The 72,089-nt window shown below is 49.3% G+C and overlaps 2 protein-coding genes and 1 pseudogene across 5 annotated transcripts in view; all 3 read left to right on the top strand.

Moving 5' to 3' along the window:
* Positions 1-23,767, top strand: part of HSD17B12 (hydroxysteroid 17-beta dehydrogenase 12) — a 91,040-nt gene extending 67,273 nt beyond the window's left edge. The window contains exons 4-11 of the mRNA XM_075325249.1: positions 684-794; positions 6,354-6,418; positions 8,769-8,813; positions 15,987-16,021; positions 19,279-19,360; positions 20,168-20,233; positions 21,680-21,829; positions 22,666-23,767. Coding sequence (XP_075181364.1) covers positions 684-794; positions 6,354-6,418; positions 8,769-8,813; positions 15,987-16,021; positions 19,279-19,360; positions 20,168-20,233; positions 21,680-21,829; positions 22,666-22,773 — 662 coding nt within the window. The 3' untranslated portion in view covers positions 22,774-23,767. The remainder of the gene's footprint in view (positions 1-683; positions 795-6,353; positions 6,419-8,768; positions 8,814-15,986; positions 16,022-19,278; positions 19,361-20,167; positions 20,234-21,679; positions 21,830-22,665) is intronic.
* LOC142255349 (EP-cadherin-like) lies at positions 17,322-17,826 on the top strand (annotated as a pseudogene).
* A 10,461-nt stretch (positions 23,768-34,228) lies between the features above and the next one.
* ALKBH3 (alkB homolog 3, alpha-ketoglutarate dependent dioxygenase) lies at positions 34,229-51,215 on the top strand. 4 transcript variants are annotated; one of them, XM_075326753.1, is made up of 10 exons: positions 34,229-34,312; positions 37,884-37,993; positions 39,563-39,657; positions 42,546-42,580; positions 43,866-43,913; positions 44,110-44,213; positions 44,371-44,459; positions 45,682-45,891; positions 50,135-50,233; positions 50,942-51,215. In XM_075326753.1, the coding sequence occupies exons 2-10, from the start codon at positions 37,921-37,923 to the stop codon at positions 51,023-51,025; spliced, it is 837 nt and encodes a 278-aa protein (XP_075182868.1). In that variant the 5' UTR covers positions 34,229-34,312; positions 37,884-37,920; the 3' UTR covers positions 51,026-51,215. The 4 variants fall into 4 exon arrangements, with proteins under 4 accessions (XP_075182868.1, XP_075182867.1, XP_075182869.1 ...); XM_075326752.1 differs by having other exon boundaries at positions 34,257-34,366; XM_075326754.1 differs by having other exon boundaries at positions 34,257-34,433.
* Positions 51,216-72,089: the final 20,874 nt, after the last annotated feature.

Below are 72,089 nucleotides of genomic sequence, written 5' to 3'. Positions count from 1 at the left end.
CGGTATACGCAGGGTCTTGTGGGGTGTTCACGGTATACGCAGGGTCTTGTGGGGCTGTTCCCGGTATACGCAGGGTCTTGTGGGGCTGTTCCCGGTATACGCAGGGTATTGTGGGGCTGCTCCCGGTATACGCAGGGTCTTGTGGGCTGTTCACGGTATACGCAGGGTCTTGTGGGGTGTTCACGGTATACGCAGGGTATTGTGGGGCTGTTCCCGGTATACGCAGGGTCTTGTGGGGTGTTCTCTCTATACGGAGGATCTTGTGGAGCATTTCTGATTTATGGAGGGTCTTGTGGGGTGTTCTTGGTGTATGACAGGTGTGGATCTCGTGGGCGTTACTGCTATGTAGTGGTTAGTTCTGACCATAAGTGATGTAAGGAAGGCCAGTCTGATCCAGCGCTGCTACCTGCCGCAGTGGGACCCCCTCCATTACAGTCTAGTGGGGGCTGATCGGTCAGGACACTGTTAGATGTTTCGTAGCTGGTGGTCTCCTTACAGTATGGTCCATGTTATGAATCCATGATACCCACACCTTACAGATGGGACGCAGCTCTTTGCGAGGGGTCACAAACAAGGGAAATCTTCATGATCAGCTGATTGTGATGGACCCTACTAGGGTTATCCAAAGCCGAGAATCAGCCCTTTTAACAGCAATTTATTGTTCTTTTTTTTTTTTTTTCCAGGAGAGAAATTTAAGGTGGAGACCAAGGTGATTGCAGCAGATTTTGGGAACCCCACAGGAATCTATGACCGCATAGAAGCTGGACTGAAGGGTCTGGAGATCGGAGTCTTGGGTAAGTGACTGATACGAATGGGATCAATTCAGCATGAGCGACTAGTCGCCGGTGATCAGTCATCTCGGGGGACACATGGTATAGATTAGATCAGGGCTGACCAATTCACTTGGTCATGGGGTGTCCTGGTTGGACTATCCTTCCTGCGTTATCTTATACAGCGCCTTGCGAAAGTTTTCAGCCCCTTTGGGTTTTTCAACTTTTCCCCACATTTCAGGCTTCGAACATAAAGATAAAAATGTTAATGTTCTGGTGAAGAATAAACAACAAGTGGACACAATTGTGAAGGTGAACGATATTTATTGGTTATTTTACACTTTTATAAAAAATAAATAACTGATAATTGGGGCGTGCAATATTATTCATCCCCTCTAAGTGAATACTTTGTAGCGCCACCTTTTGCTGCGATTACAGCTGCAGTCTCTTGGGGTCTGTGTCTATCAGTTTTGCCCATGGAGAGGCTGAAATTCTCGCCCATTCTTCCTTTGTAAACAGCTGGAGCTGAGTGAGGTTGGCTGGAGGCGTTTGTGAACAGCAGTTTTCAGCTCTTTCCACAGATTCTCGATTGGGTTCAGGTCTGGACTGTGACTTGGCCATTCTAACACCTGGATACGTTTATTTGTGAACCATTCTACTGTAGATTTTGCTTTATGTTTGGGATCATTGTCTTGTTGGAAGATAAATCTCCGTCCCAGTCTCAGGTCTTTTGCAGACTACAACAGGTTTTCTTCAAGAATGGTCCTGTATTTGGCTCCATCCATCTTCCCATCAATTTTAACCATCTTCCCTGTCCCTGCTGAAGAAAAGCAGGCCCAAACCATGATGCTGCTACCACCATGTTTGACAGTGGGGATGGTGTGTTCAGGGTGATGAGCTGTGATGCTGTTACATATCGTTTGGCATTGTGCCCAAAAAGTTTGATTTTGGTTTCATCTGAGCAGAGCACCTTCTTCCACATGTTTGGTGTCTCCCGGTGGCTTGTGGTAAACTTTAAACAACACTTTTTATGGATATCTTTGAGAAATGGCTTTCTTTTTGCCACTCTTCCATAAAGGCCAGATTTGTGCAGTGTATGACTGATTGTTGTCCTATGGACAGACTCTCCCACCTCAGCTGTAGATCTCTGCAGTTCATCCAGAGTGATCATGGGCCTCTTGGCTGCATCTCTGATCAGTCTTCTCCTTGTTTGAGATGAAAGTTTGGATGGACGGCCGGGTCTTGGTAGATTTGCAGTGGTATGATACTCCTTCCATTTCAATAGGATCGCTTGCACAGTGCTTCTTGGGATGTTTAAAGTTGTGGAAATCTTTTTGTAACCAAATCCGGCTTTAAACTTCTCCACAACAGTATCACAGACCTGCCTGTTGTGTTCCTTGGTCTTCATGATGCTCTCTGCGCTTTACACAGAACACTGAGACTATCACAGAGCAGGGGCATTTATACGGAGACTAGATTACACACAGGGGCTTATATTTATCATCATCAGTCATTTAGGACAACATTGGAGCATTCCTTCATCTTGAATAGTTTTTATTTTGGGCTGGCTAGTGTTTTTGATATATTATATGGTCTATTTAATTTTCATTGACATTCCTACCACTAGTCAATAGGGCTCCTTTCCACAGGGCTGTTTGTATCATGCCCCAGTGATTATGTTCAGGTCTCTTACTGTTATGTTACCTACAATACATATGCCTTGGAAACCCATTATGCCTGTAACATTGTTAGCCCCCTCCCTTTTCCGCGCCCCTTGATTGACTGAACTGCGTACTGCCAGTATTGGCCTCCTCTCACTCTGGTAATACTGGGCGGAACGTAATCTGCGCGTCTCTAGCCTTCACTTGGGGGGCGGACACCTAATTAGCACTGCGCCGCAATGATAGGCGTGGCGCACATAAGCCCTCCCATTGCTCTGTCACATGGGGCCGCTCCAATAATTTTGAGGGGCGGTTACCTGTTTGTGGCTGGGGGTGGTGACATTTGGCTGTGTGACGCTATTATGGGCGTTAACCTGATCCGCTCACAAGACATTTAAGGGCGGCAATTTCAAAGCCAAGCACGCTATTCCATGCCCGGACACACTATGCTGGAAGTCCGCACTAGATTGAAGGTAGGACCCTGTCTATGGTTACATGCTGAGACTTGTGGTGCACGCTTCCTTATTATGCTTATGCTGACCACACTGCTTCTTTTGCAGCCTTTGGTTTGTTGACCAGGATCCCCTTATGATTAAGGCTAGTTTCACACTTGCGTTGGACGGCTTCCGTAGCATTGCGTTGTGTGACGGATGCAACGGATGCGTCGCATATAATAGCACAACGGATTCAACGGATCGTACAAAACAACGGAAAGCTTTTTTAATTTTTTTATTTTTTTTCTTCTTTACAGTTTTACCGGCAGCAGACTATTGTGAACGATCAGTTGATCACCCGGCGGCCGGGCGCTCAGCTGATCGCTTTCACATGCCGGCGGCTGGGCGCTCAGCTGATCGCTTTCACATGCCGGCGGCCGGGCGCTCAACTGATCGCTTTCACATGCCGGCGGCTGGGCGCTCAGCTGATCGCTTTCACATGCCGGCGGCCGGGCGCTCAACTGATCGCTTTCACATGCCGGCGGCCGGGCGCTCAGCTGATCGCTTTCACATGCCGGCGGCCGGGCGCTCAGCTGATCGCTTTCACATGCCGGCGGCCGGGCGCTCAGCTGGGAGCTCTCACATGCCGGCGGCCGGGCGCTCAGCTGATCGCTTTCACATGCCGGCGGCCGGGCACTCAGCTGGTCGCTTTCACATGCCGGTGGCCGGGCGCTCAGCTGAGAGCTCTCACATACTGGCTGCCGGGCACTCAGCTGAGCTCTCACATACCGGCGGCTGGGCACTCTGCTGAACGTTCGGCCACCAAGAGACAAAATAAAATTTCTGTGATTTAAAAAAAAAAGAGCATGCGCAGTGAAAAATAGAGAATTCCGCCGCTCATAAAACGTTACATGCTGCGTTCCTTCCGCCCGGCGGATATAACGCAGCGTCGGCCAGCGGAAGCAACGCAGGTACTTTTAGCACAATCCGTCATCCACACAAGTCTATGGAAAACAGCGGAATCCGTTAACGGATTCCGCTGTTTTCCAAAAGGGCGGATTGTGACGGAAGGAAATGAACGCAAGTGTGAAAGTACCCTAAGTTAATTATGAAACGCGTTGGAAGGTCATAGAACGTCCAAGGTCAGATTGTTGCCATTTGGGGAGTATTGTGAGGCTGTTTTTTGCCCCCTCCCTATTGGAACAGCATCTATTTTGTTATTTCTCACTACAGTGATCTTAACCTTTTGATTGAGGTGATATTTTTTACACTGTTGGGTATGCTATTGGTGAATTGTAAATTTGGCGTACATATGGTGTGGCAATTGTTTAAATGTGGTCACCCTATTATTCCCATGTCCGGTGAGGGAATCCCTCACTGCAATTGTCCGCTTGTGGATTGGGGACTGCACATGGCCGGCGTCTTGAGAAATGTCATCCCAGCTAGTTAACCCTTTGCTGTGTTCTCGCCAATCTCACCACTTTGCATGGAAGATTAATTAATGTCAGATCTGTAGTTTCCTGTCCCCTAAAGTCATGTGCATTTTTTTTATATATATGTCCCGCTTCTCCCATAGACTTCTGTGGGGAGCTGGAAAAAGTTGCATGTGAAAAACATAACTTTTTAAGTGCAGAACCCCAGCATTTCATGCATAAAAGATTATGCATATATAGGGAGAAAACTCATTAATAAAATACAAGAATTGGAGCAGACTGCTATTGTGTATTTTGGTACAGAAAAAAAAAAAAAATAAAATAAATAAAATTAAAAATAAAATAAAAAAAAAAAAAATGTTTGCACATGGAAACGTGGAGCCTGTGCCAAAGAAATGGGTCCTGCCGGCTTCAGTCTGGGAAGCCCCTGTGATGGGAAATCCTGTGAGCAGCCATATTGCATAGGATTAGTGGTAATTCTAATACTGGCAGGTTATGTAACAATAGCAGAGGGTTGGAGGCCCACTTTAAGTATTGGACCCCAGGGCTATCCACCCCTGTAATGGGATGGAGGGGGGGACACATAAGTAAAATCAATCAATACGAGCTTCGCCGCTCACTGTCCCGCAGCCGGACCCCTCCATCGCTGGCGGTTTGCTGTAGGTTTTGCGCTTTTCATTCAGCAGCTTTGGGGAATCATCCGGCGAGTTCTGATCATCGGGTGCCGAGTGTCTCCATCCTGCGGAAAAAAGGCTCCTCTGCTACTTGGTGTCTGCTTCCATCTAGTGGCCAGACTGTGGATATGCACGGACAATACCAGAGAAGGGGGAGATTTGCCTTATGATGCAACATAGGAGATTACTTTCCCCTTCTCGGAGTGGGGGGCTCAGCTATTGTTTGCAGTTGGCTTTTCGGGCGTTTGGCATTTATCTAATGACTGATGAGATTCAGCTAATCGCGCCTTAGTGATGAATGTTAAAAGGGGGATGTGTGGTGGACACTACAGGGGGGCATAAAAGAAATATTGGCCCCAAATATCATTAAGCTGGGAATGAAGTGCAATGTGAGAGCTTGGCAAAGGCAGGTGAAGATTAGAGGGTAAAAATACAAAGATTTTGTCAGGGATTACTAATGCATATGGGGGTGTCCTGTGTGCGCCCCCCAATGGCAGTTGTCAAGAAAAGTTATCAGGCTGTTTGATTTGCGCGGGGTGGAGTGGGGCGCAAGGTGAAGAGGGGACCCCTGAAGTGCAGCGCGTGGCGCAAGGCGCAGAGGGGACCCCTGAAGTGCAGCGCGTGGCGCAAGGCGCGGAGGGGACCCCTGAAGTGAAGCGCGTGGTGAAAGGTGCGGAAGGGACCCCGGAGGGCGGAGTGGAGCGCAAGGCACGGAGGGGACCCCGGAGGGCGGAGTGGAGCGCAAGGCATGGAGGGGACCCTGGAGAGCGGAGTGGAGCGCAAGGCATGGAGGGGATCCTGGAGAGCGGAGTGGAGCGCAAGGCATGGAGGGGACCCCGGAGGGCGGAGTGGAGCGCAAGGCATGGAGGGGACCCCGGAGGGCGGAGTGGAGCGCAAGGCATGGAGGGGACCCCGGAGAGCGGAGTGGAGCGCAAGGCGCAGAGGGGACCCCGGTGGGTGGATTGGAGTGTGGGGTTCAAGGCGCGCAGGGTACCCCCCGGAGGGCAGTGCGAGGCACGGAGGGGACCTCTGAGGGCGGAGGGGAGCACTGGGTGCAAGGCGCGGAGTGGACCCGAGATTGAGGCGTGGGGCGCGAAGGGGACCCCAGAGGGTGGAGCGGGGTGCAAGGCGTGGAGGTGACCTTGGAGGGTGGAAGGGAGTGCGGGGCACGGAGTGGACCCCGGAGGGCAATGGGTAGCACAGGGAGCAAAGTGCGGAGGGTTCCCCGGAGGGGAGCGCAAGGTGCGGAGGGGACACTGGAGTGCGGTTTTGTGTCGTCCAGACTGCGCAGATGGTGGGAGATGGAGGTGGACATCGGTTTATAGATTTTTCATTCATTCATTCATGTAGATTACCGTAAATAAATCTCTTTTCTTTTCAGTAAACAATGTGGGGATTTCTTATGAATATCCGGAGTATTTCCTCGATATTCCCGACCTTGATAACGTGAGTAGTCTCCTCGCACTACAACATTAACCTTTTAATAGCCAAGCTAATAAGAATGGATCTTTTAGTTTTTTTTATAAAAACATTCAGGTCTTTTATTATAACATGGAATAGGGTAAGAGCCAACACAAAGTGGATAATGACACCTTCAGGGGCAAGTATTGCTTTTTTTTTTGTTTGCTTAAATGTAAGTATCTTTTGGATTGCATGAAATATTGTGCATCGTTCACCTTCTGCAGCCTCTGAGTCGCACTGTACTATTCTAGCTGCATAGTGAGGAAACTGAGGATCAGTCAGTGAGCTTTCTAGGGGGCTTTGTAACTTCTTTTTTTTTGTCTGCCTTTTATTGAGCTTCTTTCTGATTTATGAGCACAGACCATAAGAAGGGAGAGCTGAGCTTTCACATGGCCATAAATCAGCACAGAGAAGACAGATTATTATTATTATTATTATTATTATTATTGTTTTTAGTGCAGCATTGATTCCGTGGTGTTGTACATGAGAAGGGGTTAATTACAAAATACACATTTCGGTGAATAAACGAACTGTGACAGACTGGTACAGAGAATTATGAGCAATGTATTCACTTTTGTGATATTCTATATATTAAATATGTATATTTAATATTTTTGTTTTAATCTGTATGTTTAGGTTTATTTATTGTACAGTATATCACAAGTGAGATCACCCCTCACATTTTTGTAAATATTTTATTATGTTTTCCTGGGACAGCACTGAGGATCTGACCCTGTGATACAATGTACAGTGTCAGTGTGCAGCTTGTATAGTCAGTGTGCAGCTTGTATACAATGTGCAGGGTCAGTGTGCAGCTTGTATACAATGTGCAGGGTCAGTGTGCAGCTTGTATACAATGTGCAGGGTCAGTGTGCAGCTTGTATACTATGTGCAGGGTCAGTGTGCAGCTTGTTTACAATGTGCAGGGTCAGTGTGCAGCTTGTATACAATGTGCAGGGTCAGTGTGCAGCTTGTATACAATGTGCAGGGTCAGTGTGCAGCTTGTATACAATGTGCAGGGTCAGTGTGCAGCTTGTATACAATGTGCAGGGTCAGTGTGCAGCTTGTATACAATGTGCAGGGTCAGTGTGCAGCTTGTATACAATGTGCAGGGTCAGTGTGCAGCTTGTATACAATGTGCAGGGTCAGTGTGCAGCTTGTATACAATGTGCAGGGTCAGTGTGCAGTTTGTATACAATGTGCAGGGTCAGTGTGCAGCTTGTATACAATGTGCAGGGTCAGTGTGCAGCTTGTATACAATGTGCAGGGTCAGTGTGCAGCTTGTATACAATGTGCAGGGTCAGTGTGCAGCTTTTATATAATGTGCAGCTTATATACAATGTACAGTGTCAGTGTGCAGCTTGTATAACAGGGTAAAGAACTCACATGGCCATTTATGTCCAAACTGCTGGTAACAAAAGTGAGTACACCCCTAAGTGAAAATGCCCTTGGTGGTAATATTTTGCGTGCCCTCCCGTTATTTTCCAGCACAGCCTTATCTGTCTCATCTTCAGTGTTGTCCCATGAAAACATATAATCAAATAGTTATAAGAATGTGAGGGGTGTACTCACTTTTGTGATATGCTGTATTTTTGTGATGTGTATACGGCTCCTGGATCTGCCCCGTCAGATGATGTTGCATTTCAGCACGGCTCCTTTTCCTCTGTATGTATGGCTTATGCCGTGCGTGCTCAGACAGGTTGAGCGTGCATGTGGGAGTTAAAGGCAAACCTTTTTGGGTGACTGTTCATCAGTCTAGTGGCTGAAGTGTATGTCTCGTAGGGGAAGGCTGAGTGGACGCTCGGGCTTGGGGTGCTTTTTAGGGCCGCACACAGGTCCCTCGTCCCAGTCATTTTACAGAGAAACCTCTTTAAGAGTCTGAGAAGAGGAGCCCCCTTAGATCGTGATCAGAGCTTTGAATAGCCGGGGTCTGATGTCCCCCCGATCATGGCCACTAGATCGGTCATTAACCCTTTGATCACTTGCTCCTGGAGACACCCAGGGGGAAACTCTTCTCTTCAGAATTTCCTCTTTCAGATGTTAGAGCTACACTTTAACACACGGACAGAATTCCCATCCTTAAATTTCCTCCAGGCTGTCTGATCACATCCAGCACTTTCCCCATATGTATGAACTGCCCGGCGGTGCACTAGAGAGGAAGCCGCTCAGGCCCGGGTGTATACGTTGCCCTATAAGGGGAGATGGTGGTGAATACAGTCCTCTGTAAATAATGGGGCACTGTAGAGGTGACGGCTGACCCCTCGGTCCTGCTTTACATGCTCACTTTGTTGATGTGGATTTTTTTTCTCCCCGTTTATTTGCTTTGTGTTCTCAGACGCTGGACAAGCTGATCACGGTGAACGTCACGTCGGTGTGTAAGGTGAGCAAAGGCTTCAGCTTTTCATCTGTTTCACCGTTTGTGTGGAGGATGTCCATGTGTATAAAGCTTTCAGAATGCGCAGTTTTGCAACAGCTGGAAAGCAATGGGTTAGCACCACCTAGAATAGTGAATATGGTGACGACTGGTTGTCCTGGTTAGACATGTATGTACTTAAAGGGAATCTGTCACCAGGTTTTTGCCACCTAATCTGAGAGCAGCATAATGTAGGGGCAGAGATCCTGATTCCAGCGATGTGTCACTTACTGGGCTGCTTACTGTAGTTTTGATAAAATCGCCGTTTAATCAGCAGTAGATTATCATTACTGGACTACTTGGTGTGCTGCAGGTAGTGCAGCATATTCATGAACTCTGCATAACTGCAAGATCTGCAACAGAGAGCATGGATTTTATCAAAGTGACAGCACATAGCCCAGTAAGTGACACATCGCTGGAATCTGGGCCTCTGTCTCTATAGATGGGGGAGCAAAAACCTGGTGACAGATTCCCTTTAATAAAAAATGGTCAAGGGCTTTCCTCTTTGGCTGGGGCTGCGTACACTGGAGACATTAAAGGGAACCTGCCAGAACAGCTTTATAGGTAAAAGGAAAAACAAGACGTGTCTTGCCAAATATAGCTTTGAAGACACATGCAAATTAGACTGAAAGTGCACAGGGGCGTGTAAGTGTATGGACACGCCTCCAACGTACTTTGAAGCTAATTTGCATATGGTTTATTTTTTTTAAAAAAAAAATTCCCATTTTTATGACTCCCTCTGGTAGAGGAAAGAGAGGTGTCCGGAAGGGGACAGAGGAGAGACGCTTTATTCACACACCCATGTGTCATGCTACCTAACTGGCCTGGCTGTGGGTCACCCAACCCGAACTCTACAGCGTCATAGGTATATCTGCGACTGTCTGCTCCGCATTGGGACGCCAATTCCAGTTTGTCCTGGGATGTGTGAATCCAGCCTTATGCAGCCAATCACTCCCCTCTCCCTGTTGAAAAGCCGAGCGGAAGCTGCATTTGTAAAGGGGCTCCTTGGCCAACAACGCCAAGACATATGGACGCCTTCAGGTTTTGTAAAGACCATGTTTTTTAGTTGGGTCCACACCAGAACCCACCTGAAAAATCGCTAACTAAAACCCTCAAAAGAATGAACCCCGGCATTTCTGTGCAAAATCAACTTCTTTACATGTTCAGCCTTTTTCAGCGTCTTTTAACTGCTTCACGTTTCCAAAGTCACAAAGCGGCTAATAGAAAGTGACCGGTCCATTCTCCAGACGTGCTCCGCTTTAAATTGGGGGCGTGGGGGGGACAATGGAAACAACACAAACATGCCAGTAATGTTAGCGGTCTCCAAAGCTGGTGGTGCTGCAGATTTTCTGCACAGGTTTTCAGATGGAAGATCTGCATTGGAAAAAAAAAAGCCGCAATTGGGATTTTACCACATCAATCAATGGATGTCGTGAATCGTTGCGGATTTGATATGGATTTTTCCTCTTTAAAGGTGCAAGTTAAAACCTGCACCAGCCCCTAATCTATGCGGACAGATTACTCATGGATCTTCATCAAAAACTGCAAATCTTAAAAGTAAAAAAATAACAAAAACCTTAACGTCCCGTGATGATGATGTGTGACCGCTGCAGCCAGTCATCACCGCTGCAGCCAGTCATCGTGCCGCAGGAGGTCTGCACAATTGAGCCGCAGATGGAGACGTATCGTCTGTTTTATGTCACTCTCTGGTGCGGATTTCCCTGCAGATTCTCGCAGTTTGCAGTGGAAATTTTCATGACGGAGGAGGCAAATTAGTGTGAACGGCTCCTGTGTTTTTACCATGTGCGCCAGGAATATCGCCAAACAGACTGCACGCCGCGCTGATCTCAGACTCCAGTCTGTGCTTTCCTCTCCCCCTTTCTTCTCTCAACCATCTGCTTCCTCCTGTGTTTTGCCATCGCACCATTTTCCAGTCCAAACTGACGGAATCTTTTTTTTTTTTTTTTTTTTTTTTTAAGTAAATGATCTATTTCCGTCACTTTATTGTTTTTGTTTTTATTTTTGTTTTTACAGTAGGTTTTTTTTTTTTTTTTTTTTTTTACTTTTTGTGCTTTTCGTTATTCCAGTGCATGGTGAAGACTGTTTCCTAATCCCCGCACTCCCTATTACTTGAGGAAGACATCCTTGTTAGTTGGTGTTGTTCAGGGGAATGTCTGAAACAGACGCCTACGCAGCGAGCGCTCACCCACACAGCTTCCGCCCACACAGTGCATCGTCTCCACGTCTGGCTCCAGATCCCAGGCTGCTCTCACATTCTCACACCCCCTCACCCTCCCTTTTTGGGAAAAGAAAAAAAAAATCTGCATCTTTTTTATTTTTGCAATTTTTTTTTCTATTTTTATTTTAGTTTTTTTCTATTTTTCACCTCCATGATCTCACATAGAAAGGAATACTCGGCATTGATACATTTTGCTCCATTTTTTTTTTTTTTTGTTTGTGGGTTTTTTTTTTTTTTTAACAGGGATTTATGATTGTGTGTTTTTCTTTTCCTCGACACTAGCGATGTCGAGCCGTGCGAGCTTTACCTGCCGTCTTATTGACATCGCTAGGATCACTGGTTATTAGACAATGGCCGTAGGGAAATTTATAAATCTATTACAATAAGAAAATCTTATCCTTGTGTGTATTTTATTTTCTTATTTTATTTTCTTATTTTATTTTCTTATTTTATTTTCTTATTTTATTTTCTTATTTTTTTTATTTTTTATTATGTTTTTGTTTTCTTATTTTTATTTTTTTTTATTCGTTTTTTCTTTTTTCTTTCTTTTTTTTAATTTTATTCTTTTTCTTTTTTCTTTTTTTTATTCTTATGTTTTTCTTTTTTCTTTCTTTTCTTATTTTTATTTTATTCATTTTTTTCTTTTTTAATTCTTATTTTTTTATTTAAATTTTATTTTTAATTTTTCTTTATTTTTTAATCTTATTTGTTTTCTTACTTTTTTTTCTTATTTTTCCTTACTTTGTGCAGTGTAAAAATAGTGTGTCTACAAACCGACGTGCTGGAATATAACCAGTATCGAGCATTTATAGGAGCTCTAATGTAAAGACTGAACAGCGTAGGGTCACCTGTGTCCATAATCTCCTGTGGAGCAAACAATGGGGTAGGGGGATGACCGCTGCAACTTTAGGCAATGGCCATTGTTTGCAGCACAGTCCCGAAATGATAAATAGTCCTGGGATGTACGTTAGTATTTCCCAATGACTACAGTTAGGTCCAGAAATCTTTGGACAGTGACACAATTTTGGCGAGTTGGGCTCTGCATGCCACCACATTGGATTTGAAATGAAACCTCTACAACAGAATTCAAGTGCAGATTGTAACGTTTAATTTGAAGGTTTGAACAAAGATATCTGATAGAAATTGTAGGAATTGTCACATTTCTTTACAAACACTCCACATTTTAGGAGGTCAAAAGTAATTGGACAAATAAACCAAACCCAAACAAAATATTTTTATTTTCAATATTTTGTTGCGAATTCTTTGGAGGCAATCACTGCCTTAAGTCTGGAACCCATGGACATCACCAAACGCTGGGTTTCCTCCTTCTTAATGCTTTGCCAGGCCTTTACAGCCACAGCCTTCAGGTCTTGCTTGTTTGTGGGTCTTTCCGTCTTAAGTCTGGATTTGAGCAAGTGAACTGCATGCTCAATTGGGTTAAGATCTGGTGATTGACTTGGCCATTACAGAATGTTCCACTTTTTTGCACTCATGAACTCCTGGGTAGCTTTGGCTGTATGCTTGGGGTCATTGTCCATCTATACTATGAAGCGCCGTCCGATCAACTTTGCGGCATTTGGCTGAATCTGGGCTGAAAGTATATCCCGGTACACTTCAGAATTCATCCGGCTACTCTTGTCTGCTGTTATGTCATCAATAAACACAAGTGACCCAGTGCCATTGAAAGCCATGCATGCCCATGCCATCACGTTGCCTCCACCATGTTTTACAGAGGATGTGGTGTGCCTTGGATCATGTGCCGTTCCCTTTCTTCTCCAAACTTTTTTCTTCCCATCATTCTGGTACAGGTTGATCTTTGTCTCATCTGTCCATACAATACTTTTCCAGAACTGAGCTGGCTTCATGAGGTGTTTTTCAGCAAATTTAACTCTGGCCTGTCTATTTTTGGAACTGATGAATGGTTTGCATCTAGATGTGAACCCTTTGTATTTACTTTCATGGAGTCTTCTCTTTACTGTTGACTTAGAGACAGATACACCTACTTCACTGAGAGTGTTCTGGACTTCAGTTGATGTTGTGAACGGGTTCTTCTTCACCAAAGAAAGTATGCGGCGATCATCCACCACTGTTGTCATCCGTGGACGCCCAGGCCTTTTTGAGTTCCCAAGCTCACCAGTCAATTCCTTTTTTCTCAGAATGTACCTGACTGTTGATTTTGCTACTCCAAGCATGTCTGCTATCTCTCTGATGGATTTTTTCTTTTTTTTCAGCCTCAGGATGTTCTGCTTCACCTCAATTGAGAGTTCCTTAGACCGCATGTTGTCTGGTCACAGCAACAGCTTCCAAATGCAAAACAACACACCTGTAATCAACCCCAGACCTTTTAACTACTTCATTGATTACAGGTTAACGAGGGAGACGCCTTCAGAGTTAATTGCAGCCCTTAGAGTCCCTTGTCCAATTACTTTTGTTCCCTTGAAAAAGAGGAGGCTATGCATTACAGAGCTATGATTCCTAAACCCTTTCTCCGATTTGGATGTGAAAACTCTCATATTGCAGCTGGGAGTGTGCACTTTCAGCCCATATTATATATAGAATTGTATTTCTGAACATGTTTTTGTAAACAGCTAAAATAACAAAACTTGTGTCACTGTCCAAATATTTCTGGCCCTGACTGTATGTATTTCCTTCCTTTGCCGTTTTGAAGGGGTGGTCCACCACCTTCTTAATTATAAACCGCGTACACTTGCCTCCCGCACCGGCGCCGTTCCAGCAAAGTCGGCGTTGTGTGTACCAATGCTCGGATGACACGTCAGATGAGCAGCACGGTGTATCCACACACTTCATTATGATTAGTGCGACCATAACAGACGTAGCAAAGGTAAACATGACCCACAGCGCACTGTTAAGCCTCTGTGACAGGTTAACATCCATTGACTGGTTACGGCTTACCCTTTTTTTTTTTTTTGTGCCGAGATATCCCAGTGTGGTGTTATGTGAGTCAGGGTAACCTTTGCCCGATCTATATGGTAGACTGGTGTCAGGGTAACAGTTAACGTGCCGTTACGCTGCTGGAAGTCGGCAGTCAGTTAATGGTCCGCTTTTATCGGCCGGACACAATCCTGTGGCCAAGAGTAATGGCTGTCCCCTCAATGTCCTCTGCTCATGGCTACCTGTGCCCCCACGTGTCCTCACCTTGTGGCAGGCTGTTTCCCCCCATGTGTCCTCTCCCTGTGGCTGGCTGTTCCCCTGTGTGTTCTCTGCTCGCAGCTGGCTGTTCCCCTACGTGTCCTCTCCTCATGGCTGGCTTTCCCCCGTGTGTCCTCTCTTCACAGCTAGCTGTCTCCCCGTGTCTCTTCTCACTTGCTAGCTGTCCCCCCGTGTGTCCTTACCTCATGGCTAGCTGTTCCCCCGTGTGTCCTCTCCTTACAGCTAGCTGTCTCCTCTGCTCATGGCTCGCTGTCCCCCCGTGTGCCCTCTCCTCACAGCTAGCTGTCCCCCCTTGTGTCCTCACCTCATGGCTCGCTGTCCCCCCGTGTGCCCTCTCCTCACAGCTAGCTGTCCCCCCGTGTGCCCTCTCCTCATGGCTAGCTGTCCCCCCGTGTGCCCTCTCCTCATGGCTGGCTGTCCCCCCGTGTGTCATCTCCTCATGGCTGGCTGTCCCTCCATGTAGCTTTTCCTCACAGTTAGCTGTCCCCCCGTGTGCCCTCTCCTCATGGCTGGTTTTTCCCCGTGTGTCCTCTCCTTATGGCTGGCTTTTCCCCGTCTGTCCTCTCCTTGTGGCTGGCTGTTCCCTCGCGTGTCCTCTCTTCACAGCTAGCTGTCTCCCCGTGTCTCTTCCCCTCACTTGCTAGCTGTCCCCCCGTGTGTCCTGTCCTCGCGGCTGGCTGTCCTCCCGTGTCTCCTCTTTTCGCGGCTGGCTGTCCTTTCCTCATGGCTGGCTGTTCCCCTCATGTGTCCTCTCCTCGCGGCCGGCTGTCCCCCCGTGTGTCCTCTCCTCACGGCCGGCTGTCCTCTTGTGTGTCCTCTCCTCACGGCCGGCTGTCCTCCCGTGTGTCCTCTCCTCACGGCCGGCTGTCCCCCCGTGTCTCCTCTCCTCGCGGCCGGCTGTCCCCCCGTGTCTCCTCTCCTCGCGGCCGGCTTTCCCCCCGTGTCTCCTCTCCTCGCGGCCGGCTGTCCCCCCGTGTCTCCTCTCCTCGCGGCCGGCTGTCCCCCCGTGTCTCCTCTCCTCGCGGCCGGCTGTCCCCCCGTGTCTCCTCTCCTCGCGGCCGGCTGTCCCCCCGTGTCTCCTCTCCTCGCGGCCGGCTGTCCCCCCCTCCCCCCTGTCTCCTCTCCTCGCGGCCGGCTGTCCCCCCCCGTGTCTCCTCTCCTCGCGGCCGGCTGTCCCCCCCCCCCCCGTCTCCTCTCCTCGCGGCCGGCTGCCCCCCCCCCCCCCCCCCGTGTCTCCTCTCCTCGCGGCCGGCTGTCCCCCCCCCCCCCTGTCTCTTCTCCTCGCGGCCGGCTGTCCCCCTGTGTCTCCTCTCCTCGCGGCGGGCTGTCCTTTCCTCATGGCTGGCTGTTCCCCTCGTGTGTCCTTTCCTCATGGCTGGCTGTTCCCCCCGTGTGTCCTTTCCTCGTGGCTGGCTGTTCCCCTCGTGTGTCCTCTCCTCATGGCTGGCTGTTCCCCTCGTGTGTCCTCTCCTCACGGCCGGCTGTCCCCCCGTGTCTCCTCTCCTCGCGGCTGGCTGTCCTTTCCTCATGGCTGGCTGTTCCCCTCGTGTGTCCTGTCCTCGCGGCTGGCTATTTTCCCCTCGTGTGTCCTCTCCTCGCGGCTGGCTATTTCCCCCTCGTGTGTCCTCTCCTCGCGGCTGGCTATTTCCCCCTCGTGTGTCCTCTCCTCACGGCTGGCTGCTCCCCCCCATCTCCTCTGCTCATGGTTGTCCTCTGCTCCTCTCTTGTAGATGACACGGCTGGTGTTGCCCGGGATGCTGGAGAGGTGAGTCAGACCGGCAGATAAACATTACCCAGACAGGCCCTCATTATTATTTATAGGGGAGAATCCTTTTCTTTGAAAATTTCATTCTGGTGACTAATTCGTTCGGCCTCCATGTTGGTGAGGATGGAGCGATCGGAGGTGAGTCATGAGGACGGAGCGTGAGTCACCGGCATCGTGGAATCCTTCACTTCTCCTCAATGCTCCGGTGGTGATTTTCTTTTTAGAAAAGAATTTAAAAAAAAAAAAAAGAGAGAGAGAGGTCTGAGTCATCAATAGTCTCAACAGCTTTCTATTCTTAGGGGGGAATTACAGTGAAGGGGAGTGGGTGGATCTTTCGGGATTACCTGCCGTCAGGCTGCAGTATTTCAGCCATGGTAGAGATGGCAGCATGTAAACAAAACAGCCATGCGCGGTGAGCGGCAGCCGGACCGGCGGGTGCAGGGACGTGCGGGTCATTGACTTTCACGCGTCTTGGACACTGCCCGTCCTAGTGAAGAGGGTAGTGGTCGGACCTCCATCTGTGGACCCCCAGTGCTCACAGTGGTCCCAAGGGATAAATACTGGGGAGCCAATATTTGCCATGAAAGGTGTTGGAGCCTATTCCAGGTTGTCTTCCCATTGGCACAATTTTTGGCATGTTTGTTGCATGAATCGATCTTAATGGGAAAATGTCACCAGATTTCAGTGCAGGTCCCGGACAATCCCTTTAACATGTAATGTTCCTGCAGCAGCTTAGATCTGGGAAACCTGGTGATGGACTCCATTTAAAGGGGTTGCACTATGGTCACATTTTACACTTCTGAAGACTGAAATTGCAACACAGAGAAGGAGACGTTACTGATCTGCAAATGATGAAAAATAAAATTTTCAAACCATCTGGATTTCTTCATTCTGGAGTCTGAGCCACGTGCACAAATCCCGGCACCTCCAGCCTCGGCTGCCATCACTGATGTTATTCATGGTCATCTGAGAAAGGTTCTGCCGCTGAATGCATTGGGACAAATCGTCAAGATCCTCTGCTGGCGGCTCCTGTGTAATCACCAACCGATAACGTCATAAATGTGCTCAATGGAGACAAGTCTGGAGACTCTGCAGCCACGGGAGTTGGTTTTGGCCATGCAGATGCTAACGGAAGTACCAAAACATGCTGCATGGGGTTGTCATCTTGAAGACACTTTGATTTTGTGGTGGAACCAGTGGGGCGGCCATTTCTCCAATGTAACGAAGAGATGTTAGTGCCCCTGGTATGAAGATTAGAGGCCCCGTCTCGTGTCAAGATGAGATTGTTGCTGGTTTCAGTATGCCGATCATACTGGTCATCTTAGGACCCGTCTTGGCTCTTCTAATTCTCATCCTGCTGCTATTACTGTTCTTGAGGAGGAAGAAGGTGGTAAAGGAACCTTTTATTGCTTCCGAAGGATGAGACGAGGGACAATATCTTCTATTACGGTGAAGAGGGAGGAGGAGAGGAAGATCATGATGAGTCGGCTCCATCGTGGACTAGACGCACGGCCTGATGTTATGAGGAACGATGTGGTCCCTACCCTAATGCCTGCGCTACAGTACAGACCCCGGCCCTCCAATCCCGATGAAATTGGAAACTTCATTGAGGAGAACCTCCCATGCGGCCGACAACGACTCAACTGCTCCTCCCTATGACTCCCGAAGGTAGCGGCTCGGAAGCTCCTTCTCTCAGCTCCATAAACTCTTCCAGTTCGGGTGCCGACCAGGATTATGACTGTCTCAAAGAATGGGGTCCTCTCTTCCGGAAACTAGCAGACATGAAGGGTGGAGACGAAGACTAGTTTGTAGGAACGGGATGACAGGACTGCGAGACTGGAACGTCTACCGCGTCACCTTAAACTCTGGGCCGTCCAACTTTTTTTTTCCTCATTTTTCAGACCAAATTGAAGACTATCCACGTTGTATAGTTGTACTTTGAACCACTACTCACATGTTTTATTTTTTAAATGCTTGTGTGCATTATGACATCAAAACTTTCAGAGCTGAAAAAACTAAATTTAATGCCTGAAGCGATACTTAAAAACTAGACTATGCCAAAACAACATGGCTGTCGTGCCTTCCTTTTCGAGACTGTGGATGATGGTCGGTCATGGTTGCCTTGTTTTATTTTCTACCGTACATTATGCCACCCCACTCCATAATCCCAGGAGCCGGATCGTTGTGTTGATTCCGTGTGAAGGCCTCATCATGGCATTGCCCACGTGGTCTCCAGAGATCATTGCCTCCAAGACAAAAGTGGGACTCCTCACTGAAGGGACAAGAGGAAAGGGGTCCACTCACCAGCAGAAGACGTCCATTGTAGCTGAAACTGGGTGTCATCAGGAGCACATGAGGAATAGGTAAAAATCCAGCAATCGGTGACTTCTTAAGATGTCGCCGATTGCTGAATTTTTACCGATTCCTCACTGAAGAGGACCAACATCCTACCGGTCTGAATCTGGAGACCACATGGGCCATACCATGATGAGGCCTTCACGTGTGAACGTCACACTGTTGCTTCTCCCTGGATTATGGAGTGGGGTGGTATAATGTCCAGTAGCCGGACCCCTCTAGTCTTCACACCAAGTGCAAGAACAGCCATTCCTAGAAAGTGTCCCAGGAGCTATTTTTCAACACCACATCCCCAGGCCGCATGTTGCTGGTGCTACTGTGAGTGTCTGCGTGGCCTAAACCTGATCCTATGGCTGCAGCGTCTCCGGACTTTTCTCCATCGGGGACGTCTTTGGTTGGTGGTTACTCAGGAGCTGCCAGCGGAGGATCTTGATGATTTGCCCAAGTGCATTCAGCGGCAGAACCTTCCTCAGACGACCATTATTAACCTCAGTGATGGCGGCCGAGGCTGTGAGTGCCGGGATTTCTGCATCCTCCTCGTACTCCAGACTGAAGCACTCCAGATATGTGATTTCCAGATCAGTAACGCGTCATCCTGAAATTTCCAGAATTTCACGACTTCTCTTCTTCCCGGTGGGTGTATATTTGGTGCGTCCCACCGACATCGGCAGGTTCAGGCGGACTTACAGCTCATGTATGTGTCCGCCTGTAGCCTCCGGCATTAGATTAGTACTTTCCAGCGTGCGCTCTATACAGAAGATGTAGGGTACAAGGGTGATGCCGAATCTCCCTGGGTTTGTGAGGTGGAGGTCGTCCGGCCGTTCTGTGCCGGATTATCCATCATTGTTAATTATTCGATGCTGAATTAATGTAAATTGCTGTATAACCTTTTGTGTTTTCAGGTCCAAGGGTGTGATCCTGAACATCTCGTCTGCCAGCGGCATGTACCCGATCCCACTCCTCACCGTGTATTCTGCTACTAAGGTGCGGAGGATGCACAATCTGTGCGGGGCGGTGGGGGGGAGGCTGCATCTGGGGATGTCCGAGGGAATCTTTGGGTACAACAACTGTGGTATATTGGGACATAGTGTACCATGGTGGGTGTTCTTTATCCCATGACATGAAATAAGAGTTCTTTGGAGGTGCACGGCTCACCTTGGACGATGTTTAGTGGGGCACGGTTCGCCGTGGGGGGGTGCTTGGAGGGGCTCGGCTCGCCGGGGGTGACGCTTGGAGGGGCTCAGCTCACCGGGGGTGTCGCTTGGAGGGGCTCGACTCGCCGGGGGTGTCGCTTGGAGGGGCTCGACTCGCCGGGGGTGTCGCTTGGAGGGGCTCGGCTCGCCGGGGGTGTCGCTTGGAGGGGCTCGGCTCGCCGGGGGTGACGCTTGGAGGGGCTCAGCTCGCTGGGGGTGTCGCTTGGAGGGGCTCGACTCGCCGGGGGTGTCGCTTGGAGGGGCTCGACTCGCCGGGGGTGACGCTTGGAGGGGCTCAGCTCGCTGGGGGTGTCGCTTGGAGGGGCTCGACTCGCCGGGGGTGTCGCTTGGAGGGGCTCGGCTTGCCTAACATTTTTTGGGATTCCCCTGGATAAACTCTGGCAGTTCTAGCAATGTCAGGGCTGTATTAGGGGCGTGCATTGTCCTTCATCCTGGTGAAGGCTGGGGCACATATACATGGTAAGATAATGTTTGTGCCTACTGGGAGTTGTAGTGCTTTCTGCCAACGTGTCCTTATATCTACGATTCCTGCCGCCTCTGACTATTTTTTTTTTTCCTTCCTTCATGTCGTTGTCAGGCCTTTGTGGACTTCTTCTCGCGGGGTCTGCACGCCGAGTACAAGAGTAAGGGTGTCACCGTGCAGGTGAGCCAAGTGCGTCGCTGCCGAGGATCCTTGTTATTGTGTGGTTTCCATGGCAACAACGGCTGTCTTGGCAACAAGGAGATCACGTTCTCAAGCACTGGAGTGTGTGACGTCCTCGCTTCCGAGGCTTCTAGTTGGTCTAAATTTGATTTTTTTTTTTTTTTTTTTCCTCTTATTAGCTCAACCTTCTATTTTATTTTCCTTTTTTGGGAGGGGGGATTGTACTCAAAAGAATGTATTACTGTTAAATTTTTTTAATAGTTTTTTTTCCTTAATTACATTTTTATTATTATTATTATTTATATTTTTTTATTACATTAATTGGGGCTGTTCAGTAGTAAAAGTAATAAGTTAATAAATAGGAAAAGTATCAGTAGACAGTAAGTGTCCAACATAACAAGACACAATCTAGAGAGCACAGTTTTCTGCTCTGATGGAATAGTAAAGGCTGCAGCCCATCAGCAGTGGATTGTCTGCAGCGGTCACGTGACATAAGAAGATCTCAGATCTGCGCATATTCCAGACCGGTCCGCTTTGCGGGCGGCTCCTGCACCCGTCCGCTTTGCGGATGAACCCACCGGGTGCACACAGGCTCCGCAGACGAGGAAGGGTCACAGTGAATATCTACTGGCAGAAGTGGTCGGCTGACCGCGGCTGACCAACGGATGCACCCTTGTGGAAATTCCCCGTTTCGGTGGGTGGATTTTCGGCACCGCCTGGCCCATCCCTTCGTGTGCCCGATTTGGAGGCTAGAGGCCTATTTAGAGGGATCAATGATGGAACGATTATTGGCCGGACACCTGACCAGTGAGAAAAACACTGATTAGACCATAAATGCCGCCATAAAAATCATCGTTGTTGGCAGCACACTACGAGTGCACAGGATATGTGCTGCCGATAACAACATACCGTATAGGGGGGACAGAACCATCTTTTGACCATGGCACCGGTAGGCGGCTCCTGTGATTGGGCATTTAAGCGAGTGCTGATTGAACTGTATATAGTAATTTGATGCTTATTGACCGGTCTTTAGTGCATGGGGGTCCAAGGCCCTCAGGGCTGAATGCACAGGGACCCCCAGTATCTTATCACCCACCGCCCCGGCCACGTCCCCTGCACAGAAGTGTATGCGGAGGTCAGCCGTGGCCTTAGTAAGTCTTCTGCTGCCATCTTGTGGTCACTGCGTATAACTGCAGCCGGCCACATGGATGAATAGTCCGGGTATATAATGCGGCTCTGGTGGTGATGGAGGCGCCTATAAGGGCCTGGTCCCTCCTGTTTCACCACTATATGTCACACATTTATTACTTTAGGGTTGGAATAGATGTTGATGTTTTATTAGCTGCGTATAGTAAAGAGGATCAGATAAGTGATAAAGGCCCAGCTTTCATCCGAGGGCCCGCTATGTCGTCCTATGACCTTTTCTTCTGTGTCTCGTTTCTGCAGAGCGTTCTCCCGTTCTTTGTGGCTACTAAAATGAGCAGAATCCGCAAACCAACATGGGACAAGCCAAGCCCAGAAGACTATGTGAGGTCGGCGCTGAACACTGTGGGGCTCCAGACCCAGACCAATGGCTTCCTGCCTCACGCCATCATGGTAAGAGAATACCGGGTATAACACTGCAGACCGGTGCCGTCACCCGCTGTGTATGGTGTGGGGGCTTCTGAGCCCACACCACATACCCTATGTAACCATATGTGGTCATGAAGGGAATAAAGACCCCCACTGTAGAGATGCAGAGTTATTTTTAATATGTGATATGGACACAGGAAGGGTATGCGGCTGGCTCACAACCTGAACCCGCACCAAGAATCCCGGGTGTTGTCACCAGCAACCAGAGCAAGCTCCGGCGACTGCTGTGCAACTATTGACCGTCATCCACCTCCATTTTTCTACTGCCATGAAGCACAGACATCAATCATTATTTTTACTACATACTGGAATACTAAAGCAATAAAACAATTACAGGTGCCCGGTCTGCACCACTGCTGCTGCCAGTCTGTGCCCTGCAGGGGCTGTTGTGTTCCTGGGCTGCACCACCACCGCTGCTGCCAGTCTGTGCCTGGCAGGGGCTGTCTTGTGCCCGGAATGCACCACCGCTGCTGCCAGTCTGTGCCCGGCAGGGGCTGTCATGTGCCTGGAATGCACCACCGCTGCTGCCAGTCTGTGCCCAGCAGGGGCTGTCGTGTGCCCGGTCTGCACCTCCACTGCTGCCAGTCTGTGCCCGGCAGGGGCTGTGGTGTGCCCGCTCACATGGTCAGAGGCCGGGACTGCACCAGAACCGATCATAGGCGGCAGACATTTTTCTCTTGCCCAATTTACATATCTCTTGATTCTCAGAAGTTGGAGAACGTTGCGTTTGTGCCTCGTTTTTCCCGCTCCCCGTTATGTGCGACTCTCTTTATACCCCCTCTGTTTTTCCCCTTCCTCAGGGCTGGGTCACGGGATCGCTGCTCCCCGTCTGTCTCTCTATGAAGCTCGCCATGAACGTGAACAAAGGGCTGCGCGCTCGTTTCCTGAAGAGAGCAAAGACCAACTAGCGAGCGGCCGCTCCACCTCCACCAAATCTGTCCGAGTCGTCAGGTCTCTGTAGGGACTGATTGTACCATGAAGACCCCTGATAAGACCCCAGACTGACTCTTTTTAGGGTTTTGTTGTATTTTTATTTCTTTAACTCTCTAGATTCTGAATGTTTTGCTTCTTTAGGACAAGTCCTGCTTTGATATCAGAGAGGGTATTTCCAGCCGGCATGCTGGGAGTTGTAGTTCTCTCCGCTGCATGCGTCTCGAGGCCATTCTACAACTCTGCCAATATGGTGGTCCCATCTCCTCTTCTATCCCGGGAGCGGACGCACAACACAACCCCTCTAACATCCGCTGCAGATGCTCCTGAAGCTCTCGCAGGGTTAACCATTACTTTATGCAGCCATCCTTGTATTTTTACTGAATTTTTAAAGAATTTATCTAAAGAGCTCAGGTTAAACGCGACCATTTACATGATCCGTGGCGCATTTGACCTCGCCTCCGCCGTGCACCGATTCCCCCGGTGCAGACTTGTCCCCTCCATGGTCTCACTGGTGGAACGTTTATTTTGTACAGTTGCAACCAATGTCCCTGCATTCTCCTTTGTTTAATAGCTGCTTTTAACATCGATCCTTTCTCTGCATAGTATTATGGGACTTGTAGTTCTACCACTGCTATCAGGCCTTTGTTGCTCGTCCTTCTCCCACACCCGTGTGATCCTGACAGTGGTCCATGTTTGCACTACATTGGAGAAGTTATCGCAGCCGATGCAAAACAAAAATGGTGCACGCGCCCTTCACAACCAATCACGGTCCAGCTCTGATTTCGTTTTTGGAATAAGAAAGCTGCTTCCTGATTGGTCAGTGCGGATAGCTCTTCAGTTTTCTCGTCCTGGGTGGTCTGTGGCACCGGACGGTGACGTCCCGCCGGAGGCATCGGGAACATGTTATGTCGTCTGTAAACACTTTGGGGACATTCAGTTTTATACTAATAAAGTAAATTGCAGATAAAACGTTGCGTCAATGGTTTGTGTCCGTCATCTGCTACAACAAGGCGCTGCTCCCTGCACTGCAGCCGCGCTCAGATCTATGGGAAGCCGTCACAGCGGCCGGGTAATGCAGGTGCTAGAGGGGTAAGTGGCTGCCGGCGGTCCGTGCACCGAGGAGAGGGGATCCAGGGTCCCAGCCATGGACATTGTGCATAGAGAGGACCATTGTCTATGGTGGACACATTGTGACAAACTCTCAGCTGTGAGATAGATCTTTCCAGCTTCTGTATAATAAAGCTGCGTTCACTCCATGATTTATGGCCCTAAATCACCGGGAATGCTTAGAACTACTCCGATATGACCAGAAATGCCCACCGATGAGAACTATAAGGGGGCTGCAGTGCCCCCTCCATTCATGTGCACACAGACCCCGCCTCTCCCTGCAGCTGACCGCCTTCACTTAATTGATTAAATAGAATGCTGATAGTAACCTCTTGACTGCCCTAGACCACCGGAGATGCCCACATGGTCCGCCTCACTACCCCAGACCACCAGGGAGGCCTTTATGATGTGTTTCACTACCCCAGACCACCAGGGAGACCTTTATGATGTGTTTTACTGCCCTAGACTACCAAGATCACTCTTCATCCCAGTCGCTGGCCTAGACCATCAGGGACACCCACGTGATCCCATTCGCCGGCTTAGACCACCAGAGATGCCCACATGGTCCCATTCACTGCCCTAGACCACCAGGGACACCCACAGGATCACATTCACTGCCTTAGACCACCAGGGACATCCACAGGATCCCATTCACTGCCCTAGACCACCAGGGACATCCACAGGATCCCATTCACTGCCCTAGACCACCAGGGACATCCACAGGATCCCATTCACTGCCCTAGACCACCAGGGACATCCACAGGATCCCATTCACTGCCCTAGACCACCAGGGACACCCACAGGATCCCATTCACTGCCTTAGACCACCAGGGACATCCACAGGATCCCATTCACTGCCCTAGACCACCAGGGACATCCACAGGATCCCATTCACTGCCCTAGACCACCAGGGACACCCACAGGATCCCATTCACTGCCTTAGACCACCAGGGACATCCACAGGATCCCATTCACTGCCCTAGACCACCAGGGACATCTACACGATCCCATTCACTGCCCTAGACCACCAGGGACATCCACAGGATCCCATTCACTGCCCTAGACCACCAGGGACATCCACAGGATCCCATTCACTGCCCTAGACCACCAGGGACACCCACAGGATCCCATTCACTGCCTTAGACCACCAGGGACATCCACAGGATCCCATTCACTGCCCTAGACCACCAGGGACATCCACAGGATCCCATTCACTGCCCTAGACCACCAGGGGCACCAACATGATCATATTCACTGCCCTAGACCACCAGGGGCACCAACATGATCATATTCACTGCCCTAGACCACCAGGGGCACCAACATGATCATATTCACTGCCCTAGACCACCAGGAGCACCAACATGATCATATTCACTGCCCTAGACCACCAGGGGCACCAACATGATCATATTCACTGCCCTAGACCACCAGGGGCACCAACATGATCATATTCACTGGCCGTCCTAGACCACCATAGATGCTTTGCTGCCCTAGGCCTTCGGGGATGTTTACATTAACCCTTTCACTCTCCTAGGACACCAAAGAAGATGGCATTGATCTCTGTAATACAGTAGAAAGCTATCCGGGAATATTAGGGGTGTTGGTGCTAAACTTTTGATTACCAGAGATCACTGAAAGCCGGGCCCCCAAACTCCTCTCTCCTTTTGTTTTGTTTTTTTTTTCTTAAAAAAAAATTAAAAATGGTACAACCAGTGCATTAACCCCTTGTTGCTCCAGGGGTGTGTGCTTGATCTAGGTAGAGTCCGGGTTCCCGGTCACCCCCTGATCGGCACTGCCCCACGCTGTAACATGTTGTTGGTCCTTATAAACCAGTGTCAGCGAGACAGAAAAGCGAGAACATAGAAATCATAAAAAGTTCATTGAAAGAAAAAAAAATACCATCAAATTTAACTTTATTTAATACCAGTAAAATAAACCCCACACCACGTATGATACAAGCACGCACACACGTATGATACAAGCACGCACACACGTATGATACAAGCACGCACACACTTATGATACAAGCGCGCACACACGTATGATACAAGCACGCACACACGTATGATACAAGCACGCACACACGTATGAGACAAGCACGCACACACGTATGATACAAGCACGCACACACTTATGATACAAGCGCGCACACACGTATGATACAAGCACACACACACGTATGATACAAGCACGCACACACTTATGATACAAGCGCGCACACACTTATGATACAAGCGCGCACACACTTATGATACAAGCGCGCACACGTATGATACAAGCACGCACACACGTATGATACAAGCACACACACACGTATGATACAAGCACACACACGTATGATACAAGCACGCACACACTTATGATACAAGCACGCACACACGTATGATACAAGCACACACACACGTATGATACAAGCACACACACACGTATGATACAAGCACGCACACACGTATGATACAAGCACACACACATGTATGAGACAAGCACGCACACATGTATGATACAAGCACGCACACATGTATGAGACAAGCACGCACACATGTATGATACAAGCACGCACACATGTCTGGTACAAGCACGCACACATGTATGAGACAAGCACGCACACATGTATGATACAAGCACACACACATGTATGATACAAGCACGCACACACGTATGATACAAGCGCACACACACATGTATGAGACAAGCACGCACACACGTATGAGACCAGCACGCACACATGTATGATACAAGCACGCACACATGTCTGGTACAAGCACGCACACACGTATGAGACAAGCACGCACACACGTATGATACAAGCACGCACACACGTATGGTACAAGCACGCACACATGTATGAGACCAGCACGCATACACGTATGAGACCAGCACGCACACATGTATGATACAAGCACGCACACACGTATGATACAAGCACGCACACACGTATCAGACAAGCACACACACATGTATGATACAAGCACGCACACACGTATGATACAAGCACGCACACACGTATCAGACAAGCACGCACACATGTATAATACAAGCACGCACACACGTATGATACAAGCACGCACACACGTATGATACAAGCACGCACACACGTATGATACAAGCACACACACACGTATGGTACAAATGGTACAAGCACGCACACACGTATGATACAAGCACGCACACACGTATCAGACAAGCACGCACACATGTATGATACAAGCACGCACACACGTATGATACAAGCACGCACACACGTATCAGACAAGCACGCACACATGTATGATACAAGCACACACACACGTATGATACAAGCACGCACACACGTATGATACAAGCACGCACACACGTATGATACAAGCACGCACACACGTATGATACAAGCACGCACACACGTATGGTACAAGCACACACACACGTATGGTACAAGCACACACACACACACACACGTATGGTACAAGCACACACACACACACACGTATGGTACAAGCACGCACACACGTATGGTACAAGCACACACACGTATGATACAAGCACGCACACACGTATGAGACAAGCACGCACACACGTATGAGACCAGCACGCACACACGTATGATACAAGCACGCACACATGTATGGTACAAGCACGCACACACGTATGGTACAAGCACGCACACACGTATGAGACCAGCACGCACACACGTATGAGACCAGCACGCACACACGTATGATACAAGCACGCACACCTGTATGGTACAAGCACGCACACACGTATGGTACAAGCACGCACACATGTATGAGACAAGCACGCACACACGTATGAGACAAGCACGCACACACGTATGGTACAAGCACGCACACACGTATGAGACAATCACGCACACACGTATGAGACCAGCACGCACACATGTATGATACAAGCACGTACACATGTATGGTGTCTAGACAAGCTTGCACACATGTATGGTGTCTAGACAAGCACGCACACATGTATGATACAAGCACGCACACATGTATGGTGTCTAGACAAGCACGCACACATGTATGGTACAAGCACGCACACGTATGAGACCAGCACGCTCACACGTATGAGACCAGCACGCTCACACGTATGAGACCAGCACACGTATGAGACAAGCACGCGCACACGTATGAGACAAGCACGCGCACACGTATGAGACCAGCACGCACACGTATGAGACAAGCACGCACACATGTATGAGACCAGCACGCGCACATGTATGATACAAGCACGCACACACGTATGAGACCAGCACGCGCACACGTATGAGACCAGCACACGTATGAGACCAGCACGCGCACACGTATGAGACCAGCACGCGCACACGTATGAGACCAGCACGCGCACACGTATGAGACCAGCACGCGCACACGTATGAGACCAGCACGCGCACACATGAGACCAGCACACGCACACGTATGAGACCAGCACGCACACACGTATGAGACCAGCACACACACACGTATGAGACAAGCACGTACACACGTATGATACAAGCACGCACACACGTATGATACAAGCACGCACACACGTATGAGACAAGCACGCACACACGTATGAGACAAGCACGCACACACGTATGAGACAAGCACGCACACACGTATGAGACAAGCACGCACACCTGTATGGTACAAGCACGCACACATGTATGGTGTCAGCACAAGCACGCACACACGAGCGGCAGCACTTTATTAAACCACCCAGAGAACGACATGAAAAAAGTGCAAAACTTTGTATTCCCATGTGATAAGGCAGCATGAGAAGAACAGGCGACTCGTGGGCAGCTTTGTACGCTCCGGCGACTGCATCTGAAGGGCACATGTCATCTGTCTGAGGGTGAGAGGTGCACGGGCAAAATCCAAAAAAACAAAAGTTCATGATTTACAGCTCATCCCGCCCCGATGGACCCATGTGTTCCCGCATTGTGTACACGTGGCAGCTTTGTGTGAGGCTGTGACCCCGTGCTCCAGGATCTCCGATTTCTGCTCGGCTTTTTCCCCAAATTGTGATATTCACCTGATCCGATTATTGTGTTTTTGTTGCTCTTTTTGATGTAATTATGTTTTTCTTTTTGTAATGTGTTTTTATTTTTTAAATGCAGGAATGCTGCGATTTTGCACTTGAAAATGAATAGTTTCACGTGGGTGGGGGGGGGAGCGCCTGAAAACGCGCAGTTTCGCAGCATCTTTAGCTGAAAATGGGATCACATCCGCTTTGCTTGAGCCGTTGCCGGACGCTCCACACAAACGCACGGAAACATGTAGAAAACAAATGGAACCGGACAACGTATTATGTTTATCACTAAGAAGGGGCTGGTAGAAAGATGATAGGAGGAGGCTGATAAGATGAGGTTGACAGGTAGGAGGGGGCTAATAGGAGCAGGCTGACAAGTGGCAGGAGGTGGACAGGTGGGAGGCTTACCTGTAGGAAGAGGCTGACAGGAAGGGGGGCTGACTGGTAGGAGGAGGTGGACCGGTAGGAGGAGGTGGACAGGTGGGGGGGGCTGACTGGTAGGAGGGAGGAGGTGGACAGGTGGGGGGGCTGACTGGTAGGAGGGAGGAGGTGGACAGGTGAGGGGGCTGACTGGTAGGAGGAGGTGGACAGGTGGGGGGGCTGGCTGGTAGGAGGAGGTGGACAGGTGGGGGGGCTGGCTGGTAGGAGGAGGTGGACAGGTGGGGGGGCTGGCTGGTAGGAGGTGGACAGGTGGGGGGGCTGGCTGGTAGGAGGAGGTGGACAGGTGGGTGGGCTGGCTGGTAGGAGGAGTTGGACAGGTGGGGGGGCTGACTGGTAGGAGGAGGTGGACAGGTGGGTGGGCTGGCTGGTAGGAGGAGTTGGACAGGTGGGGGGGCTGACTGGTAGGAGGAGGTGGACAGGTGGGGGGGCTGGCTGGTAGGAGGAGGTGGACAGGTGGGGGGGCTGGCTGGTAGGAGGAGTTGGACAGGTGGGGGGGCTGACTGGTAGGAGGAGGTGGACAGGTGGGGGGGCTGGCTGGTAGGAGGAGGTGGACAGGTGGGGGGGGCTGACTGGTAGGAGGAGGTGGACAGGTGGGGGGGCTGACTGGTAGGAGGAGGTGGACAGGTGGGGGGGCTGACTGGTAGGAGGAGGTGGACAGGTGGGTGGGCTGGCTGGTAGGAGGAGGTGGACAGGTGGGTGGGCTGGCTGGTAGGAGGAGTTGGACAGGTGGGGGGGCTGACTGGTAGGAGGAGGTGGACAGGTGGGGGGGCTGGCTGGTAGGAGGAGGTGGACAGGTGGGGGGGGCTGACTGGTAGGAGGAGGTGGACAGGTGGGGGGGCTGACTGGTAGGAGGAGGTGGACAGGTGGGGGGGCTGACTGGTAGGAGGAGGTGGACAGGTGGGGGGGCTGGCTGGTAGGAGGAGGTGGACAGGTGGGGGGGCTGGCTGGTAGGAGGAGGTGGACAGGTGGGGGGGCTGGCTGGTAGGAGGAGGTGGACAGGTGGGGGGGCTGGCTGGTAGGAGGAGGTGGACAGAGACAGGGAGGCCCACACGTGGAGGGGCTGATAGGAAGGAGGAGGCTTCCAGTGATCCGGTCCGGCGTCCATGGGCTACGGGACCAACCTACTGCAAATCATTTGGCTCAACTATTAATTAAAATACAAAGGTCAATGGATGAAGCATAAAGGCTGTGACCCGTCCTCACCTGCTCCTGCTGCTGCTGCTGCTGTTTCTGCAGGATTCAGCACTGACATTTGAGCTGATTGTTGCTTTTTTTACTTTTCTTTCCTTTTTTTGTTGCAGATTTTGTTTTCTTTTTGTGTATTTTTTTTTCTTTTTACTGCACGAACACTGGGCTTCTGCACTGGTAAACACCGCTGTGTTTTCTCCATGCATTTTCTCTGGTTCCCCGTAGAATCCTTTAGGGGGAAAAATCCACAATCCTGCCTCGTCTTTCCACGCAGGGGGCAGACGTTTTCATGAACCTGCATCTATTTATTTGCACCTTTAAAAGCGGCAGAATTTCTGCACAAAAAATGCAGCGGGAAAAAAAAATGCATTTACGCTGTGTGTGAACACGACCGTTCTGCCCTTTACTCCCCAACTCCAACAAAAAAAAACGCACCCAAACACATCAGTTTGGTATTTTGGATTCTGGTGCGGAAACTGGGAAAAAAATGCAGCAATCACACATGGAGGGGTTGTAAACCCACCAGGAACGGTAGACGTTTAGGAAATCCCACCACATGCACGCACATCACAAGTTATTTGGCAACTTTATTTGGTAATAAATAGAAAATAAATCTCCTCCACCTGCCGTGTGTATCTGGTGGTCCTCCACCTGCAGTGTGTATCTGGTGGTCCTCCACCTGCAGTGTGTATCTGGTGGTCCTCCACCTGCAGTGTGTATCTGGTGGTCCTCCACCTGCAGTGTGTATCTGGTGGTCCTCCACCTGCAGTGTGTATCTGGTGGTCCTCCACCTGCAGTGTGTATCTGGTGGTCCTCCACCTGCCGTGTGTATCTGGTGGTCCTCCACCTGCAGTGTGTATCTGGTGGTCCTCCACCTGCAGTGTGTATCTGGTGGTCCTCCACCTGCAGTGTGTATCTGGTGGTCCTCCTCTCCTCCACCCGCAGCGTGTATCTGGGGGTCCTCCCCTCCTCCACCCGCAGCGTGTATCTGGGGGTCCTACCCTCTTCCACCTACAGTGTGTATCTGGGGGTCCTCCCCTCCTCCACCTACAGTGTGTATCTGGGGGTCCTCCCCTCCTCCACCTACAGTGTGTATCTGGGGGTCCTCCCCTCCTCCACCTACAGTGTGTATCTGGGGGTCCTCTCCTCCCCACCTGCTGTGTGTATCTGGGGGTCCTCCTCTCCTCCACCCGCAGCGTGTATCTGGGGGTCCTCTCCTCCCCACCTACTGTATCTGGGGGTCCTCCCCTCTTCCACCTACAGTGTGTATCTGGGGGTCCTCCCCTCGTCCACCTGCAGTTTGTATCTGGTGGTCCTCCACCTGCTGTGTGTATCTGGGGATCCTCCCCTCCTCCACCTGCAGTGTGTATCTGGGGGTCCTCCCCTCCTCCACCTGCAGTGTGTATCTGGGGGTCCTCCCCTCCTCCACCCGCAGCATGTATCTGGGGGTCCTCCCCTCCTCCACCTGCATTGTGTATCTGGTGGTCCTCCACCTGCAGTGTGTATCTGGGGGTCCTCCCCTCCTCCACCCACAGCGTGTATCTGAGGGTCCTCACCTCCTCCACCTGCAGTGTGTATCTGGGGGTCCTCCCCTTCTCCACCTGCAGTGTGTATCTGGGGGTCCTCCCCTCCTCCACCTGCTGCGTGTATCTGGGGGTCCTCCCCTCCTCCACCTGCATTGTGTATCTGGTGGTCCTCCACCTGCAGTGTGTATCTGGGGGTCCTCCCCTCCTCCACCCACAGCGTGTATCTGAGGGTCCTCACCTCCTCCACCTGCAGTGTGTATCTGGTGGTCCTCCACCTGCTGTGTGTATCTGGGGGTCCTCCCCTCCTCCACCTGCTGTGTGTATCTGGGGGTCCTCCCCTCCTCCACCCGCAGTGTGTATCTGGGGGTCCTCCCCTCCTCCACCCGCAGTGTGTATCTGGGGGTCCTCCCCTCCTCCACCCGCAGTGTGTATCTGGGGGTCCTCCCCTCCTCCACCCGCAGTGTGTATCTGGGGGTCCTCCCCTCCTCCACCCGCAGTGTGTATCTGGGGGTCCTCCCCTCCTCCACCTGCAGTGTGTATCTGGGGTCCTCCCCTCCTCCACCTGCAGTGTGTATCTGGGGTCCTCCCCTCCTCCACCTGCTGCATGTATCTGGGGGTCCTCCCCTCCTCCACCTGCAGTGTGTATCTGGGGGTCCTCCCCTCCTCCACCTGCTGCGTGTATCTGGGGGTCCTCCCCTCTTCCACCCGCAGTGTGTATCTGGGGGCCCTCCCCTCCTCCACCCGCAGTGTGTATCTGGGGGCCCTCCCCTCGCAGTGTGTATCTGGGGGTCCTCCCCTCCTCCACCCGCAGTGTGTATCTGGGGGTCCTCCCCTCCTCCACCCGCAGTGTGTATCTGGGGGTCCTCCCCTCCTCCACCCGCAGTGTGTATCTGGGGGTCCTCCCCTCCTCCACCCGCAGTGTGTATCTGGGGGTCCTCCCCTCCTCCACCCGCAGTGTGTATCTGGGGGTCCTCCCCTCCTCCACCCGCAGTGTGTATCTGGGGGTCCTCCCCTCCTCCACCCGCAGTGTGTATCTGGGGGTCCTCCCCTCCTCCACCCGCAGTGTGTATCTGGGGGTCCTCCCCTCCTCCACCCGCAGTGTGTATCTGGGAGTCCTCCCCTCCTCCACCCGCAGTGTGTATCTGAGGATCCTCCCCTCCTCCACCCGCAGTGTGTATCTGGGGGTCCTCCCCTCCTCCACCCGCAGTGTGTATCTGGGGGTCCTCCCCTCCTCCACCTGCTGCGTGTATCTGGGGGTCCTCCCCTCCTCCACCTGCAGTGTGTATCAGGGGGTCCTCCCCTCCTCCACCTGCTGCGTGTATCTGGGGGTCCTCCCCTCCTCCACCTGCTGCGTGTATCTGGGGGTCCTCTCCTCCTCCACCTGCTGCGTGTATCTGGGGGTCCTCCCCTCCTCCACCTGCTGCGTGTATCTGGGGGTCCTCCACCTGCTGTGTGTATCTGGGGGTCCACCCCTCCTCCACCTGCTGTGTGTATCTGGGGGTCCTCCCCTCCTCCACCTGCTGTGTGTATCTGGGGGTCCTCCCCTCCTCCACCTGCTGTGTATATCTGGGGGTCCTCCCCTCCTCCACCTGAAGTTTGTATCTGGGGGTCCTCCCCTCCTCCACCGCTCCAGTGTGTATCTGGGGGTCCTCCCCTCCTCCACCGCTCCAGTGTGTATCTGGGGTCCCCCCCTCCTCCACCTGCTGCGTGTATCTGGGGGTCCTCCCCTCCTCCACCTGCTGCGTGTATCAGGGGGTCCTCCCCTCCTCCACCTACAGTGTGTATCAGGGGTCCTCCCCTCCTCCACCTACAGTGTGTATCAGGGGTCCTCCCCTCCTCCACCTGCTGTGTGTATCTGGGGGTCCTCCCCTCCTCCACCTGCTGTGTGTATCTGGGGGTCCTCCCCTCCTCCGTGTATCTGGGGTCCTCCCCTCCTCCACCTAGTGTGTATCTGGGGGTCCTCCCCCCTCCACCTGCTGTGTGTATCTGGGGGTCCTCCCCTCCTCCACCTGCTGTGTGTATCTGGGGGTCCTCCCCTCCTCCACCTGCTGCGTGTATCTGGAGGTCCTCTCCTCCCCACCTTTCTGGGGGTCCCCCATCCACCCCCAATGCGTTCTCACCCGCACACATTATGAGGCGGAACCTTTCTGCCGGAGCTTTGTAGTGGGTAGGACACATTTGAGTGCAACACAGGAATCGGAAGTTTCGTGAAGCAGTTGGAACGCAGCTGTCTGCCTGTTTGTACCGCTATGTGAGTGCGGCGTGACAGTCCTGACGGCTGAATCACCGCTGAGCTTGTGTGGGGGTGAGAGGAGGCTGCTGTCCGCCATAATGCAGGCCGAGTGATACAAAACAGTGAAGCAGCCAATCAGGTAACAGCTTTCATCCTATAAGAAGCATGTATAGTATGAAAGCTGCAATCTGATTGGTTGCTATGCAAAATACGCCATATTGGTTTTCCAGTTGTGGTTAGTATGGGGGTTATATTTGTCTTTGGTTCAGACGCGGTCGCACGTCTTGCCTCGTTACTCGGGGCCAATAATCCCCAAAAATTTCAGGGACAACCAAATCTGTGTATTTATATATTTTGTTATTTTTGGATTGGGGGTTATAGGGGCAGGCGGCTTTGGTCCGGTCACTATTGAGGGAATGTCATGATGTGACTGTAGAGGGAGGGGGAAGCCATTGGGGATAGCGGGGAGCTGAGATAAAGGGGGCCATCGCTGTGACTATTGGGGGAAGAAGAGGACACTGATTAATAAGCTGTAGTGTTTGGTCAGGATATGAAAAAGGGATCTTCTCTCCCAGAAATGGCGCCTCTCCTATGCATGGGTGAGTCAGGTGCTGCGGCTGTGCTCCCTGCAAGGGGTTGTCTAGTTATAATTAATCACACATCCATTAGATAGGGGAAAGCTTGGAGGGGTATTCCCACCATAAAAGATGCATTTAGTTTAGCTGAAAATGAGTGAAAATATTTGTGTAATTTACAGCTAAAAATGATGCTGTCTTCAAAAAATAACACTCACTGGGGGCCTATTCCAGAAAATGTGGTCATCTGTCCATCAAAGGGGCCGTGCATGCCTTTCATCCTAAAAAATAGTCCCCTGGTGTACAAAGCGTAAGTGAGATGCTGGTCGTGTTCACACAGCGCCTGGGGTCCAGAATGCTGGGGAGCAAGTGCAGTGATAGCAAACACACATCCTGCACGCACACAGGTCTGACAGCGCCTGGGGTCCAGAATGCTGGGGAGCGAGTGCAGTGATAGCAAACACACATCCTGCACGCACACAGGTCTGACAGCGCCTGGGGTCCAGAATGCTGGGGAGCGAGTGCAGTGATGGCAGACACACATCCTGGACGCACACAGGTCTGACAGCGCCTGGGGTCCAGAATGCTGGGGAGCGAGTGCAGTGATAGCAGACACACATCCTGCACGCACACAGGTCTGACAGCGCCTGGGGTCCAGAATGCTGGGGAGCGAGTGCAGTGATAGCAGACACATCCTGCACGCACACAGGTCTGACAGCGCCTGGGGTCCAGAATGCTGGGGAGCAAGTGCAGTGATAGCAGACACACATCCTGCACGCACACGGGTCTGACAGCGCCTGGGGGTCCTGAATGCTGGGGAGCGAGTGCAGTGATAGCAGACACACATCCTGCACGCACACGGGTCTGACAGCGCCTGGGGGTCCTGAATGCTGGGGAGCGAGTGCAGTGATAGCAGACACATCCTGCACGCACACAGGTCTGACAGCGCCTGGGGGTCCTGAATGCTGGGGAGCGAGTGCAGTGATAGCAGACACATCCTGCACGCACACGGGTCTGACAGCGCCTGGGGGTCCAGAATGCTGGGGAGCGAGTGCAGTGATAGCAGACACACATCCTGCACGCACACGGGTCTGACAGCGCCTGGGGGTCCAGAATGCTGGGGAGCGAGTGCAGTGATAGCAGACACATCCTGCACGCACACGGGTCTGACAGCGCCTGGGGGTCCAGAATGCTGGGGAGCGAGTGCAGTGATAGCAGACACATCCTGCACGCACACGGGTCTGACAGTGCCTGGGGGTCCTGAATGCTGGGGAGCGAGTGCAGTGATAGCAGACACACATCCTGCACGCACACGGGTCTGACAGTGCCTGGGGGTATAGAATGCTGGGGAGCGAGTGCAGTGATAGCAGACACACATCCTGTACGCACATGGGTCTGACAGTGCCTGGGGGTATAGAATGCTGGGGAGCGAGTGCAGTGATAGCAAACACACATCCTGCACGCACACGGGTCTGACAGTGCCTGGGGGTACAGAATGCTGGGGAGCGAGTGCAGTGATAGCAGACACACATCCTGCATGCACACAGGTCTGACAGCGCCTGGGGGTCCTGAATGCTGGGGAGCGAGTGCAGTGATAGCAGACACACATCCTGCACGCACACGGGTCTGACAGTGCTTGGGGGTATAGAATGCTGCGAGTGATTGTAGACACACATCTGACACTGACACAGCTATAGCACTGCCTGGGGGTCCAGAATGCTGGGGAGCGAGTGCAGTGATTGCAGAAACCCTCCCGCACTCACACAGGTCTGACAATGCGCGCACTTAAAGCAGAATGACAGGTGTGACAACTCTGTGAGTGCAGGGAGTGTGTCTGCAGTCACTGCACTCGCTCCCCAGCATTCTGGGCTCTCCGCGCTGTCAGACCTGTGAAGGCAGCGTCCCCTCTTTGTTCGCCAGGGGGACTTTTTTTTTTTTTGGATGCAATGAATTGAGCATGTGCAGCCCCTGTGATAGAGAGCTAAAACTGATATAACACCGCAGGGGGGGCCTATTCCAAAAGATGTGGTTATTTATTTATTTTTTTTAATGGAGCATAATTTTTAATAGCTGTAAATTACAAAAGTTATTTATTTACACATTTTCCACTTGATTAAATGTATCTTTTATGATGGAAATACCCCTTTAATGAAGGGTGAAGGGTCTGACTGCTGGGACCTGCAGTGATCCGCAGGAAGGGGCACTTTTATGTCCATTAGTAGATCACGTGACAGATCAGACACCTGAAAGCTGCTTCATTCGTTCTCTATGGGGATGTTGGAAAAATCGAAGCACAGCTCTCGGCAGCCCCAGGGAATGAATGGAGTACAGATGGCACATGTGCACCGCTGCTCCATTCTAATGGGGATAGGGGCTCTTGCAGACATCTGTATTTTTTTGACCGAGTGCGATCCGCCAAAAGAATCATGACCTATGTTATTCAGTGAGGCAGTGCACACCTCCAATTTTTCCTTGGACCGATTGGTCTCCGAAAAAAACACAGCATGCCTGATTTGCCTCTAAGAGTTGGATGTCTTTCCTCCATTTAAGTTTATGGTTCTGATTTTCATGGACTGATATAATGGAAAAGGTGGAGAAACTGTTTAGTTTTGTTTATTCTCCACCGTCGAGAAAGACTGATCATAATGTGATCGGCATTATTAAACCATCTGTCTCGGAAGAGAACATCCGGGTCCTAAAAGTGCTGTGTTCAGTCCTAGTCCCAGCGGCCGGACTCCTCCGGTCAGTAATATCACCGATCCTGTGGATTGTTGATAATTTTGTTTTTAACCAGAAAACACATTTCGGGGGTTAATTTTTCTGGAAAAAGGAGCTGATCTGTCCTCAGTTCATAGAACTCCCCCCAACTCATGAATGATAGGAGTCTCCCCCAATAGTCACAGCGAGACCCTCGCTTCTCTCCATACAGTGTGTCCCTCGCTTCTACTAAATGCAGAAATACATGGGCCGGGTGCAGAAGTGTAATATCACGTCTATCGCATCTCTCTTTCCAGATCCCCGTGATGAATAGTGACTGCAGCGTGCAGGAGGATGGATGACAAGAGACGTCGGGCGCGAGTGCAGGGAGCCTGGGCCGGACCCGCCAAGAATGCCTCTCGCCCTGGTACAGTCGCATCTGGCAGCGCAGTTTGTGCATTTGTTTCTCTTGTTCAGAAGCCACTCTTGCAGAAATTCCCTTTAAGGCCTCTTTCACACGTCTGTGAAAACCACGCACGTTTTGCATGGACGTGTAAAAGGTGCGTTTTGCCCTCTGTGTACCGTGATTTTGGCACACGTGTGTTCTCCGTGTGATATCCATGATAACACACAGTGAACAGGAACTTTCTGCTCACCTGTCCCTGGTGTTACTGTCCTTGGTGCTAACTGTTTCCGGCCCTGCCCACTCCTTGCTGCTGCTGCTTCCGGTCCTCTGTGTCATGCATATGCAATGAGCATAATGAGCGGGTTCAGAAGCAAGTGACAGCAGCAGCAGAGACAACAGCGCTGGAGAAGGTGAGTATAGAAATGCATTTTATTTCACAGGAACCTGGTTTTACCGGAGACATGGATGTGTGAAGGAGGCCTAAGGGTGTGGGCTCCCCAATACATCCCAGTACCTTTCCACAAGATGCTTTCATAGAGTATGGGACAGATGGATGTAGATGTGAGTAGCTCCTCTTACCTCCTGGTGACAATGTAAGGAGCGCTGCGTCTGCCTTTTAGGCTACTGGTAAAACCCGGTGGAGAGATGGAAACTGTGGCTGCAGTTACCTAATAGATCAGGTGTTACCTGCAGAATTATTACAGGAATTATGTTGGGCAGCACGGTGGCTCAGTGGTTAGCACTGCAGTCTTGTGGTGGCTCAGTGGTTAGCACTGCAGTCTTGTGGTGGCTCAGTGGTTAGCACTGCAGTCTTGTGGTGGCTCAGTGGTTAGCACTGCAGTCTTGCAGCGCTGGGGTCCTGGGTTCAAATCCCACCAAGGACACCATCTGCAAGGAGTTTGTATGTTCTCCCCGTGTTTGCGTGGGTTTCCTCCGGGGTCTCCGGTTTCCTCCCACACTCCAAAGACATAGTGATAGGGAATTTAGATTGTGAGCCCCAATGGGGACAGAGTTGCCAATCTATGTAAAGTGCTGCGGAATCAATAGCGCTATATAAATGAATAAATATTATTATTATTATGTTGCAAAGTGAATAAATACAAGTTTTGCTTGTTAATAAGAAGCAATACTCATTATCACCTGCAGGTGGAGCTACAGGATTAGAATGGAAACAGCATAAGGCAGGGAAGGCTTTCTCAGCTCCGTAATTCTATGTAATGACGCACGGATTAAGGCGAAACTGAACTTTGGGGAGATTTTATATAATTTTTTTTATATGTTATATACTTGGGGCAATGGAGCCGTATGAGCAACATGTATTCAATGACTAAAGGCCACTTTACACACAGATAAATCTTTGGCAGATCTGTGGTTGCAGTGAAATCATGGACATATTGTTCCATTTGTACACAGCCACAAACCTGGCACTGATTGTCCACAATTTCACTGCAACCACAGATCTACCACAGATTTATCTCTGTGTGTAAAGTGACTTTAAGAAGTGTATCCAAATCTTATATTCTTTCTTATATTTGAGGATCTGTCCTTATTCTGTAACGTGTCTGTATATTTTCTCTTTTTTGGTTCCAGCATCTCAACCTGTCCGGACAGCTGTAAAGTGTCAGCGCTGGGGGAGCGAGCCGGTGATTCCGGATCAGCAATTTACATATAAAGAATCAGCAGAGGTAAGGACGATCTGTATTAGGGCTGCTTCTCGCTTGCGAGTTTCTCGCAGTAGAGCAATGCGAGAAAATCTCGCATTGGAATCGGACCGGACACATGTTAGTCAATGATTCAGCTCGCATTTGCGATTTTTTTTTTTTTTTTTTTTTTTTTTTTTTCTCGGCCCAAATCAGACTGAGAAAAAAAATCGCAGCATGCTGCTTTTTTGCAAGTTTCTACTGCGAGTCTCTCCAATGCAAGTCTATGGGAGCGTGTAAATCGGATGTCACAGGACGGCACTCACACCATCCTAGTGACATCCGATTTTCTAAATACATTTCGCGCATGTTTCCTAAAACACTGGAAACGAGTGATGTCTCACAATGTCTGTCAATCACTATTCTCTGTCAGTCGGTCTCTCCATCTCGGTCTCTATTCTCTCTCTGTCGGTCCGTCACTATCCCTGTCCCTCTCTCACAGTCTGTCGGTCATTTTCCCCTCCTCTCTCATACTCACCGATCCCCGATCCCCGGCGCTGCACGGCGTTCACACTGCTGCGGCGGCTTTTACTATTTTGAAAAAGCCGGCCGCTCATTAAACAATTTCGTATTCCCTGCTTTACCTGCCCACAGGCACCTATGATTGGTTGCAGTGAGACTCGCCCCCACGCTGAGTGACAGGTGTCTCACTGCACCCAATCACAGCAGCCGGTGGGCGTGTCTATACTGTGCAGTGAAATAAATAATTAAATAATTAAAAAAAACCGGCGTGCGGTTCCCCCCCAATTTTAATACCAGCCAGATAAAGCCATACGGCTGAAGGCTGCTATTCTCAGGATGGGGAGCTCCACGTTATGGGGAGCCCTCCAGCCTAACAATATCAGTCAGCAGCCGCCCAGAATTGCCGCATACATTAGATGCGACAGTTCTGGGACTGTACCCGGCTCTTCCCGATTTGCCCTGGTGCGTTGGCAAATCGGGGTAATAAGGAGTTAATGGCAGCCCATAGCTGCTACTAAATCCTAGATTAATCATGTCAGGCGTCTATGAGACACCTTCCATGATTAATCTGTAAGTTACAGTAAATAAACACACACACCCGAAAAATCCTTTATTAGAAATAAAAAACACTAACAAATTCCCTGGTTCAACAATTTAATAAGCCCCAAAAAGCCCTCCATGTCCGGCGTAATCCACGGACCTCCAGCGTCGCTTCCAGCTCTGCTGCATGAAGGTGACCGGAGCTGCAGAAGACACCGCCGCTCCTGTCAGCTCCACGCAGCTAATGAAGGGAATAGCGCAATCAGCTGAGCTGTCACTGAGGTTACCCGCGGCCACCGCTGGATCCTCCAACAGTGACAGCGGGTAACCTCAGTGACAGCTTAGCTGATCGCGATACTCACCTCAGTTGCTGCGTGGAGCTGACAGGAGCGGCTGTGTTTTCTGCAGCTCCGGTCACCTCCATGCAGCAGAGCTGGAAGCGACGCTGGACCATCCTGGATTACGCCAGACATGGAGGGCTTTTTGGGGCTTATTAAAGTGGTGAACCAGGGTATATGTTTGTGTTTTTTATTTCTAATAAAGGATTTTTTCAGGTGTGTGTTTATTTACTGTAACTTACAGATTAATCATGAAAGGAATCTCGGGGAGACGCCTGACATGATTAATCTAGGACTTATTGGCAGCTATGGGCTGCCAAAAACTCCTTATTACCCCGATTTGCCAACGCACCAGGGCAAATCGGGAAGAGCCGGGTACAGTCCCAGAACAGTCGCATCTAATGTATGCGGCAATTCTGGGCGGCTGCTGACTGATATTGTTAGGCTGGGGGGCTCCCCATAACGTGGAGCTCCCCATCCTGAGAATACCAGCCTTCAGCCGTATGGCTTTATCTGGCTGGTATTAAAATTGGTGGGGACCGCACGCCGTTTTTTTTAATTATTTAATTATTTATTTCACTGCACAGTATAGACACGCCCACCGGCTGCTGTGATTGGGTGCAGTGAGACACCTGTCACTCAGCGTGGGGGCATGTCTCACTGCAACCAATCATAGGCGCCTGTGGGCGGGGAAAGCAGGGAATACGAGATTGTTTAATGAGCGGCCGGCTTTTTCAAAATAGTAAAAGCCGCCGCAGCAGTGTGATCGCCATGCAGCGCCGCCCTGGGGATCGGTGAGTATGAGAGAGGGCTGCTAACTTCAGTCACTCAGGGGATTAGCGGTCACCGGTGAGTCCTTCACAGGTGACCGCTAATCAGGATCCGGCACAGACAGAGCCGCGGTATGAGGATGAAGTCGGGTGAAGTTAACCCGAGTTCATTCTGATTGTGCGGCTCTTTCTGTGTCTGCGGTCATCTGTCATTAAGCTCTGCTACATGGCTGTCTATTACTGCTGTCAGCGGCCATGTAGCAGCGCTGAATGGCAGATGACATAGTAAAAAATACGCATTACACACGCATTACACACGCATTACACACGCTAGTAAAATCATTAATTTATTCAGAAAAAGCATCGCACTTGCGTTGCACTCGGACCTAACGTGAACTAAAATCAGCCGAGTTTTTTTCAGCCCAGTCGGACCGATTTTACTCGCATAGATGTGTTTCCAGCCTTAGTCTGTGTACACCCAGGACTCTCTATACTAGACACACATGTAATACTCACCTCTGTATTGGGATGAATTTGCCAGGAATCTCGGAGACAGGTAAACCTGAAGTTTTCCAACAGTTCTTCACATACAGTCACCCAAACCATGTTATATTTGTTGTTTAGGATGATGCAATTCATGTCTCATGGTTAGTACATTTACTACCTTTTATTATAAGGTCCTTCAGCTCCCTGATCCGTCCCCCCTGATCCGTCCCTGATGTCGCTAATATATTCTGATTTAAAATATTGCTTTCTGTTTCAGGTAAATCGAAGAGTCCCAGAGCCTCGCATTATTGAGTGAGTGGTTTTAACAGTCACTTACCTGCAGTAATGGAACTGTGGCCTCCTGTATGAAGAAGATTATGTAGTCAGCAGGTGTATGAGAGAGTGGACTATAGATTTCCAGAGCTGCACTCACTATTCTGCTGGTGCAGTCACTGTGTACATACATTACATTACTGATCCTGAGTTATCTCCTGTATTATACTCCAGAGCTGCACTCACTATTCTGCTGGTGCAGTCACTGTGTACATACATTACATTACTGATCCTGAGTTACCTCCTGTATTATACTCCAGAGCTGCACTCACTATTCTGCTGGTGCGGTCACTGTGTACATACATTACATTACTGATTCTGTACTGATCCTGAGTTACCTCCTGTATTATACTCCAGAGCTGCACTCACTATTCTGCTGGTGCAGTCACTGTGTACAGACATTACATTACTGATTCTGTACTGATCCTGAGTTACCTCCTGTATTATACAGCACTCCAGAGCTGCACTCACTATTCTGCTGGTGCAGTCACTGTGTACATACATTACATTACTGATCCTGAGTTACATCCTGTATTATACTCTAGAGCTGCACTCACTATTCTACTGGTGCAGTCACTGTGTACATACATTACATTACTGATCCTGAGTTACATCCTGTATTATACTCCAGAGCTGCACTCACTATTCTGCTGGTGCAGTCACTGTGTACATACATTACACTACTGATTCTGTACTGATCCTGAGTTACCTCCTGTATTATACAGCACTCCAGAGCTGCACTCACTATTCTGCTGGTGCAGTCACTGTGTACATACATTACATTACTGATTCTGTACTGATCCTGAGTTACCTCCTGTATTATACAGCACTCCAGAGCTGCACTCACTATTCTGCTGGTGCAGTCACTGTGTACATACATTACATTACTGATCCTGAGTTACCTCCTGTATTATACTCCAGAGCTGCACTCACTATTCTGCTGGTGCAGTCACTGTGTACATACATTACATTACTGATCCTGAGTTACCTCCTGTATTATACTCCAGAGCTGCGCTCACTATTCTGCTGGTGCAGTCGCTGTGTACATACATTACATTACTTATACTGTACTGATCCTGAGTTACATCCTGTGTCATCCTCCAGAGCTGCACTCACTATTCTGCTGGTGCAGTTGCTGTGTACATACATTACATTACTGATCCTGAGTTACCTCTTGTATTATACTCCAGAGCTGCACTCACTATTCTGCTTGTGGATATGCTGTGTATTTAATACATCTATTTTGGAATATTTTTGTTTCCAGGACGGAGGGCACCTATGAAATCAGCACCTCTCCATGTGGGGTATCTAGGTGAGTGCTGTACAGAATGTCCACGTTTGCAGATATTAAACTTGTTGACTGAAGTAAAAATCAGAAGTCTTTTTTTGAGCCAAACTTTAAACTTATATTATTGACTTTGAGAGTAAAATGCGTTTATGGTCTGAGTCTCACAATGACTGTGTAAATCAGCCCTTCGTAAATCCCCCCGTTGTGTCCTCTTCCGCAGGCTGAGACTCTTCCCCCTTTTCATTGACCCTAAAGAGGCCGACTGGATGTTTGAGCAATTAGAAAGCGAGATTCCCTGGAGGCAGAAAACCAATCTAGGTCCTGGTGAGTCCCACACTGGAGTTATGTCTATAATGCGCCACCAGAGGGCGATGCAAGTGTGTGATATTTATATCCCCCTGGCTGCTGTATACGGCGTATATGCCCAGTGTTATAGTCATTCCTTGTGTTCTGCAAGATATTTCTTCTCCTCTTCTGACAGATGGACCTTACCAGGAACCCCGACTCACCTGTTGGTACGGGGAGGTCCCCTACACTTACTCCCGCTCTACAATGCAGCCCAATCCTCATGTGAGTGCCCCAATGAAATCTATCAGAATCTGATTTTTGTACTTATCTGAACTATAGTTTACAAATTGTAAATATTTTTTGGCAGCGCCAGAACTAACGAGGGTAACGAGCCAGATATAGTGCGCATGCCACAGTTTAAAGCCCCACCAATGGGGGCAGTCATTATAGTGATTGGGCACCTGGATCACCTTGTATCTGTTACAGCCGAATTGTCGTTTTGCTAATTGTTTGCCGCACGTTTTAGTTTCCCACCATTTTTAAAGTCACTGTTGACGGTCGATGAAAAGAAGCGCACTGGAAAATAATAATATAATAATATTTATTCATTTATATAGCGCTGTTAATTCCACAGCGCTTTACATACATCATACACTGTGCCCATTGGGGCTCACAATCTAAATTCCCTATCAGTATGTTTTTGGCGTGTGGGAGGAAACTGGTAAACCCAAAGGAAACCTACACAAACACGGGGAGAACGTACAAACTCCTTGCAGATAGTGTCCTTGGTGGAAATTGAACCCAGGACCCCAGCGCTGCAAGACTGCAGTGCTAACCACTGAGCCACCACAAGTCTGCAATGCTAACCACTGAGCCACCACAAGGCTGCAGTGCTAACCACTGAGCCACCACAAGGCTGCAGTGCTAACCACTGAGCCACCACAAGGCTGCAGTGCTAACCACTGAGCCACCACAAGGCTGCAGTGCTAACCACTGAGCCACCACAAGGCTGCAGTGCTAACCACTGAGCCACCACAAGGCTGCAGTGCTAACCACTGAGCCACCACAAGGCTGCAGTGCTAACCACTGAGCCACCACAAGGCTGCAGTGCTAACCACTGAGCCGCCACAAGGCTGCAGTGCTAACCACTGAGCCGCCACAAGGCTGCAGTGCTAACCACTGAGCCGCCACAAGACTGCAGTGCTAACCACTGAGCCGCCACAAGGCTGCAGTGCTAACCACTGAGCCACCACAAGTCTGCAATGCTAACCACTGAGCCACCACAAGGCTGCAGTGCTAACCACTGAGCCGCCACAAGACTGCAGTGCTAACCACTCAGCCACCGTGTGAAAAGTGTCCGTATTCTGTCCAAACTCTCTTGTAAGAAGCATCTATGGATGCAGACCCGTCTCCATTCACTGACAACCATCAGAGGTTTTGACGTAAGGTGTATTGACGGTTGCAGATGTTTTCACCGTTTTTCATATTGCCTTTGTCCCGGCAGTGGCATCCTCTGCTGACCATGCTGCGCGATCGTACCGAGGAGGTGACCGGCCACACCTTCAACTCTCTGCTCTGCAACCTCTACCGACACGACAAGGACAGCATAGACTGGCACAGCGACGACGAGCCTGACCTGGGCAGGAATCCCGTCATCGCCTCTTTAAGCTTCGGGGAGACCCGTGTGTTCCAGATGAGGAAGAAGCCGCCACCTGTAAGTGACGCCGAAAAATGACCAGTTGGCTGCATCATAACGTGTGCAACATGATCCCTGGTGGACACATGAGGTATACCACAAGTGGTCAGGGCTACCATAGTCTGCGCTAGGCTGGGTCTGTATCTCCCACCTCCATTACTGGGGTCACAGATGCAGCGTAGGGTCTATTCTCTAGTGATCAGTGCAAAGACGCAGAATGGCTGAGAATAGAATATCCCTTTAAGGGCTTTTCAAACAATAGACATATTTGGGGTTAAACACTCCTTCACCCCAAGATAAAAAAACCCTGATGTATTCGTTCACACAAAACTAGGCATGGGAGATAATGGGGGTGCAGTAATGTGTCCACCCCTGTGCTATTACAGTTGCAATCAAAATTATTCTCACCCTTCTCCCCTCATTGCAAATTCTTTCTCTTAGCAAAATTCTCAAACAAAAAGAATGTAAATAGCTGAAAACAACTAATATAACAAGTGGTTTCTCCGCACTCGTCTCCTAATGTCACTTTTTCTGATTCTAGCAGTCGTGGATTGTTCCTTTCTTCCTAACAATCCCCTTTAATACTTCGTACGCCCCTCTTGCTGATATAACGATCTATAGCCTGGTACCAGCTTCTTGGAGCATTCCTGAGGAATCTTAGCTCAGTTGATATTTGCAATGGCCACCACTAGGCATCACTGAGCCCCCGCCATGCTTTACTGCAAGCAGGGTGTCCTTTTTAATGAATACTTCATATTTTTCTCCTCCTCCTTCGTAGACCAGAATAGTTTGGGGTTTTTTTCCATCGCTGCACAGAACAGTATCTCCAATCTTCTGTGATTATTTATGCGTTTTTGAGTATATGAAAGGCAACTTTTCTTCTACTGTCGAATCGATAGAAGTGACATATTGCAGTCCTGGAACATTCAATGCCTTTGTATCTTTTTGTGGCATTTTCTTTCTTTGCATAAGGCATTATTCTCTTCTATTAACTTTTGGGCCTCTCTATTGACAACCCAAGAATATTGCTGACTTGGAGGTAATTGCACATTTATAACAGTGCTACATTTCCTCAGGAATGCAGCCAGAAGCTCAGGTCTGGGTATGGATATTGTCTGCAACAGGTCGTAGCAGCAGAGGGGGCGGCAGGTGGTAGCAGCCGGAGGGGGCGGCAGGTGGTAGCAGCCGGAGGGGGCGGCAGGTGGTAGCAGCCGGAGGGGGCGGCAGGTGGTAGCAGCCGGAGGGGGCGGCAGGTGGTAGCAGCCGGAGGGGGCGGCAGGTGGTAGCAGCCGGAGGGGGCGGCAGGTGGTAGCAGCCGGAGGGGGCGGCAGGTGGTAGCAGCCGGAGGGGGCGGCAGGTGGTAGCAGCCGGAGGGGGCGGCAGGTGGTTGCTGCCGGAGGGGGCGGCTGGTGGTAGCACTCAGAGGGGGTAGCAGCCAGAGGTGTGGCAGGTGGTTGCAGCCGGAGGGGGCGGCAGGTGGTTGCAGCCGGAGGAGGCGGCAGGTGGTAGCAGCCGGAGGGGGCGGCAGGTGGTTGCTGCCGGAGGGGGCGGCTGGTGGTAGCACTCAGAGGGGGTAGCAGCCAGAGGTGTGGCAGGTGGTTGCAGCCGGAGGGGGCGGCAGGTGGTTGCAGCCGGAGGAGGCGGCAGGTGGTTGCAGCCGGAGGGGGCGGCAGGTGGTGGCTGCCGGAGAAGAGGCGGTAGGTGGTGGCTGCCGGAGAGGGAGCGTCAGGTGGTGGCTGCCGGAGAGGGGGCGGCAGGTGGTGGCTGCCGGAGAGGGGGCGGCAGGTGGTGGCTGCCGGAGAGGGGGCGGCAGGTGGTGGCTGCCGGAGAGGGGGCGGCAGGTGGTGGCTGCCGGAGAGGGGGCGGCAGGTGGTGGCTGCCGGAGAGGGGGCGGCAGGTGGTGGCTGCCGGAGAGGGGGCGGCAGGTCCCAGCAGTTGGAGGGGGGGGCGGCAGGTCCCAGCAACCGGAGGGGCTCTACTAAATATTAGACACTGATCACGAAGGGGTGAATAATCGTGAGACTGCGGTAGTCAGTAACAGTGATTTTGGGCTGAATGTGGAGAAGCCGCTCATTGCATTAGTTGTATTGAGCTATTTCCATTGCTTTTGCTTCATTAGTTTATTGCAGAAGTTTGTGCGTTTTGTTACTCACCCGAATTTGCAATAGGGAAGAGGCTAATTTTGTTTGCAATTGTATATGGCCCTAGTGTAAGTGAGGCTTGTGTACCGGCTGAACCTGTCCCCATGGACACATGCAGGAACTCCTTGGTGCCACGGCCACCGTCCCCCCGATTCCTTCTCGGTTGTACCCTTTCATTATGTAATGATCCTGGCCGTGAATTTCCTGATTATAGACCCGCTATAGTCCTCAGCTCATTAAATCTTGTTAATTATCCGTGTTATTCAGCGTTACATGGTGATCCGTGATGTCACCGGCGTCTCCCCCGCAGGATGTCAGCGCCGCGCAGCAGCGTTAATGTCAGTGTATGAATGAGGCACCGGGGAGACGTATTCCAGGAGATGTCAGCGATGTAAACACCATTCATGTTCCCACTGACAGTCTGTGCAGGAGTCATAGCTGCCGCCCACACACAGCAGAGACGCCGTGACAGAGACTGGAGCCCGCCAGCACCGGCATCAGTGCGATGTGCCCGCCCCAGCAGCTCTCATCTGACTGATCAGACATGGCGCGGGGATGTATGGATCATAGGTGGATGGGTAAATGCATATGACATGGGCGGATTGACTGTGGTATATGGGATGGATGGGCGGATACATATGATATGGATGGATGGCAGGAAGATACGTATGACATGGATGGATGGATGGCGGGCGGATACGGATGACCTGGATGGATGGCGGGCGAATACGGATGACATGGATGGATGGCAGATACATTTGAAATGGATAGATGGATGGCAGGCGGATACATATGACATGGATGGATAGCGGAGGGATATGTATGATATGGATGGAGGATATGTATTGGATGGATGGATGGATGGATGGATATATATATATATATATATATGTATGGCTATGTACTGGATGGATGGATATGACTTGGATGGATGGATATGTATTGGATGGATGGATGGCAGGCGGATATATATGACATGGATGGATATGTATGGATGGACATGTATTGGATGGATGGATATGTATGACATGGATGGCTATGTATTGGATGGATGGAGGGATATGACTTGGATGGATATGTATGACATGGATGGCAGGCAGATAAGAATAACATGGATGGATATGTATGACGTGGAATGATGGGCAGGCCCAAACGTATGACATGGATGGATGGATGGACATGTATTGGATATGTACGACATATGTATTGGATGGATGGATATGTATGACATGGATGGCTATGTATTGGATGGATGGAGGGATATGACTTGGATGGATATGTATGACATGGATGGCAGGCAGATAAGAATAACATGGATGGATATGTATGACGTGGAATGATGGGCAGGCCCAAACGTATGACATGGATGGATGGATGGACATGTATTGGATATGTACGACATATGTATTGGATGGATGGATATGTATGACGTGGCTGGATGGATGGATGGATGGCGGGCGGATGTGTATGCTATGGATGGATATGTATGACGTGGATTGATGGGCAGGCACATACGTATGACATGGATGGATTTTGGGCGGATGTGTATGGCATGGATGAATAGACTGGTGCAGATGACATACATGGAGGGGTGCACTAATGTCCCCTATACATAGTTGTAAACCTCTGTGTATACGTCACTTGTGTTTATTACTTTAAAAATAAAAATGTAGATGTTATAGTGACACATTAGACCTTTTAATCAATGGGGGTCCGAATACTGAGCCCTCCACCAATTGCTGAAAGAATGGGGCAGAAATCCTGAGCGGAGCCCGGCTGTGGGCACTGCTGCGCCGGCTGTCAGGGTGCACTATGAGGGGAAGCCATTCCTGTCGGACGCTCTGCATCCTGTCCCCATGATATTACTTCATCTATCACTAAGAGGTTTCTTATATAATGTTTAATGACTGTACGGTGACCAGTTTTCATCCTTCCTCCATGCTTGCTGTCAGTGAATGGATACACGTGTGATGTAATTAAATTGCCTCTGTCCAGAGTCCAGGGTGTTTGGATACAGTTGTAACAAACCCTCAGCTGTGAGCAGTATCAGGTCTGTGTGTCAGCTGATGGGGAATAAAACAGATTAATTATACCTTCCCTTTTCACGGCTCCCCCTACAGGAGGATCATGGAGATTACACGTATGTAGAACGAGTGCACGTACCACTAGACCACGGAAGCCTCCTGCTGATGGAGGGGGCAACACAGGAGGACTGGCAGGTGAGGAGCGTCTGAGTGATCGGGGGGGTGTAAGGGTGACGCGTCAGCTGGAGCCTCGCCATCGTCATCTCCAGCACTATATGTTCTGGAAGCTGCCATCAAGCTACTTTTGATGGATCCGAGCATATAATGGTTTTCTCTTATAAAGAGGCCATTGTTTTCATCTGTTCTTTAATTTAATAGGGTCCCCATCCCAACTCTGGGACACGGACCCCACCTTATCACATAGGGGGTCACATAACACATGAGGGGGTGACATCAGAGCATGGTGGATACAATGTGAATGCTTGGGTGAGTTCATTTTCCCAGACAAGTGGAGGCCCCCACATAGCATTAATAGTGACCCTCATAGGATCTGGCGACAGCAGCAGACCTGCTTGTTGATGGTTTCCAGGTCGTGGTAGATATTTCTAGTATTTCGTAGGAAATATTCTTCAAAATGGAATTATGAACCTTGTACAGGAAGTTGGGCCATTTTCTTCAGACTCGGAAGCCAAGTATTCCTCAGGTCAATGCTCCGCCGGACGCAGGGCGGTGTCTGTGCCGACACTACAACTCCCAGCATTCTCTTACAGTTGGAGGCTGGAGGTTGTGGTTTTATAACAGCTGCAAAGCCAGAGGAGCTGAACGCCAGACACAGGGGTCACCGTCTCTATCTGCAAACCCCATTAACTGTGTGACCCAACATCTTATGTTTCTTCCTTCCAGCACCGAGTGCCAAAGGAATATCACGACCGGCGGGCCCGGATTAACCTTACGTTCCGGACTATGCTCCAAGACGGGAAGAAATAAGGAAATCTTCTCTTTAACAACTATGAGATCTGTGCTCTCCTCTGTTCACTGAAATAAACCAAACTGCTGTATCTGCTGCCTGCAGAAGTCTACCGGAGGATCTCTAACTTATACTTGTTTCATTATACTAAATGTATGTAAGTAAAATACATTGCTTATCCTGTATTAAACTCCAGAGCTGCACTCACTATTCTGCTGGTGCAGTCACTGTGTACATACATTACATTACTGATCCTGAGTTACATCCTGTATTATACTCCAGAGCTGCGCTCACTATTCTGCTGGTGCAGTCACTGAGTACATACATTACTGATCCTGAGTTACCTCCTGTATTATACTCCAGAGCTGCACTCACTATTCTGCTGGTACAGTCACTGTGTACATACATTACTGATCCTGTACTGATCCTGAGTTATTTCCTGTATTATACTCCAGAGCTGCACTCACTATTCTGCTGGTGGAGTCCCTGTGTACATACATTACTGATCCTGAGTTACATCCAGTATTATACTCCAGAGCTACACTCACTATTCTGCTGGTGCAGTCACTGTGTACATTCACTACATTACTTATCCTGTACTGATCCTGAGTTACCTCCTGTATTATACTCCAGAGCTGCACTCACTATTCTGCTGGTGCAGTCACTGTGTACATACATTACATTACTGATCCTGAGTTATTTCCTGTATTATACTCCAGAGCTGTATTCTGTGAGCTTTTGATGAAATCTCCCCACATTCCCTACATGCGCTGGTGATTTGCAGTCTGCAGCTTTGTGCCTCTATAACAGAGGTCCCCAACCTTTCTGCCCTTGAGAGACACATTTAGCTCAGAGAGAGGGTTACGGCCAAATTCAGAGCCCCCATTACCAGGAAAATGACAGCCACAGCTTTTCCACAGAAATCACACTGAGGCAGTATACGAAGATCCAAGAGATCCTAACTCGCCCACATCCAGATCTACTCTTCTATATAGAGTTACTCGAAGACCTCCTCTTCATAGACTTTGCTTGATCTGGTGCTAATGCAACAAGCTGGAACATAGCCAGGAGCCGCACATGATGGGCCTGCGAGCCTCAAATTGGGGATCCCTGCTTTATAAACTCTTAAGATGCTTTGAGGCGATGTCTGAGAACGAGTTTGTTCACAGTTTGTATATTTAACCAGCAGAATTGTGTACGCAGCTCTGAAGTATTATGCAGCTTCTAACTCCATGGAAAATAATTTCTACAATGAATGTTCAAAGCTATTGTATGTCTTGGGTGCCTCAAGGTAAAAACATCAAGGTTCCTTTGTTGCAAATCTGAATCTGTTGTAAGGACCCTGATTATCAGGGGGGGGGGATGAAGTGGCTGCAGGATCAGAGCTGGGGGCAGGGTCCTGTGCTTGTGGCACAATGGCGCGGCCTTGGGTGTTTTATGACCTGTCTGGGAAAGTTTTCAAATGACCTTCGAATCTTTGAAAGACTTTGGACGTAAAGCCCCCCCCTCCCCCTTACCCCCCATACAGAATACACACAGTGGGTATGGAAAGTATTCAGACCCCTTTAAATTTTTCACTCTGTTTCATTGCAGCTATTTGGTAAATTCTCAGTAATGTGCTCTCTGCCCCATCCCCCATCTTGTCAGAAAAAAAACAAAATGTAGAAATTTTTGCAAATTTATTAAACAAGAAATACTGAACTATCCCATGCTCATAAGTATTCAGCCCCTTTCCTCAGACACTCATATGTAAGTCACATGCTGTCCACTTCCTTGTGATCCTCCTTGAGATGGTTCTGCTCCTTCATTGGAGTCCAGCTGTGTGTAATTAAACTGATAGGACGTGATTTGGAAAGGTGCACACCTGTCTATATAAGACCTCACAGCTCACACTGCATGTCACACCAAATGAAAATCATGAGGTCAAAGGAACTAACGAAGGAGCTCAGAGACAGAATTGTGGCAAGGCACAGATCTGGCCAAGGTTACAAAAGAATTTCTGCAGTACTCAAGGTTCCTAAGAGCACAGTGGCCTCCATAATCCTTACATGGAAGAAGTTTGGGACCACCAGGACTCTTCCTAGACCTGGCCGTCCAGCCAAACTGAGCAATCGTGGGAGAAGAACATTGGTGAGAGAGGTAAAGAAGAACCCCGAGATCACTGTGGCTGAGCTCCAGAGATGCAGTAGAGAGATGGGAGAAAGTTCCACAAAGTCACCTATCACTGCAGCCTCCACCAGTCGGGCCTTTATGGCAGAGTGGCCCGACGAAAGCCTCTCCTCAGTGCAAGACATATGAAAGCCCGCATAGAGTTTGCAGAAAAACACATGAAGGACTCCCAGACTATGAGAGATAAGATTCTCTGGTCTGATGAGACGAAAATGGAACTTCTTGGTGATAAGTCTAAGCGGTATGTGAGGAGAAAACCAGGCACTGCTCATCACCTGCCCAATACAATCCCCACAGTGAGACATGGTGGTGGCATCATCATGCTATGGAGGCAGGGACAGGACGACTGACTGCAATTGAAGGAAAGATGAATGCGGCCAAGTACAGAGATATCCTGGAAGAAAACCTCTTCCAGATGCTCTTTACCTCAGACTTGGCTGAAGATTCACCTTCCAACAAGACAATGACCCTAAGCACACAGCTAAAATAACAAGGGAGTGGCTTCAGAACAACTCTGTGACCATTCTTGACCGGCCCAGCCAGAGCTCTGACCTAAACCCAACTGAGCATCTCTGGAGAGACCTGAAAATGGCGTCCACCAACGTTCACCATCCAACCTGACGGAACTGGAAAGGATCTGCAAAAAAGAATGGTCGAGGATCCCCAAATCCAGGATCCCAAGAAGACTCATGGCTGTACTAGCTCAAAAGGGAAGGCGCCTCTACTCAATGCTGAGCAAAGGGGCTGAATACTTATGACCATGTGATATTTCAATTGTTTAATAAATTTGCAAAAACTTCTACATTTTTGGGGGATTTTTTCTGTGAAGATGGGGGATGGGGGCAGAGTGGACATTAATGAGAATTTACTAAATGGCTGCAATGAAACAAAGAGTGAAAGATTTAAAGGGGTGTGAATACTTTCTTAATATACAAGAAAGATACAGTGGGTACAGACTGTGATAGAACACTGTCTGCCTCCTCCCAGACTGAAATGGCTGATAAAAGAGAACAATCGAGTCTATTCACCTATGCAGTGAATAAAGATATGAAAAATTTTATATGATTGTCCTTTTAAGCCCATGTTGACCTCCTGATCCAGTAATCTGCAGAGCATCGCACCCAGAGGAGACGGCGATGGCCGCAGCTTCCATGGTCTTCATCTGATCATCGTTACATAACAGGTTACTTCCGGTACAAGCATCCTTCTATTATGGGATTTCCATGGCTGCGCCCGTCCGGCCCCCACATCTACACGTATTACGTGGATATCACTATGTGGGTGCGCTCCACCGGCACAGAGGGATAATGACGAAATATCCATAGCAACCAGCCTGCCGCTGAGATCCGGTGATCTGTGAGGGTATAGTGGGCAGCCGGAGGTGCAGAATAATGGGGGGAGGGGGCAGCTGCTGCTGGCAATGTGGGATTATAATTAGCTGCAGGAACCACGACTGTACGGAGAAGGGGGGCAGCTCCTTAATTCCCACATATACGGTTTCCTTCTATACTTTGTGATTTAGGTCCTCACCATTTTCAATATCTCTGCTAGCTGTCAGTGAGTGGTGAGGATTCCCGCTCTCCTGTCTGTATATAACACACATGAGGGATTCCCGCTCTCCTGTCTGTATATAATACACACATGAGGGATTCCCGCTCTCCTGTCTGCATATAACACACACATGAAGGATTCCCGCTCTCCTGTCTGTATATAACACACACATGAGGGATTCCCGCTCTCCTGTCTGCATATAACACACATGAGGGATTCCCGCTCTCCTGTCTGTATATAACACACACACATGAGGGATTCCTGCTCTCCTGTCTGTATATAACACACACATGAGGGATTCCCGCTCTCCTGTCTGTATATAACACACACATGAGGGATTCCCGCTCTCCTGTCTGTATATAACACACACACATGAGGGATTCCTGCTCTCCTGTCTGTATATAACACACACACATGAGGGATTCCTGCTCTCCTGTCTGTATATAACACACACACGAGGGATTCCCGCTCTCCTGTCTGTATATAACAAACACACGAGGGATTCCTGCTCTCCTGTCTGTATATAACACACACACATGAGGGATTCCTGCTCTCCTGTCTGTATATAACACACACACGAGGGATTCCTGCTCTCCTGTCTGTATATAACACACACACGAGGGATTCCCGCTCTCCTGTCTGTATATAACACACACATGAGGGATTCCCGCTCTCCTGTCTGTATATAACACACACATGAGGGATTCCCGCTCTCCTGTCTGTATATAACACACACACATGAGGGATTCCCGCTCTCCTGTCTGTATATAACACACACATGAGGGATTCCCGCTCTCCTGTCTGTATATAACACACACACATGAGGGATTCCTGCTCTCCTGTCTGTATATAACACACACACATGAGGGATTCCCGCTCTCCTGTCTGTATATAACACACACACATGAGGGATTCCTGCTCTCCTGTCTGTATATAACACACACATGAGGGATTCCCGCTCTCCTGTCTATATAACACACACACGAGGGATTCCCGCTCTCCTGTCTGTATATAACAAACACACGAGGGATTCCTGCTCTCCTGTCTGTATATAACACACACACATGAGGGATTCCTGCTCTCCTGTCTGTATATAACACACACACGAGGGATTCCTGCTCTCCTGTCTGTATGTAACACACACACATGAGGGATTCCTGCTCTCCTGTCTGTATATAACACACACACGAGGGATTCCCGCTCTCCTGTCTGTATATAACACACACACGAGGGATTCCCGCTCTCCTGTCTGTATATAACACACACATGAGGGATTCCCGCTCTCCTGTCTGTATATAACACACACATGAGGGATTCCCGCTCTCCTGTCTGTATATAACACACACATGAGGGATTCCTGCTCTCCTGTCTGTATATAACACACACACATGAGGGATTCCCGCTCTCCTGTCTGTATATAACACACACACATGAGGGATTCCCGCTCTCCTGTCTGTATATAACACAAACATGAGAGATTCCCGCTCTCCTGTCTGTATATAACACACACATGAGGGATTCCCGCTCTCCTGTCTGTATATAACACACACATGACGGATTCCCGCTCTCCTGTCTGTATATAACACACACATGAGGGATTCCCGCTCTCCTGTCTGTATATAACACACACATGAGGGATTCCCGCTCTCCTGTCTGTATATAACACACACACATGAGGGATTCCCGCTCTCCTGTCTGTATATAACACACACATGAGGGATTCCCGCTCTCCTGTCTGTATGTAACACACACACATGAGGGATTCCCGCTCTCCTGTCTGTATATAACACACACACATGAGGGATTCCCGCTCTCCTGTCTGTATATAACACACACATGAGGGATTCCCGCTCTCCTGTCTGTATATAACACACACACATGAGGGATTCCCGCTCTCCTGTCTGTATATAACACACACATGAGGGATTCCCGCTCTCCTGTCTGTATGTAACACACACACATGAGGGATTCCTGCTCTCCTGTCTGTATATAACACACACACATGAGGGATTCCCGCTCTACTGTCTGTATGTAACACACACACATGAGGGATTCCTCCTCTCCTGTCTGTATATAACACACACACATGAGGGATTCCTGCTCTCCTGTCTGTATATAACACACACATGAGGGATTCCTGCTCTCCTGTCTGTATATAACACACACATGAGGGATTCCTGCTCTCCTGTCTGTATATAACACACACACATGAGGGATTCCTGCTCTCCTGTCTGTATATAACACACACATGAGGGATTCCTGCTCTCCTGTCTGTATATAACACACACACATGAGGTATTCCTGCTCTCCTGTCTGTATATAACACACACACGAGGGATTCCCGCTCTCCTGTCTGTATATAACACACACACATGAGGGATTCCAGCTCTCCTGTCTGTATATAACACACACATGAGGGATTCCCGCTCTCCTCTCTATATGTAACACACACACGAGAGATTCCCGCTCTCCTGTCTGTATATAACACACACACATGAGGGATTCCTGCTATCCTGTCTGTATATAACACACACACATGAGGGATTCCCCCTCTCCTGTCTGTATATAACACACACACATGAGGGATTCCCGCTCTCCTGTCTGTATATAACACACACATGAGGGATTCCCGCTCTCCTGTCTGTATATAACACACACACATGAGGGATTCCCGCTCTCCTGTCTGTATATAACACACACATGAGGGATTCCCGCTCTCCTGTCTGTATATAACACACACATGAGGGATTCCCGCTCTCCTGTCTGTATATAACACACACATGAGGGATTCCCGCTCTCCTGTCTGTATATAACACACACACATGAGGGATTCCCGCTCTCCTGTCTGTATATAACACACACATGAGGGATTCCCGCTCTCCTGTCTGTATATAACACACACACATGAGGGATTCCCGCTCTCCTGTCTGTATATAACACACACATGAGGGATTCCCGCTCTCCTGTCTGTATATAACACACACATGAGGGATTCCCGCTCTCCTGTCTGTATATAACACACACACGAGGGATTCCCGCTCTCCTGTCTGTATATAACACACACACATGAGGGATTCCCGCTCTCCTGTCTGTATGTAACACACACACATGAGGGATTCCCGCTCTCCTGTCTGAATATAACACACACACATGAGGGATTACTGCTCTCCTGTCTGTATATAACACACACGAGGGATTCCCGCTCTCCTGTCTGTATATAACACACACACATGAGGGATTCCCGCTCTCCTGTCTGTATATAACACACACACATGAGGGATTCCTGCTCTCCTGTCTATATGTAACACACACATGAGGGATTCCCGCTCTCCTGTCTATATGTAACACACACATGAGGGATTCCCGCTCTCCTGTCTGTATATAACACACACACGAGAGATTCCCACTCTCCTGTCTGTATATAACACACACCTGAGGGATTCCCGCTCTCCTGTCTGTATATAACACACACATGAGGGATTCCCGCTCTCCTGTCTGTATGTAACACACACACATGAGGGATTCCTCCTCTCCTGTCTGTATATAACACACACACATGAGGAATTCCCGCTCTCCTGTCTGTATGTAACACACACACATGAGGGATTCCCGCTCTCCTGTCTGTATATAACACACACACGAGGGATTCCTGCTCTCCTGTCTGTATATAACACACACACGAGGGATTCCCGCTCTCCTGTCTGTATATAACACACACACACACGAGAGATTCCCGCTCTTCTGTCTGTATATAACACACACCTGAGGGATTCCCGCTCTCCTGTCTGTATATAACACACACATGAGGGATTCCCGCTCTCCTGTCTGTATATAACACACACATGAGGGATTCCCGCTCTCCCGTCTGTATATAACACACACATGAGGGATTCCCGCTCTCCTGTCTGTATGTAACACACACACATGAGGGATTCCCGCTCTCCTGTCTGTATATAACACACACATGAGGGATTCCCGCTCTCCCGTCTGTATATAACACACACACATGAGGGATTCCCGCTCTCCTGTCTGTATATAACACACACACATGAGGGATTCCCGCTCTCCTGTCTGTATATAACACACACATGAGGGATTCCCGCTCTCCCGTCTGTATATAACACACACACATGAGGGATTCCCGCTCTCCTGTCTGTATATAACACACACACATGAGGGATTCCTGCTCTCCTGTCTGTATATAACACACACATGAGGGATTCCTGCTCTCCTGTCTGTATATAACACACACACATGAGGGATTCCCGCTCTCCTGTCTGTATGTAACACACACACATGAGGGATTCCCGCTCTCCTGTCTGTATATAACACACACATGAGGGATTCCTGCTCTCCTGTCTGTATATAACACACACACATGAGGGATTCCTGCTCTCCTGTCTGTATATAACACACACATGAGGGATTCCTGCCCTCCTGTCTGTATATAACACACACATGAGGGATTCCTGCTCTCCTGTCTGTATATAACACACACATGAGGGATTCCCGCTCTCCTGTCTGTATATAACACACACACATGAGGGATTCCCGCTCTCCTGTCTGTATATAACACACACATGAGGGATTCCCGCTCTCCTGTCTGTATGTAACACACACACATGAGGGATTCCCGCTCTCCTATCTGTATATAACACACACACATGAGGGATTCCCGCTCTCCTGTCTGTATATAACACACACATGAGGGATTCCCGCTCTCCTGTCTGTATATAACACACACACATGAGGGATTCCCGCTCTCCTGTCTGTATATAACACACACACATGAGGGATTCCTGCTCTCCTGTCTGTATATAACACACACATGAGGGATTCCTGCTCTCCTGTCTGTATATAACACACACACATGAGGGATTCCCGCTCTCCTGTCTGTATGTAACACACACACATGAGGGATTCCCGCTCTCCTGTCTGTATATAACACACACATGAGGGATTCCTGCTCTCCTGTCTGTATATAACACACACACATGAGGGATTCCTGCTCTCCTGTCTGTATATAACACACACATGAGGGATTCCTGCTCTCCTGTCTGTATATAACACACACACATGAGGTATTCCTGCTCTCCTGTCTGTATATAACACACACGAGGGATTCCCGCTCTCCTGTCTGTATATAACACACACATGAGGGATTCCCGCTCTCCTGTCTGTATATAACACACACATGAGGGATTCCCGCTCTCCTGTCTGTATATAACACACACATGAGGGATTCCCGCTCTCCTGTCTGTATATAACACACACATGAGGGATTCCCGCTCTCCTGTCTATATGTAACACACACACGAGGGATTCCCGCTCTCCTGTCTGTATATAACACACACACATGAGGGATTCCTGCTCTCCTGTCTGTATATAACACACACACATGAGGGATTCCCCCTCTCCTGTCTGTATATAACACACACACATGAGGGATTCCCCCTCTCCTGTCTGTATATAACACACACATGAGGGATTCCTGCTCTCCTGTCTGTATATAACACACACATGAGGGATTCCCGCTCTCCTGACTGTAAATAACACACACACATGAGGGATTCCCGCTCTCCTGTCTGTATATAACACACACATGAGGGATTCCCGCTCTCCTGTCTGTATATAACACACACACATGAGGGATTCCCGCTCTCCTGTCTGTATATAACACACATGAGGGATTCCCGCTCTCCTGTCTGTATATAACACACACATGAGGGATTCCCGCTCTCCTGTCTGTATATAACACACACACGAGGGATTCCCGCTCTCCTGTCTGTATATAACACACACACATGAGGGATTCCCGCTCTCCTGTCTGTATGTAACACACACACATGAGGGATTCCCGCTCTCCTGTCTGTATATAACACACACACATGAGGGATTACTGCTCTCCTGTCTGTATATAACACACACGAGGGATTCCCGCTCTCCTGTCTGTATATAACACACACACATGAGGGATTCCCGCTCTCCTGTCTGTATATAACACACACACATGAGGGATTCCTGCTCTCCCGTCTATATGTAACACACACATGAGGGATTCCCGCTCTCCTGTCTGTATATAACACACACATGAGGGATTCCCGCTCTCCTGTCTGTATATAACACACACATGAGGGATTCCCGCTCTCCTGTCTGTATGTAACACACACACATGATGGATTCCTGCTCTCCTGTCTGTATATAACACACACACGAGGGATTCCCGCTCTCCTGTCTGTATATAACACACACACGAGGGATTCCCGCTCTCCTGTCTGTATATAACACACACACGAGAGATTCCCGCTCTCCTGTCTGTATATAACACACACCTGAGGGATTCCCGCTCTCCTGTCTGTATATAACACACACATGAGGGATTCCCGCTCTCCTGTCTGTATGTAACACACACACATGAGGGATTCCTCCTCTCCTGTCTGTATATAACACACACACATGAGGGATTCCTCCTCTCCTGTCTGTATATAACACACACACATGAGGTATTCCTGCTCTCCTGTCTGTATATAACACACACGAGGGATTCCCGCTCTCCTGTCTGTATATAACACACACACATGAGGGATTCCCGCTCTCCTGTCTGTATATAACACACACATGAGGGATTCCCGCTCTCCTGTCTGTATATAACACACACATGAGGGATTCCCGCTCTCCTGTCTGTATATAACACACACATGAGGGATTCCCGCTCTCCTGTCTGTATATAACACACACACATGAGGGATTCCCGCTCTCCTGTCTGTATATAACACACATGAGGGATTCCCGCTCTCCTGTCTGTATATAACACACATATGAGGGATTCCCGCTCTCCTGTCTGTATATAACACACACACGAGGGATTCCCGCTCTCCTGTCTGTATATAACACACACACATGAGGGATTCCCGCTCTCCTGTCTGTATGTAACACACACATGAGGGATTCCCGCTCTCCTGTCTGTATATAACACACACATGAGGGATTCCCGCTCTCCTGTCTGTATATAACACACACATGAGGGATTCCCGCTCTCCTGTCTGTATGTAACACACACACATGATGGATTCCTGCTCTCCTGTCTGTATATAACACACACACGAGGGATTCCCGCTCTCCTGTCTGTATATAACACACACACGAGGGATTCCCGCTCTCCTGTCTATATGTAACACACACACGAGGGATTCCCGCTCTCCTGTCTGTATATAACACACACACATGAGGGATTCCTGCTCTCCTGTCTGTATATAACACACACACATGAGGGATTCCCCCTCTCCTGTCTGTATATAACACACACATGAGGGATTCCTGCTCTCCTGTCTGTATATAACACACACATGAGGGATTCCCGCTCTCCTGTCTGTATATAACACACACACATGAGGGATTCCCGCTCTCCTGTCTGTATATAACACACACATGAGGGATTCCCGCTCTCCTGTCTGTATATAACACACACACATGAGGGATTCCCGCTCTCCTGTCTGTATATAACACACATGAGGGATTCCCGCTCTCCTGTCTGTATATAACACACACATGAGGGATTCCCGCTCTCCTGTCTGTATATAACACACACACATGAGGGATTACTGCTCTCCTGTCTGTATATAACACACACGAGGGATTCCCGCTCTCCTGTCTGTATATAACACACACACATGAGGGATTCCCGCTCTCCTGTCTGTATATAACACACACACATGAGGGATTCCTGCTCTCCTGTCTATATGTAACACACACATGAGGGATTCCCGCTCTCCTGTCTGTATATAACACACACACATGAGGGATTCCTGCTCTCCTGTCTATATGTAACACACACATGAGGGATTCCCGCTCTCCTGTCTGTATATAACACACACACATGAGGGATTCCTCCTCTCCTGTCTGTATATAACACACACACATGAGGAATTCCCGCTCTCCTGTCTGTATGTAACACACACACATGAGGGATTCCTCCTCTCCTGTCTGTATATAACACACACACATGAGGAATTCCCGCTCTCCTGTCTGTATGTAACACACACACATGAGGGATTCCCGCTCTCCTGTCTGTATATAACACACACACGAGGGATTCCTGCTCTCCTGTCTGTATATAACACACACACGAGGGATTCCCGCTCTCCTGTCTGTATATAACACACACACACACGAGAGATTCCCGCTCTCCTGTCTGTATATAACACACACATGAGGGATTCCCGCTCTCCTGTCTGTATATAACACACACACGAGGGATTCCTGCTCTCCTGTCTGTATATAACACACACACGAGGGATTCCCGCTCTCCTGTCTGTATATAACACACACATGAGGGATTCCCGCTCTCCTGTCTGTATGTAACACACACATGAGGGATTCCCGCTCTCCTGTCTGTATGTAACACACACACGAGGGATTCCCGCTCTCCTGTCTGTATATAACACACACATGAGGGATTCCCGCTCTCCTGTCTATATATAACACACACCTGAGGGATTCCCGCTCTCCTGTCTGTATATAACACACACGTGAGGGATTCCCGCTCTCCTGTCTGTATATAACACACACATGAGGGATTCCCGCTCTCCTGTCTGTATATAACACACACACTCGAGAGATTCCCGCTCTCCTGTCTGTATATAACACACACCTGAGGGATTCCCGCTCTCCTGTCTGTATATAACACACACATGAGGGATTCCCGCTCTCCTGTCTGTATGTAACACACACACATGATGGATTCCTGCTCTCCTGTCTGTATATAACACACACACGAGGGATTCCCGCTCTCCTGTCTGTATATAACACACACACACGAGAGATTCCCGCTCTCCTGTCTGTATATAACACACACCTGAGGGATTCCCGCTCTCCTGTCTGTATATAACACACACATGAGGGATTCCCGCTCTCCTGTCTGTATGTAACACACACACATGAGGGATTCCTCCTCTCCTGTCTGTATATAACACACACATGAGGAATTCCCGCTCTCCTGTCTGTATGTAACACACACACATGAGGGATTCCCGCTCTCCTGTCTGTATATAACACACACACGAGGGATTCCCGCTCTCCTGTCTGTATATAACACACACACGAGGGATTCCTGCTCTCCTGTCTGTATATAACACACACATGAGGGATTCCCGCTCTCCTGTCTGTATATAACACACACACGAGGGATTCCCGCTCTCCTGTCTGTATATAACACACACATGAGGGATTCCCGCTCTCCTGTCTGTATATAACACACACACAAGGGATTCCCGCTCTCCTGTCTGTATATAACACACACATGAGGGATTCCCGCTCTCCTGTCTGTATGTAACACACACACATGAGGGATTCCTCCTCTCCTGTCTGTATATAACACACACACACATGAGGAATTCCCGCTCTCCTGTCTGTATGTAACACACACACATGAGGGATTCCCGCTCTCCTGTCTGTATATAACACACACACGAGGGATTCCTGCTCTCCTGTCTGTATATAACACACACACGAGGGATTCCTGCTCTCCTGTCTGTATATAACACACACATGAGGGATTCCTGCTCTCCTGTCTGTATATAACACACACATGAGGGATTCCCGCTCTCCTGTCTGTATATAACACACACACGAGGGATTCCCGCTCTCCTGTCTGTATATAACACACACATGAGGGATTCCCGCTCTCCTGTCTATATATAACACACACGAGGGATTCCCGCTCTCCTGTCTGTATATAACACACACACGAGGGATTCCTGCTCTCCTGTCTGTATATAACACACACACGAGGGATTCCCGCTCTCCTGTCTGTATATAACACACACGCATGAGGGATTCCTCCTCTCCTGTCTGTATATAACACACACACATGAGGGATTCCTGCTCTCCTGTCTGTATATAACACACACATGAAGGATTCCCGCTCCCCTGTCTGTATATAACACACACATGAGGGATTCCCGCTCTCCTGTCTGTATATAACACACACACGAGGGATTCCTGCTCTCCTGTCTGTATATAACACACACATGAGGGATTCCCGCTCTCCTGTCTGTATATAACACACACATGAGGGATTCCCGCTCTCCTGTCTGTATATAACACACACACGAGGGATTCCTGCTCTCCTGTCTGTATATAACACACACACGAGGGATTCCCGCTCTCCTGTCTGTATATAACACACACATGAGGGATTCCCGCTCTCCTGTCTGTATGTAACACACACATGAGGGATTCCCGCTCTCCTGTCTGTATGTAACACACACACGAGGGATTCCCGCTCTCCTGTCTGTATATAACACACACATGAGGGATTCCCGCTCTCCTGTCTATATATAACACACACCTGAGGGATTCCCGCTCTCCTGTCTGTATATAACACACACGTGAGGGATTCCCGCTCTCCTGTCTGTATATAACACACACATGAGGGATTCCCGCTCTCCTGTCTGTATATAACACACACACGAGGGATTCCCGCTCTCCTGTCTGTATATAACACACACACGAGGGATTCCTGCTCTCCTGTCTGTATATAACACACACATGAGGGATTCCCGCTCTCCTGTCTGTATATAACACACACACGAGGGATTCCCGCTCTCCTGTCTGTATATAACACACACACGAGGGATTCCCGCTCTCCTGTCTGTATATAACACACACACAAGGGATTCCCGCTCTCCTGTCTGTATATAACACACACACGAGGGATTCCTGCTCTCCTGTCTGTATATAACACACACACGAGGGATTCCCGCTCTCCTGTCTGTATATAACACACACATGAGGGATTCCCGCTCTCCTGTCTGTATATAACACACACACGACGGATTCCCGCTCTCCTGTCTGTATATAACACACACGTGAGGGACTCCCGCTCTCCTGTCTGTATATAACACACACATGAGGGATTCCCGCTCTCCTGTCTGTATATAACACACACACGAGGGATTCCTGCTCTCCTCTCTGTATATAACACACACACGAGGGATTCCCGCTCTCCTGTCTGTATGTAACACACACATGAGGGATTCCCGCTCTCCTGTCTGTATGTAACACACACACGAGGGATTCCCGCTCTCCTGTCTGTATATAACACACACATGAGGGATTCCCGCTCTCCTGTCTGAATATAACACACACACGAGGGATTCCCGCTCTCCTGTCTGTATGTAACACACACATGAGGGATTCCCGCTCTCCTGTCTGTATATAACACACACACGAGGGATTCCCGCTCTCCTGTCTGTATATAACACACACACATGAGGGATTCCTGCTCTCCTGTCTGTATATAACACACACGAGGGATTCCCGCTCTCCTGTCTGTATATAACACACACACATGAGGGATTCCTGCTCTCCTGTCTGTATATAACACACACACATGAGGGATTCCCGCTCTCCTGTCTGTATGTAACACACACATGAGGGATTCCCGCTCTCCTGTCTGTATATAACACACACACATGAGGGATTCCTGCTCTCCTGTCTGTATATAACACACACACACACATGAGGGATTCCTGCTCTCCTGTCTGTATATAACACACACATGAGGGATTCCCGCTCTCCTGTCTGTATATAACACACACATGAGGGATTCCTGCTCTCCTGTCTGTATATAACACACACACACATGAGGGATTCCTGCTCTCCTGTCTGTATATAACACACACATGAGGGATTCCCGCTCTCCTGTCTGTATATAACACACACATGAGGGATTCCCGCACTCCTGTCTGTATATAACACACACACATGAGGGATTCCTGCTCTCCTGTCTGTATATAACACACACATGAGGGATTCCTGCTCTCCTGTCTGTATATAACACACACACATGAGGGATTCCTGCTCTCCTTTCTGTATATAACACACACACACGAGGGATTCCCGCTCTCCTGTCTGTATATAACACACACACATGAGGGATTCCTGCTCTCCTGTCTGTATATAACACACACATGAGGGATTCCTGCTCTCCTGTCTGTATATAACACACACATGAGGGATTCCTGCTCTCCTGTCTGTATATAACACACACACATGAGGGATTCCCGCTCTCCTGTCTGTATATAACACACACGAGGGATTCCTGCTCTCATGTCTGTATATAACACACACACACGAGGGATTCCTGCTCTCCTGTCTGTATATAACACACACATGAGGGATTCCTGCTCTCCTGTCTGTATATAACACACACACATGAGGGATTCCTGCTCTCCTGTCTGTATATAACACACACATGAGGGATTCCCGCTCTCCTGTCTGTATATAACACACACATGAGGGATTCCCGCTCTCCTGTCTGTATGTAACACACACGAGGGATTCCCGCTCTCCTGTCTGTATATAACACACACACGAGGGATTCCCGCTCTCCTGTCTGTATATAACACACACACGAGGGATTCCCGCTCTCCTGTCTGTATATAACACACACACGAGGGATTCCCGCTCTCCTGTCTGTATATAACACACACATGAGGGATTCCCGCTCTCCTGTCTATATATAACACACACCTGAGGGATTCCCGCTCTCCTGTCTGTATATAACACACACGTGAGGGATTCCCGCTCTCCTGTCTGTATATAACACACACATGAGGGATCCCCGCTCTCCTGTCTGTATATAACACACACACACGAGAGACTCCCGCTCTCCTGTCTGTATATAACACACACCTGAGGGATTCCCGCTCTCCTGTCTGTATATAACACACACATGAGGGATTCCCGCTCTCCTGTCTGTATGTAACACACACACATGATGGATTCCTGCTCTCCTGTCTGTATATAACACACACACACGAGGGATTCCCGCTCTCCTGTCTGTATATAACACACACCTGAGGGATTCCCGCTCTCCTGTCTGTATATAATACACACATGAGGGATTCCCGCTCTCCTGTCTGTATGTAACACACACACATGAGGGATTCCTCCTCTCCTGTCTGCATATAACACACACATGAGGGATTCCCGCTCTCCGGTCTGTATATAACACACACATGAGGGATTCCCGCTCTCCTGTCTGTATGTAACACACACACATGAGGGATTCCCGCTCTCCTGTCTGTATATAACACACACACGAGGGATTCCCGCTCTCCTGCCTGTATATAACACACACACGAGGAATTCCTGCTCTCCTGTCTGTATATAACACACACATGAGGGATTCCTGCTCTCCTGTCTCTATATAACACACACATGAGGGATTCCCGCTCTCCTGTCTGTATATAACACACACACGAGGGATTCCTGCTCTCCTGTCTGTATATAACACACACACGAGGGATTCCCGCTCTCCTGTCTGTATATAACACACACACGAGGGATTCCCGCTCTCCTGTCTGTATATAACACACACACGAGGGATTCCTGCTCTCCTGTCTGTATATAACACACACACGAGGGATTCCCGCTCTCCTGTCTGTATATAACACACACATGAGGGATTCCCGCTCTCCTGTCTGTATATAACACACACACGAGGGATTCCTGCTCTCCTGTCTGTATATAACACACACATGAGGGATTCCCGCTCTCCTGTCTGTATATAACACACACATGAGGGATTCCCGCTCTCCTGTCTGTATATAACACACACGAGGGATTCCTGCTCTCCTGTCTGTATATAACACACACATGAGGGATTCCCGCTCTCCTGTCTGTATATAACACACACATGAGGGATTCCCGCTCTCCTGTCTGTATATAACACACACATGAGGGATTCCCGCTCTCCTGTCTGTATATAACACACACATGAGGGATTCCCGCTCTCCTGTCTGTATATAACACACACATGAGGGATTCCCGCTCTCCTGTCTGTATATAACACACACATGAGGGATTCCCGCTCTCCTGTCTGTATATAACACACACATGAGGGATTCCCGCTCTCCTGTCTGTATATAACACACACACGAGGGATTCCTGCTCTCGTCTCTGTATATAACACACACATGAGGGATTCCCGCTCTCCTGTCTGTATGTAACACACACATGAGGGATTCCCGCTCTCCTGTCTGTATGTAACACACACACGAGGGATTCCCGCTCTCCTGTCTGTATATAACACACGCATGAGGGATTCCCGCTCTCCTGTCTGTATATAACACACGAATGAGGGATTCCCGCTCTCCTGTCTGTATATAACACACACACATGAGGGATTCCTGCTCTCCTGTCTGTATATAACACACACACATGAGGGATTCCCGCTCTCCTGTCTGTATATAACACACACATGAGGGATTCCCGCTCTCCTGTCTGTATATAACACAAACACATGAGGGATTCCCGCTCTCCTGTCTGTATATAACACACACATGAGGGATTCCTGCTCTCCTGTCTGTATATAACACACACATGAGGGATTCCCGCTCTCCTGTCTGTATATAACACACACACAAGGGATTCCCTCTCTCCTGTCTGTATATAACACACACATGAGGGATTCCCGCTCTCCTGTCTGTATATAACACACACATGAGGGATTCCCGCTCTCCTGTCTGTATATAACACACACATGAGGGATTCCCGCTCTCCTGTCTGTATATAACACACACACATGAGGGATTCCTGCTCTCCTGTCTGTATATAACACACACACGAGGGATTCCCGCTCTCCTGTCTGTATATAACACACGCATGAGGGATTCCCGCTCTCCTGTCTGTATATAACACACGCATGAGGGATTCCCGCTCTCCTGTCTGTATATAACACACGCATGAGGGATTCCCGCTCTCCTGTCTGTATATAACACACACACGAGGGATTCCCGCTCTCCTGTCTGTATATAACACACACACGAGGGATTCCCGCTCTCCTGTCTGTATGTAACACACACATGAGGGATTCCCGCTCTCCTGTCTGTATATAACACACACACGAGGGATTCCCGCTCTCCTGTCTGTATATAACACACACACATGAGGGATTCCTGCTCTCCTGTCTGTATATAACACACACACATGAGGGATTCCCGCTCTCCTGTCTGTATATAACACACACATGAGGGATTCCCGCTCTCCTGTCTGTATATAACACACACACGAGGGATTCCCGCTCTCCTGTCTGTATATAACACACACAAGGGATTCCCGCTCTCCTGTCTGTATATAACACACACACGAGGGATTCCCGCTCCCCTGTCTGTATATAACACACACGAGGGATTCCTCCTCTCCTGTCTGTTTATAACACACACACAAGGGATTCCCGCTCTCCTGTCTGTATATAACACACACATGAGGGATTCCCGCTCTCCTGTCTGTATATAACACACACATGAGGGATTCCCGCTCTCCTGTCTGTATATAACACACACATGAGGGATTCCCGCTCTCCTGTCTGTATATAACACACACATGAGGGATTCCTGCTCTCCTGTCTGTATGTAACACACACATGAGGGATTCCCGCTCTCCTGTCTTTATATAACACACACATGAGGGATTCCTGCTCTCCTGTCTGTATATAACACACACATGAGGGATTCCTGCTCTCCTGTCTGTATATAACACACACACGAGGGATTCCCGCTCTCCTGTCTGTATATAACACACACACATGAGGGACTCCCGCTCTCCTGTCTGTATATAACACACACACAAGGGATTCCCTCTCTCCTGTCTGTATATAACACACACATGAGGTATTCCCGCTCTCCTGTCTGTATATAACACACACATAAGGGATTCCCGCTCTCCTGTCTGTATATAACACACACATGAGGAATTCCTGCTCTCCTGTCTGTATATAACACACACACGAGGGATTCCCGCTCTCCTGTCTGTATATAACACACACACATGAGGGATTCCCGCTCTCCTTTCTGTATATAACACACACATGAGGGATTCCTACTCTCCTGTCTGTATATAACACACACATGAGGGATTCCCGCTCTCCTGTCTGTATATAACACACACACATGAGGGACTCCCGCTCTCCTGTCTGTATATAACACACACATGAGGGACTCCCGCTCTCCTGTCTGTATATAACACACACACAAGGGATTCCTGCTCTCCTGTCTGTATGTAACACACACATGAGGGATTCCCGCTCTCCTGTCTGTATATAACACACACACATGAGGGATTCCCGCTCTCCTGTCTGTATATAACACACACACAAGGGATTCCCGCTCTCCTCTCTGTATATAACACACACACGAGGGATTCCTGCTCTCCTGTCTGTATATAACAAACACATGAGGGATTCCCGCTCTCCTGTCTGTATATAACACACACATGAGGGATTCCTGCTCTCCTGTCTGTATATAACACACACACATGAGGGTTTCCCGCTCTCCTGTCTGTATATAACACACACATGAGGGATTCCCGCTCTCCTGTCTGTATATAACACACACATGAGGGATTCCCCCTCTCCTGTCTGTATATAACACACACATGAGGGATTCCCGCTCTCCTGTCTGTATGTAACACACACACGAGGGATTCCCGCTCTCCTGTCTGTATATAACACACACACATGAGGGATTCCCGCTCTCCTGTCTGTATATAACACACACATGAGGGATTCCTACTCTCCTGTCTGTATATAACACACACACACGAGGGATTCCCGCTCTCCTGTCTGTATATAACACACACACATGAGGGATTCCCGCTCTCCTGTCTGTATATAACACACACATGAGGGATTCCTACTCTCCTGTCTGTATATAACACACACGAGGGATTCCCCCTCTCCTGTCTGTATATAACACACACATGAGGGATTCCTGCTCTCCTGTCTGTATATAACACACACACATGAGGGTTTCCCGCTCTCCTGTCTGTATATAACACACACATGAGGGATTCCCGCTCTCCTGTCTGTATATAACACACACATGAGGGATTCCCCCTCTCCTGTCTGTATATAACACACACATGAGGGATTCCTGCTCTCCCGTCTGTATATATCACACACACGAGGGATTCCCGCTCTCCTGTCTGTATATAACACACACACATGAGGGACTCCCGCTCTCCTGTCTGTATATAACACACACTTGAGGGACTCCCGCTCTCCTGTCTGTATATAACACACACATGAGGGATTCCTACTCTCCTGTCTGTATATAACACACACACACGAGGGATTCCCGCTCTCCTGTCTGTATATAACACACACACGAGGGATTCCTGCTCTCCTGTCTGTATATAACACACACACGAGGGATTCCCGCTCTCCTGTCTGTATATAACACACACACATGAGGGATTCCTCCTCTCCTGTCTGTATATAACACACACACGAGGGATTCCTGCTCTCCTGTCTGTATATAACACACACATGAGGGATTCCCGCTCCCCTGTCTGTATATA

The sequence above is a fragment of the Anomaloglossus baeobatrachus genome, chromosome 10 (assembly GCF_048569485.1).
Source record: "Anomaloglossus baeobatrachus isolate aAnoBae1 chromosome 10, aAnoBae1.hap1, whole genome shotgun sequence".
NCBI lineage: Eukaryota > Metazoa > Chordata > Amphibia > Anura > Aromobatidae > Anomaloglossus > Anomaloglossus baeobatrachus.
The sequence above is the reverse complement of the archived record's forward strand: the minus strand, read 5'-3'. Positions and strand labels throughout refer to the sequence as shown.

Coding starts and splice junctions, on each gene's coding strand:
- ALKBH3 (XM_075326753.1), top strand. CDS start 37,921: ATGGATGACAAGAGACGTCGGGCGCGAGTGCAGGGAGCCTGGGCCGGA. Junction 43,914..44,109: donor TCTCCATGTGGGGTATCTAG/GTGAGTGCTGTA, acceptor CCTCTTCCGCAG/GCTGAGACTCTTCCCCCTTT. Junction 44,460..45,681: donor CAATGCAGCCCAATCCTCAT/GTGAGTGCCCCA, acceptor TTGTCCCGGCAG/TGGCATCCTCTGCTGACCAT.